This window comes from Nicotiana tomentosiformis, chromosome 1, assembly GCF_000390325.3.
Source record: "Nicotiana tomentosiformis chromosome 1, ASM39032v3, whole genome shotgun sequence".
Classification (NCBI taxonomy): domain Eukaryota; kingdom Viridiplantae; phylum Streptophyta; class Magnoliopsida; order Solanales; family Solanaceae; genus Nicotiana; species Nicotiana tomentosiformis.
In genome coordinates, this window is record NC_090812.1 from 95,226,971 (window position 1) to 95,298,204 (window position 71,234).

At 37.0% G+C, this 71,234-nt stretch overlaps 7 protein-coding genes across 7 annotated transcripts; 3 read left to right on the plus strand and 4 right to left on the minus strand.

Moving 5' to 3' along the window:
- The first annotated feature begins 1,287 nt into the window (after positions 1-1,287).
- Positions 1,288-8,497, plus strand: LOC104104469 (U1 small nuclear ribonucleoprotein A). Its single transcript, XM_009612562.4, has 5 exons — positions 1,288-1,479; positions 1,582-1,754; positions 6,942-7,035; positions 7,323-7,411; positions 7,932-8,497. Exons 1-5 carry the CDS (start codon positions 1,356-1,358, stop codon positions 8,223-8,225), a joined length of 774 nt encoding a protein of 257 aa, XP_009610857.1. The 5' UTR covers positions 1,288-1,355; the 3' UTR covers positions 8,226-8,497.
- A 412-nt stretch (positions 8,498-8,909) lies between these two features.
- Positions 8,910-24,077, plus strand: LOC104104470 (gamma-tubulin complex component 4). Its single transcript, XM_009612563.4, has 16 exons — positions 8,910-9,294; positions 9,790-10,081; positions 10,714-10,850; positions 11,916-12,014; positions 12,686-12,803; positions 14,013-14,282; positions 14,462-14,542; positions 14,614-14,697; positions 15,427-15,513; positions 15,998-16,053; positions 16,127-16,321; positions 16,588-16,813; positions 21,607-21,695; positions 22,396-22,549; positions 23,443-23,565; positions 23,648-24,077. Exons 1-16 carry the CDS (start codon positions 9,119-9,121, stop codon positions 23,708-23,710), a joined length of 2,250 nt encoding a protein of 749 aa, XP_009610858.1. The 5' UTR covers positions 8,910-9,118; the 3' UTR covers positions 23,711-24,077.
- A 2,280-nt stretch (positions 24,078-26,357) lies between these two features.
- LOC104104471 (blue-light photoreceptor PHR2) lies at positions 26,358-29,420 on the plus strand. The gene is made up of 4 exons (XM_009612564.4): positions 26,358-27,520; positions 28,530-28,759; positions 28,854-28,946; positions 29,163-29,420. The coding sequence occupies exons 1-4, from the start codon at positions 26,552-26,554 to the stop codon at positions 29,239-29,241; spliced, it is 1,371 nt and encodes a 456-aa protein (XP_009610859.1). The 5' UTR covers positions 26,358-26,551; the 3' UTR covers positions 29,242-29,420.
- A 97-nt stretch (positions 29,421-29,517) lies between these two features.
- LOC104104472 (magnesium/proton exchanger) lies at positions 29,518-35,138 on the minus strand. Its single transcript, XM_018773533.3, is given in 9 exon segments — positions 29,518-29,935; positions 29,937-30,057; positions 30,356-30,485; positions 30,577-30,793; positions 31,499-31,593; positions 32,269-32,420; positions 32,547-32,665; positions 32,852-33,027; positions 34,136-35,138. Coding segments are annotated over 9 exon segments (1,590 nt in total). The 5' UTR covers positions 34,533-35,138; the 3' UTR covers positions 29,518-29,752.
- Positions 35,139-42,980: 7,842 nt separating this feature from the next.
- On the minus strand, positions 42,981-45,254 carry LOC138900696 (pentatricopeptide repeat-containing protein At3g62890). Its single transcript, XM_070188024.1, has one exon. It carries the CDS (start codon positions 45,149-45,151, stop codon positions 43,802-43,804), a length of 1,350 nt encoding a protein of 449 aa, XP_070044125.1. The 5' UTR covers positions 45,152-45,254; the 3' UTR covers positions 42,981-43,801.
- Positions 45,255-48,544: 3,290 nt separating this feature from the next.
- LOC138907248 (uncharacterized) lies at positions 48,545-50,821 on the minus strand. The gene is made up of 3 exons (XM_070197786.1): positions 50,802-50,821; positions 50,519-50,728; positions 48,545-49,646 (listed from the first exon to the last, which is right to left on the minus strand). Exons 1-3 carry the CDS (start codon positions 50,819-50,821, stop codon positions 48,545-48,547), a joined length of 1,332 nt encoding a protein of 443 aa, XP_070053887.1.
- Positions 50,822-59,149: 8,328 nt separating this feature from the next.
- On the minus strand, positions 59,150-61,691 carry LOC104106908 (large ribosomal subunit protein eL22y-like). Its single transcript, XM_009615570.4, has 3 exons — positions 61,557-61,691; positions 61,170-61,429; positions 59,150-59,585 (listed from the first exon to the last, which is right to left on the minus strand). Exons 2-3 carry the CDS (start codon positions 61,400-61,402, stop codon positions 59,441-59,443), a joined length of 378 nt encoding a protein of 125 aa, XP_009613865.1. The 5' UTR covers positions 61,403-61,429; positions 61,557-61,691; the 3' UTR covers positions 59,150-59,440.
- Positions 61,692-71,234: the final 9,543 nt, after the last annotated feature.

Here is a 71,234-nt window from a genome sequence, read left to right on the forward strand (position 1 = left end):
AAAAGATAGTATTGATAACTTAAATACAAATTTTATACAACGATTCATACATTATACAAGTATTTTTCAACTTTCATACAACATTCAAATAAAAAAATATATGTAACTACAACAGAATACAATTTATATACAATTATAATACAACTTTACTATAATTTCGTAAGTATATTGTATGTCATGTCTTCTTCTTCCTCTTCTTCTTCTTCTTCTTCTTCTTCTTCTTCTTCGAGTTTCAATGTGAAATTCGGCCAAAATCAAGTATAATCTTCACCAAAATACCCTCAAAATTGAGATATAAACTTCTTCTTCTTTTTCGAGTTTCAATGTGAAATTCGGCCAAAATCAAGTATAATCTTCACCAAAACACCCTCAAAATTGAGATATAAACTCTAAACAATATTCTCAATTGTTTGCAATAACACCCAATCCAAATAAATAATGGTTTTTGAAAAACCAAATTCGATTTCAAAGCCTCAAAGCTTTTTAATGGCTGTCAATGATGGAGAGTCAAACACCTTCAAAATTTATTGATTGACAATTTCAATTTGAACACCAATTGTGCAACATGATAGGAAATTGCTAAGTTAAAACGATTGAAATCCATTGATGAATTCCATTAAAACTCTATACAACAAGAAAGCTTAAAAAAAAAACATCAAATGAAGAAAAATTAGGGAAAACAGAGAAGGAGAGAGAGACGAAGAGAGAGAGAGAGAGAGAGAGAGAGAGAGAGAGAGAGAGAGAGAGAGAGTGAGCAAGTATAAAGGGATAAGAAAATAACTGATATTCCTTATTTAAAACTTATTGTATATAATTGGTAAATTGTATATGACCATGTAATTAAATTGAAACTTGAGTAGGGAAGGTAATAAGGTTTCAAATAGTGTATAGGAAGGTAAAAATTCCATTGCTTGACCTACTGGCTTTCATTAATGGAAACTGAAGTTTTTTGCACGGGGATTGTTACACAAATAGCCAGTCAGATTTAATATTTATTTTTTCTAGCCGGTATACATCTATTATACACAGTTATACATATACTATACATGAATTATACATATATTATACTCGCCTACTATTTTTAGTTTAAGAGATTATGTGAGTGGCTATTTAGGTTAATTCTTATTTTATTTATTGGCTATTGTCTGAAATACTTTCCCTAGAAGGATTTATTGTCCGACTGGTCTGAGGATTGATAAGTAGAGCAAATCCAAATTATAAATGGGCCAAGCCCAATATGTTCATCCAGCTTAAGCCCAAATAGAAGCCCTACTCGTGCATAAAAATTTCTGGAGAAACTAACGACTACCTGAAGTTGTTTCTGCTGCCGGCGAAAGTTGCAGCGAAGAGCAGCCATGGCGGAGGCGAACCAGAATACGAACCCGAACCCGAATCCAAACCCGAACCCCAGCGGCGGCGACGTTCCACCAAATGTGACTATTTATATCAACAACCTCAATGAAAAAATCAAGCTTGAAGGTAGGTATTCCCTGCTTCTCTCAAAATTGTACGTAAAACATTATCTTCTCATGTGTTCACTTTGTGTTGATGTGTTACGTATTGATGGTGAATGAATTGTAGAGCTGAAGAAATCGCTGCACGCTGTGTTCTCACAGTTTGGTAAGATACTGGAGGTTTTAGCATTCAAAACCCTAAAGCACAAAGGGCAGGCGTGGGTAGTGTTTGAGGAAGTCTCTTCTGCTAGCAATGCACTTCGCCAGATGCAGGGTTTCCCTTTCTACGATAAGCCTATGGTATTCATTACTCCGACTTCCTTTTGTTTCTGTGAATTTTCACTACTGGAATCTAGTTCCTAACTGTTGCAATGTGCTTTGCTGCAATTTTAGTTCACAGATGCTAAAAGAATCCACTTTACTATCAATCAATTAACTAGACCTCTCAAAGATCGGCTATATGGAGATTTATATGATTGATCTTTCATAATTTAGCTATTTTTAGGCTATGAATTCACCGTAATCTTCCTGCTTTCTCTTTATACGGACCTGGGACTGGCGAGCTAAAGCGAATTAAATCTTCAGTGTGACTCTATTTATTTGATAAATGATCCTAGATATGTATTGAATGTTCAAGCATTTTGGCATCTTACCTATGCTCAATTAGAGAATACCATTTTTCATGGTGTTTTAATATTACACTGGCTGACTCTGGGGATGTGATGGATATAAGAGGTGGAGCTGCTAGGAGTAAGGATAAGTTTCCTTGAGGTTTTCAAACTAGTTGCGCTGTATGGAAAGAAGAATGTAACTGCTTTTGGCATTGGCAAACTACTAGATGAGCTTAGATGAAGAGACATGGATAGTGAGGATTCATACTGTCAACTGTAACTTGCTTGGGATTGGGGCATAATTGTTGCAATCTAGCAAACTACTTTTTTATTTATTTATAAGGTAAATAAATTTATTAACAATTGGGGGAAACCCTGTATACAAGCCATATTTTAAAAGAAGAGAACCTACACCAAAATATTGCTCTCAACGAAAGAGACCCAATACTCTATACAAATAGGGGCTTCATGAGTACCCTGTATACAAGCCATATTTTAAAAGAAGAGAACCTACACCAAATATGGTTCTCAACGAAAGAGACCCAATACTCTATTCAAATAGGGACTTCATGAGTACCCTAAAAAGAAACAAGAAATAAAAGACTATTGTAATTTTATAAAATCTTGTTCCACCCTTTCAAATGCCCTCCTATTTCTCTCTTTCCAGATAACCCACATAGTTGCTAATGGGCAACACGCCATACTCTTGGACTTCTCTTCCCCCTCCTATGAGCCCAGCTATGCAACACCTCTTTTACTGTGCTCGGCATCACCCATTGCGTCCCAAATAAATTAAGGACCACCCTCCACAAATGATTAGCCACTTGACAATGCAATAGAAGATGATCTACGTCTTTGCCCGAGCTTTTGCACATGAAACACCAACTAACATGGGTGATCCTCCTCTTTCTTAGACAATGCAATCTAGCAAACTACTAGACAATAAATTTTGAGGAAATTGATTTGGCATATCTTTGGACTGAGTATGACATCTTTCATTGTTTGAATTCAGTCTATTGAGCAATGAATGCCACCTCAATGCTCAATTATTTGGATCCTTTGTATTCATTCCGCTTTATTGTAGTTTCTGCTACTAAACAATTTGTCTTTAGGATAGGAGTTGGCTCAAACTAGGTGCTCTCTGGATATTACGATTATCATATACTGAAATACAAGTCTCTGACCAGACTAGGAACTCCTGATAAATCACCAAACCTGTCATGCTTTTGATTCGACATAGTTGATATTTTGGAGTGCTTGACTGATAAGGGCACATTAGTTTGTTCTTCGGCTAATGGCATGAGGGTAAGATGCGGCATGACCAAGTGGTGAGATTAGCGGGTTTTGGTCTCGTTATTCGGAGGTAGACAGAGGAGACAGAAAAAGCTTGTCATGCTTGATTCATAAGATTCTATATTCAATAGCCCCGATATATTATTATACTTAGTCTTCTCTGCCATGACTTCTCGCCTCTCGGACCAACCGATGCGGAACTGCCTTCACAGGTCTTTATGCATTTTCCGAAATATATTAAGTAGAATGTATGATGTAATAACCCTAGGTTGAGAACTCAATGACGATGGGCTAGGATGACCCATTTTTGCGTTACCAACTAATCCTAGGGAACTCCGAATACTGGTCTACTAATGGAGGAGTAACTTTAACAACTAAAGCTTATTCCCAACTAGTTGAGTATCATCTATATAGTTGCTTTCCTTGTGTTGTGTCTTGCTAAGTCTCAATTGATTACAAGAGGTTATAGGTCTTTAAAAGAAAAGGTTATAGGGTCTTTTCTGATAAACCTGTTTGTTTTAGCACATTCGATCATTATAGTGTAATTATCCACGGACCGGAGGTCTATATAGGACATGGTCAATCCTTGACATATGTTCTGATATTCATCTTGTGGATATGTTGGTCGATAGATGGAAGAGTGGAGTCAGAATAGATGATTGAAGTCATTATTTGTGTTGACCTTTTAATTGTTTCAGTAAGCAATTGTATCTCCTAGTTTCAGAGATTGGTTAAGAGAGTCTTTGTCAAGGATATTTCAACCTGGAAAAAGGAAATTTGTTTTGTCCTCAGCTAAATGAGGATATTTTGAGAATATATATATATATATATATATATATATATATATATATATATGTGTGTGTGTGTGTGTGTGTGTGTGTATACAACAACTACAAACCCAGTATAATCCCACAAGTGGGGTATGGGGAGGGTAGAGTGTACGCAGACCTTACCCACCTTGAAGGTAGAGAGGCAATTTACGATAGACCCCCGATAGATGAAAATAAAGTAGTAGAAACAAGCAATAACAACAACATGATAATAACAAAAAGAAGCGAACAACATGTAGTAATAGAAATCTAACAATAAACGAATACAATAGTAACGCTAATACTACTGTTAGGAGAAAGCAGCACTCTCGTCTACCTACCAGCCTTCTACCTTAATTCTCTACCTCCACACCTTCTTATTAAGGGTCATGTCCTCGTAAGCTGAAGCAACGCTATATCTTGCCTAATCACCTCTCCCCAATGCTTCTTTGGCCTATCTCTACCTCTTTTCAGACCTGCCAATGTCAACCTCTCACACCTTACTGGGGCATGTGTGCTTCTCCTCTTCACATGCTCAAACTATTTAAACCTCCCTTCCTGCTTTTTGTCCTCCACCGGGGCTACTTTCACCCTGAACCCGAATATCTTCATTCATAATCTTATTAATCCTGGTATGACTGTACATTCATCTCAACATACTCATCTCTGCTACTTTCATCTTCTGGACATGGGAGTTCTTGACTGGCCAACACTGTGCCCTATACAAAATAGTCGGTCTAACCGCCACTCTAAAACTTACCTTTAAGTTTAGGTGGCACATTATTATCACATAAAACACTGGATGCAAGTCTCCATTTCACCTACCGGAATTTCATCTGGCATTGTCCGCGCTCTTCCAAAATTCCACCGGGATTTCATCTGGCCCTGCTCGCGCTCTTCCAAAATTCCACCGGGATTTTGTCTGGCTTGGTCGCTCTTCCCCAGCTCATCTTTCGCAGAGCTCCCTCAACCTCCTCAATTTTAATACGCCTACAATAACCAAAATCTCGACGACTCTCGGAGTGCTCTAAATCACCAAACACAATATCCCTATCCCCCTCTCCATTTAGGAGTTTATGGAAGTAAGTCTGCCATCTATGTCAATATGTGCGTCTTCCATCAAAACTCTGTCTTCCTCGTCTTTGATACACTTCACTTGGTCCAGGTCACGTGCCTTCCTTTCTCTCACCTTGACTAGCATGTACAGCTTCTTGTCCTTACCTTTATCCCTAACTTCTTCATACAAACATCCAAGCACTGCAGTCTTAGCCGCTATAACCGCTAACTTCGCCTCCTTCTTGGCCTTCTTGTCCACTCCCTCATCGTCCTTTTCTCCTCCTCGTCTTTGCTCTCCACCATATTCAAATACGCAGCTTTCTTGGCTTCTATTTTTCCTTCGTCCTCTCCATTCCACCACCAACCCCCCTTGTGTCCACCAGAGTAACCCTTCGATACCTCTAGCACCTCTCTAGCAGCTTCCCTAATGCGTTCGTTGTCCACGTACCACTCGCGTTCCCACTACTCCTCCATGCCCCCATAACCACCAACTTCTCCCCTAACTTGCAAGTTTTGTACTTAGTCAAGGCTCCCCACTTGATCTTAGGTTGACCATACACAGTCTTCTTCTTCCTCTTCCTCATGATCTCCAAGTCCATCACCAAAGAGTCTGTGTTGGGTCGAGAGAGTCTGTGTGTGTGTGTGTGTTGATTTAGCTTCATGTGAGCTTGAATTTGCAAATCATACTTCCTTTACTTTCAATTGTCGTACTAGTTGCATATTCTCCTCTTCACTTGAGTTTAAGAGAGTGTTTTCTCATGCTAGTTCTAGGTTTTTTTTTTCAAGGGAACCACCTAGGTTACAATGACGGATTTCTGGGTGGGTTATTTATTAATATCTCAAAAGAAATAAGGGGGGCTAGGTCTTACCTTTCTAATACTAATGACTGTAAGATTAGTAATGCTAGTTCTAGGTGTCACCTCATTGCTTGCTGTTCAATTTTGATTAATACAATTTAAATTTATTGCTGCCCACAGGCACCCATGAAGTGCAAATAGTTGCAGGGAAAAAACTCAAACTCCCATAAAGTTAACTCCAGTATTGTCTGTGTGAAATACATTCCTGATGTTACACCAAAAAGTCAAAAAGTACAAACATCTAAAGTTTAGTCGTTTGTTGCTCTTGCATAGCGTGCTACCATTAACTATGAGGATGCACATGCATTATGGTTAAAATGTTTATAGATTTTGTTTTACATGAAACAACTTCTCTATCCCTCCGGGGCAGGAGTAAGGTCTGCCTACACTCTACCCTCCCCAGACCCCACTTGTGGGATCCTACTAGGTTGTTGTTGTTGTTGTATACTTTGGTTATTCTTACATCAAAGATGCTACTCTTTCCGTTTCCTCTGGTTGACTAAACCAACTGTTGTTGTGAATTTTCACGGTGTTTACTTTTACATGCTATGCTATTCTTTGCACATACATGCTAACAGGGTTTAGCAAAGTGCATATGACGGCTATACAATGTGTCACCTCTTTGTTTGTGGTTCTTGCATGCGCACACTATGTTCATCTGTTGATTACTCAAGCAAAATTACAATTGCTTCTAGATACTTAACGAGGTTGGAGTTTTCAACCCGGAGTCTCTTTTTTAATTGCTGAATTAACTTCTTTACCTCAATTATGTCTCAATGTCACTTTGATAGCTACTGTTATATTTTTATTGTACTATTGGTTGGTTACATAGTTATTCTGACACACATACATGTCTGTCAGAGAATACAATATGCAAAGACGAAATCTGATGTTGTAGCAAAAGCTGATGGTACTTTTGTCCCCCGAGAAAAAAGAAAGAGGCATGAGGATAAAGGTAAGTCTTTCATTTGAAAATTTTCGAGGGTTTGTATATTCTTTTGAATCCATAGAGGAGGTGTTGTACGGCTAAATGTGTTACTTCATACAGTTTGCTGCGTACTGTTTGCTTTAAGATACAGATAATAATAGGGTGATAAATTTTACCTTCCAACTTCTGTGGGTGTGATTAGCTTCCCTGTTCCCCCTCTCCTACAACCCACCCACATTCCCAAATAAAAAAGAAAAGAAAGTGCAATTACCTGATTATTGCAAATTTTAGCTATTTGTTTGCTGATCCTGCAGGTAGAAAGAAAAAGGACCAGCAAGATGCTAATCAAGCTGGAATGGGTCTGAATCCTGCATATGGTGGTGCTTATGGTGCAACACCTCCTGTAAGCATTTTCCCTTCTTTTCAGAGACCTCGTAGAGTTTTCTGTTTCTGCACCATATATGTTAAATTAGTGGGATTGTATTATCTTTTGTCCTGTCGCCATGTACTCTAGGAAGGTTATCAGGTGATATGATATAGATTTCATTTTAAAAGATGTCATCTGATTTTTCCAATTAAGCGTTACTTGAAAGTGCACCATGGTGCATGGAAAGTGGCAGTTGTGCACTTTCGAGTTAGGATGGAGAGAAACCTCAGCGGCAAAACTTAATGAGTTTTTTATTATGGGGTTCTTGATTAGATTGCAATTCGTCTCTATGGTAACCTTTCCGGAAGTGTAGTGTGTGAATTTATTTCTCACTCTGCTAAAATTTTGGCACCTTAATTTTGTGTGGCATGGGAATACCTTCTTATCACCAGGGGTAAAAATGTAGTAAATTTGGTGCTTCTTTCTAATTATATATGCCGTTTATGAGAGAATTCTTGGAACGTAATTTTTTTTTTCCCTTGTCCAACTGCTGCAGTTCTCGCAAATACCATACATGGGTGGAGCTAAAGCTGCTGTACCGGAGGCTCCTGCTCCTCCAAATAGCATACTGTTTGTGCAGAATCTTCCTCATCAGTCTACTCCAATGATGCTACAAATGCTCTTCTTCCAATATCCTGGCTTCAAGGAAGTTCGGATGGTTGAAACAAAGCCTGGAATTGCTTTCTTAGAATATGGAGATGAGATGCAATCAACTGTTGCTATGCAAGCCCTTCAAGGATTCAAAATTACCCCTGAGAATCCCATGTTGATTACATATGCAAAGAAGTAGATAGACTATATTTTAGCTGCTGTCTGTAGAATTAAACATTATTTTTCACTAGGATTTGGATGTTGCTCAGCTGCAAATTTAAGCTTATGATCCTTGGATATTTAAGTTCACCAGTGTATTTGTTGTGTAATAGCACCTTACCACCTCCTTTTTTGTTTGGAACATTGCTTTCAATTTCCTATTGCATCTTGTAGAGAAGAAATACTAAAAGCTGGTGGTGTAGTCTAATCATAGATTAAAGTCTTAATCTATAATGCCAGGTGCTGTAACCATTTCTTGGTGTTGAAGTTATCTCTGTTGCAATATCAGGATTTTATCAATCACAAAATTTGATGTAATATTGTCACCTTACAATGGTATAATCTTATTCACAACTCAATATATATGCCATTGTAAGTTGTAACTGTCGTTCTATTTCTCAAATCAACTATTTTTTTTTTTGAATTGATAACGTATTTCTCAAATCAACTATTGGAAAAAGACAACAGTATGTAGTACTCTTTCCGAGTTCAGTCCTAGTTTAACACGAGGGTTTTTCTATTTTTGACATTAACTGTCCGATCATTATCTTAATATAATTAATTTAATATGTATAATATACCAGTTAAAATAAAAGTTGAAAGTGTACAGTTAAATACCGCTATACAAAATAGCAATAGAAGTAATGTTTGGTCCCCTTAGTGAAGACAAATTTACATAACCTTCTTAAGTTAAATTACGCACAGCAGAAGGCCAAAGTGGAGAGAATCTGTAGTTTGAATGTGATTCCTTTCCCCATTAAAATTCGGGACACTCTCACTCTCCAGTCAAACCTTTTCCCGCTTTTCCCCAAAACCTGTACTTTCCCTCTTTATTCACTCTACAGTTGAAAGCAATTCTCTCCTTTACCTATAATGCTGCACGAAATCTTACTGGCGCTGTTGGGTTACACCGGAGATCTCATAATCGACGCAAGAGAACACAAAGATGATTCTACCCACAGTATTCCGTTGTCCCCAGATGCTCCCATCTCTCAAGAACCCACCTTTAAGCTTGCCCCTGATCTCTCCTTCATTCAACCCAGTGAAAGGTTTCCAACTCTTTTCTTCTATGTTACCCTCCCAACAATTAAAATGAACAAATTTATTCTCTTTTTTCTTTTTTCTATATGCGTAATATAATTCATTCGTCAGTAGAAAATGTATAGTACCACCTTTAAGCCCAATTTTGGTTATGCTTGCAATAAAACTAGTCCAAATGGAGTGAAATGGATACTGAGGATTCATATAGCTAGCCCGAACTAGTTTAATGGTTTAAATATATAGAACCCTCACTACTTTAGGAAATACCTGCATATCTAGCTAAATAGTGTACTACTATGGTTTTCTTCCTTTAGTTCATATAATTGTTCCTGCGGATCTTGGGCATTTATATAATACATTTTGGGTTGTAATGTGTAGGTGCTTCTTGTGATTTTATCATATAAATGCTCCTATAATATCTAGGGCCTTTGATGTATTATTGCGTTTATAATTATTTGGCTGCCAAGTGTAGGTATTTCATGTGATTCTGGGTATGGGTGCAGGGATGTCATTGAGAGGATTATCACTCTAGGATTTTACTATAGGGAGATAGAGCGCTTTGCAGCCAAGTCTCGTAATTTAAGCTGGATTAGGTCCGCCAATGAGTCACCTCTGTTGAGGACATCCCAACTATTGAAAGGGAAGACAGTGAAGCAAAGTGTGTACAGGAGGGCCATTGCGAATGGTATTGTTGAGGTGTTGTCAGTTTATAGGTCTGCTGTTCTACATATCGAGCAAAAGTTACTGTCTGATTCACCACCTATCTTGGCAACGCTTACTCAAGGCCTCAATAAGGTGGGTTGTTTGTTTGCTCCCTATGATGTAATACTGTGTTCTGGTTACTTCTTTGCTTACTGATCACATCATTGATGAATATTTGTCTTCTGGGAAAGAGGCAAGCAAAAGCAAGAAATGTAAACATCAATTTAATATGTTGCCGTGGAATTCTGAATTTGAATCAGTAGATCCGTATGAGGGTTGTTCTTTCCCATTTGCTTAACTTTCTAGGATACTAAAAACTGGGATGGGAAATTGTTAGATTGGCTGGTTTCTTTGGCTGTATCAAGATTTTTCTTGCATGTTCAACTATTGGAAAAGACAAAAACAGTATGTACTACATAGTTCGTTATTTCTTTATCCTTGTCAAATGTAAGTGACCTTGGCTGATTTAAAGTTTTCTGTTTTTCTTTTCTTTTTCTCTAGTAGCTTTTCTCTTCTTCCTGAACCTGCATTTCTCTGCTTTTCAGTAATTTTTATTAGTTCATGATGTGGCACTCATTTTGCTCTGATCAAGGCTTGATGGTGCTTCCTCAAGTTTCATATTATTCTTGTTGCCTGTATTTTTCCACCCTTGATTTTCTTGATCTTCCTACTTCAATACATTCGCTTTTGTTCCTTAAATGACTCACTAACATATCTTATTTTAGTTCTTTGTTCTTTTGCCTCCTCTTTTTGAGCTGATTCTAGAGATTGAACGTGATAACATTTATGGAGGAAAACTTCTCAACCTTTTACACAAACGCTGCCACTGTGGGGTTCCGGAACTACAGACATGCATTCAGAGGCGAGCATTTAAAAACTTTGTCACATTCTTTTGCCGTCTCATCTCTCAACTGTTTTTTTGTTTTTTCTTTCTTTTTTCGTGGCTTATCTATTTGTCGTGGTTGTTGCCATACTTCTCAAAAGTTGCTTACATGTCTGGTCTTTGAATACTATGCAAGCAGTTGTACAATTTGTATTTTCCTTCTGGTAAGGCATTCAGATGTCTTAACAGAAATACACCAATCCATGGGGCATTTTGCGAGGAATTTAAAATTATTAGTCAGGATTGGTCCTTTACTAGTACTTGTGTTAACGTGTGTACCTGACCTGCCCCTTACTGGTGCTTGTATTGGTTTATCTGCCTGTTCACCGTCCCCTTCCAAAACTTTCCAAATTAAAAGTAGCAGTTGAGTAACAGAGTGTTATTAACTCCACTTGTTCGACTGTTGAAAGCACTTTGATGGAGCTAGGTCATCACTGTTTCCTGTATCCTCAAGAACTGATGTGGGAAAGGATCTCTGTCTAGATAAGTTATTCTGCTTAATTTTTTCTTTTATTGTTGTTTGTTTTCTGAATATGATCAAGAACCTCATGACCAAAATATGATTGAAGATAAGAGAGTTGAATGTGGGACTGTGGGTTAGAGATGCTTTTGATAAATTAGTCGTGTGGAAAAGTTGCTTCCGTTTACTGGTTATAGCTTATACTCAAAGTGGTCATTGAATTGAGTAAACCTAAAAAAGTAAAACAGCACATTTGATTTGAAAGTTGATCGAGTTTACTAGTCTCGGGAATGTTTTCAAAATAGTGCCTTAGAATTTACGTGTGCTTATCTTTTTTTCTGTCATTGAAGATGCAAACGTTTTCTCTCCCTGCAAGAATGTAGCCAGCCATTGGATTCTTTTTCTTACTATTTAATTTGATTAACTTGGAAAAGAATTATTCTTTGTGGAATCAGAAGCTGCAAATTCTATGATGGTATCTCTGCGAGTACCGTGGCTTATGGATCCAAAATAACGATTTTTCTCTTCCTTACATGTGTTTTCCTTTCTTTTTTTTTTCTCTTTTCTTTTTCCTTGAAGCATAGGCTCCTCTGGCATGGGCATCAGGTCATGTATAATCAGCTTGCTTCTTGGGTGGTTTATGGAATTCTTCATGATCCATATCAAGAATTCTACATCAGCAGGTAAGCCCTGAGAAGGGTGTCTTTAATTCTATTTGATAATTTGACGCTTGCTGCAGCATTTGACAATTAATCAAAATTTACTCAGTAATAGGTAATGGTCCATAGCTTGATGCTGACTGTTCAGTTAAGGACTTATGATGGTGAGCTGTGTGTTTCAGTAGATCCCCCAATTTGCATAGAACTTATCATACTATGTGGTTCGTTTTACTTGAGCCGAGGGTCTTCGGAAACAACCTCTCTATCTTCACAAGGTAGGGGTAAGGTTTATGTACACACTACCCTCCCCCGAGCCCACTTTTGGGATTACACAGGGTCTGTTGTTATTGTTTGTTATCATACTATCCGGTTCTTGAAATTTTTCTCGAGCAACTACTCATTCACAAGACTTAACCGTGCATATAGTAGAACACATTCGTTTTTCTAGAATGTCATGATTTTATCATCAAGTCAAATGAATGATTGCCTCTCGTTTTAGGACCAAACATGTTAGTCAGTGTAGTCGTTCCGTCTAACGTTGATCATAATGTTGCATAATGGACATTCATTTTATGTCACTAGAATGTCCTGTAACTTGGTGCATGATGGACATTCATTTTATGTCACTATAGTGTCCTGTAACTTTTCAAATAGCCATATGTAACATATCTAAGTAAGTTGCAATTATGTCTTAGTCAGGACGACAAAGACTCTGAACAGGAATCAGCTTTACATTTGCTTGAGAAGCTGACACGCTTGTCAGTCGCTGATACATCTTTAAGTGATTGGCACTTGGGCTTCCATATTTCTTTGGTATGTTTTGCATTGTTCATTTTGTTGCTTCTATATACAAAGTACTCCCTCTGTCCCAAACTTTGTTTCCTACTTTATTTTATCAGTTTTCCCAAAATTATGTCCACTTTCCTAGAAAGGAAGCTTTTCTCGCACACTTCCTCAGCATTTTCTTTGAAAGAGATATCATATTTATTGGGAAGCTGGTTCGGATTATTCAAGAAGTTAATTTTATCTCCAATTATGACCCCACATTTCGTCTTAATAATAGTGCCCAGTCTAAAGAGGACAGATAAAATTGGATGAATGGAGTATTTGCTACTTCATGTTTTTCCTCTGGATCTGTACTCTTAACATTTCATTTTTGTGGTCGTCGTCTTTGAATATTTCTCTATTATCGTCCTTGTAAAATGGCTTGTTTCAGATCTCGAGATATATTTCCATAGAAGTGTCTTTAGTCTTACGCATCTCATAGTTCTTTGACGAGACAATTGAGAGCCTCATGAGTATTTAGCATCCCAACCATTCAGAAACTCTAGTTTTCTGACATTTTGTCTTCTTTATGATGTATATATGATTAGGGGAAATGGAACTGGTTCATTAGAGAATCTATTAGTCCTGCTTTATTTATTACTTAGGTGAATTTAGGAAGATACGGCATTCATTAATTTGATTGTGCAATGTGATTTATATTAGCTTCTGTCATGTATCTTTACATTGTTCACTTGTTATTCAGGTGCAAATTCGAAGATCTTTTGCTATAACATTCTCGTGAGACATATCTGAAAAAGATTTAGTTTACCTTTGCAATTCTATTGCATAATTTTTAAAACCGGTATTCTGAGTGAAGTTAGAAAGATGCTCTATTGCTCATGAAGAAAGGCGGTAGGTGGGATTACATAAGCAATATAGGAATTTATTTCTCTATATCAATCCTTCGATACAGCAAAAACTGACTACAAGAAAATTTTTCTTTTCCATTTGCTGGACCTAGAACTGATATAACAATAAAATCGTCATATCATTGTTGAAATATGAGTCATTCTTCTTTCCAAGCTTACTTTATCATGTTCCCTGTTATTCTTGGCCCTCTTGTGCCGTAACCCTCCACCATTAAGTATTCTCGTTGCTCCCTCTCCTTCTCTCTGCTTCACATGGAATGGAGCAGCTTTTGCCATCAACCTACTACCATACATCATTTAAGCGTTTTTTACACTCTCCTCCATGCAGGATATGCTGCCAGAGTATATTACCATGCATGTTGCAGAATCAATTCTTTTTGCAGGAAAAGCTGTTAGGGTTCTTCGCAATCCAAGTCCCAGTTTTCAATTTAAGGATGGTTCATCTCATCAGCAAATACAAAGAGGATCTCAAAGGACCCAAGGATATACAACGACGATATCTTTCCAGAATAACTCCTTGGATAATAAGTTAATTGGAGAAGATTTACTCCCGCAGGCAGAGGCTGATAAGATTGAATCTCTGATTCAACACTTAAAGGTCTTTTATTCAATCAGCTTGATCAGTCTTTAATATTGATATGTGCGATATATCTTCTTTGGCACATGTATTCAAGCTTGGAACCTTTTTTAACCTGCTCCTGATGGATTTCTCCCTCCTGAAGCTAAGTGCACGTTCTATCTATTGTTTGGCCTAAATTAAAACTATCTCATTTGTAGGAATCGTCTGAATTCCACAAAAGATCATTCGAGAATGCCATTGATACAATTAAAGCAGTTGCAGCCAGTCATCTGTGGCAGGTGCAATTTCGTACTGTACCATTTCTTCCCTTGCTGCAGAAAATGCACTTACGAATCATTCCTGTTTGCAGCTTGTTGTTGTGCGGGCCGACTTAAATGGGCACTTGAAGGCTCTTAAAGACTATTTTCTTTTAGAAAAAGGTGATTTTTTCCAGGTAAAGGAAACTGACTTCTACAACTTATGTTTCACAGTGTTGTCAATGATATCATGTTCTCCTGATGGTTTTTTTTCCTTCAATTTTTGGGACAGCTCAGCGAAAAAGTTGCATAATTCAATTAAAGATCAATAGAAGGGAGCATTTTATGTTTTGTACTAGTATTCTGAGTAATCTATGTGGCTACTGTTTTTATCTCCAAAGCCTAGGGTTTTTTAACCTAACTTAAACATGCTGAAGGTTCTTATGAAGGAAATATTAGTATCATCTAGATGCTCTTGAAGATTTTCTGGATAATAAACTTTGTTATTGTATCATATAAATAAAACTCATGCTGATGTGAAATACATCACTGGCAAAATATAAACTACCTATGTATATTAATAGGCAGCAACCAAATTAGCAATTTCATCAGTTAGTAGTCATAAACTTACATAGGCTTGTGATTTTTTTTTCTTCTATATTCTATTGGTGGAAAGGACATAGGCACTAATTGATGCAACATAAGTAGAGCTAATTTCTTATGTCTTGGCTCAGCTATATTTAACTTGCATTTGTTGTAAATATGTGTGAGAAGTGTAGGTGACTAATGAATATGCCAAAATGAGCTAGTGCTATTCTAGTTGAATACTAAAGAGCATGTGCTGTTTGAGAGCTATTCCTTTTAATGATTTTTGCAAATGAAGTTTTTGTTTCTTCAGTAGTACTGACAAAAGGTATTTCTGGCAGAGTTTCCTCGAGGAGAGTCGCCAGTTGATGCGTTTACCACCTCGCCAATCTACTGCAGAAGCGGATCTTATGGTCCCATTTCAACTAGTAGGTCTTGTATAGGACAATAATGCACGTACTACTGCCTCTTGTTTTTCATATTTTTCTATTGTCTTGCATTCAGCATTCCAACTCCTAAAATAATTTTTACGTTTTACGTACTGGTTCTTTTCTTTCTTGTCTGGCCTCATTAAAAGGTAACTGATGTTGGTTGCCTGAAGAGCAATCCATGATTTTGAGAAGTCCGGTTGAATGGTTATTGATATGCTGAGGTCTTTGATAAGTTGTCTATAGGAAGACTGCTGTGTTTCCTCAACCAAAAAAAAAAAATCACAATAAAGAAGGCTGTTGTGTTGTTCTAAATGCTTCTTTATTTTTTTGTTTATTTTCAACCAAATTTGGAGCGAAATGGCAGAGGCAGAATTTTCTTTGTCCAGTTGCTTCTTCTTTGCTCTTCGCGTGGAATGGTTTTTGTCGTGGTTGTAATCATTAAAGATATCTAAAGTCTTGAACTGCCTTGGTTACATTGCAGGCTGCTTTAAAGACTATTGGTGAAGAGGATAAATACTTTTCAAGGGTGTCTTTGCGGTAAGATTATAATTTGGTTTCTTATTTTAAAATGTCTTAACAGTTTATGTCACATTAACTTTTCCTAATGTAGGATGCCATCATTTGGAATTGCTTTGAAACCCTCACCAGTTGATCCGCCCAAGGTAAAAGTGAATAAAGATGGAGACTCAGTAGGGCACCCAGATGCATCTTTGGAGGTGTCCCTTGATGGATGGGATGGCATTTCCCTTGAATATTCTATTAACTGGCCATTGCAGCTGTTTGTTACACCGGAAGTGCTATCCAAGTAATATTTACTGCTGCCATGAAATCTATATCTTTTCAAAATCCAAATAGTGAACGTAGAAGAGGAAATATTTCTCTTATTTGAAAAATACTTTTTGAGTATATGGTTTTTCAAATGGCATAATGTCTTGGCTGACCACCCAGAATATCTTTAGAAACAAGCCACCAGAATAAAATGAGGATGTGAACAGGAACGATACATAAACATTGTTGTTTGCCAAAACCTTTAGTAACTACTCTTTTTTATTAATTGCTATTTTGCGTTAGGTATCAAAGGATATTCCAGTATCTGCTCCGTCTTAAGAGGACGCAAATGGAGTTGGAAAAATCATGGGCTTTTGCTATGCATCAAGATCATATTGACTTTGCTAAACTTCGAAATGACTCGAGAAAGTCATCCGTGTCTCAGCATCGAAGGCAACGCCTTAGACCAATGTGGCATGTTAGAGAGCACATGGCCTTCTTGATCAGAAATCTTCAATTCTATATTCAGGTATTTCCTGTAAGATATCTGTGTGCATCCTGTCAATTATCATTGCTTAATAGAGGATCCAACTTTCTTAACCAAATGCTTTATCGTGTAATAGATTTAATGCTAAAAGGCTCTTCTTTGAACTGACAAATCTCCACGATTGCATGAATATATGAGCTATGATATAGTAAACTAATCAGGCAGTTTGCTTCTTTCATTTCCTTCAGCTGAAAATAGACTCTTGAAGCTCAGAACTGGGCTTATTTTCATGGACCTGCATATGATTGAATGTTGGAACTTTTTACTTCCACATGCCCTGTCCTATACTTAAGAATTTTGATACCTTATAGCTTGCAGAAAGGTTGTTTCGTTGACAATTCTTACGTTAACTAGTTAGTCATGTATGGTGTCCCATATCTGGAAAGTAGATACCTATTATTATGTAAATCATTGTATATAAATAGGGCGTTGTACAACACTTTAGAAAATTAATAATATAGATTTTTCTCCCGTGCATTCTCACATGGTATCAGAGCTAACGTCAGAGATTCAACGCTGTGCAAAAATACCAGGGACTCCGGGAAGGAGAAAAAAAAGTCACTGCACGAATTCTGGTGGCTGTCCGGCGTCAGTCCCTTTTCTGTTGGTGTTGTGCGAAAACCAACACCACCACAAGGTTAAGCATCCTCCGACGAGCAGACCCCAGCCAGAATCTCCGGCAAAGGACGTCTCACGCGCCGTCAGAAGCGAGAGATCTGCCGGCGCGTCTGTCCCACGTGCCTGTGCGTGTAGTTGTTTCCGGCCACTTTCCGGCAAACCTTCTTGAGGACAGTTTGGTCAGGAGGTGTTTCCGAGCCTACCCATCAAGGTTACACCAAAATCCGACGATTGTTTTATTTTTCCGGCAGCTATTTCCAGTTTCCAGCGAAAATTTCCAGATTTTCCAGCAACCGTATCCAAGTTTTAGCTTGCTTTTGTGTCTAACTTCATCTAACTAAGAAAAAAAAAGGAGGCTCTAGCTTAACTTGTTTTGACTTGGCATTCCACGGATAACCATACAACTTTTGGTCAAGAATTTGAGAAATTGGTTGTAGCGAAATGGGATCCAATACTATGAATAGTTGGATGGTCTCTCTACCGGATTATATTGAGTTCCTTCAGTACAAAGCATGTAAACAGACATCTTCAGAGATAGCTTCCGTTGTTCAAACAAGTAATAGCGTGACTTGTGTCTCCCAATCTTCATCATCCGATACTTGGGTCATTGATTCAGGTGCATCTGATCATATTTTTGGTAACAAATCTCTTTTCACTACTATTTCATATTCTCAATCTCTTCCAACAGTCACAATGGCCAATGGGTCTCAAACCATGGCAATTGCAATAGGTCAAGCAAGCCCACTTCCTTCCTTACCTTAGATTCAATTCTTTATGTTCCCAGTAATCCTTTTAATCTCATAGTCATTAGTCGCTTAGCCAAATCACTTAAATGCGTTGTTTTATTTCTTGATGACCTTGTTTTTATACAGGAACGCAGTACAGGGCGGATCATTGGTACTGAGTGTGAATCAAATGGACTTTATTACCTTATCCTTGCTAAATCACATGGACTTACATCTTTTCTTCCTTCAACAACTTGTCCTGTTACTGATTCACCAGATTTATTACATAAACGGTTGGGACATCCCAGTTTGTCAAAACTTTAGAAAATGGTACCTGGTTTATCTCACTTGTCCACTCTAGAGTGTGAGCCATGTCAGCTCGGTAAGCATACCCGCTCCTATTTCCCTCTGCATCTTGATAATCGAGCAGAGTCACTTTTTACTTTAGTCCATTCAGATGTTTGGGGTCCTAGTCGGGTCAGTTCTACCTCGGGATTCCGCTACTTTGTCAGTTTCATTGATGATTATTCCAGGTGCACTTGGATATTTTTGATGAAAAATCGATCTGAGTTGTTTTCTATTTTCCAGACCTTCCACGCTGAAATGCAAAATCAATTTGGGTTTTTTATCAGCACATTTCCTAGTGATAGTGCCCTAGAGTATTTGTCTTCCCCATTTCAGTAGTTTATGAACACTCATGGGATTATTCATCAAACATATTGTCCGTACACATCTCAACAAAATGGGATAGCTGAAAGAAAGAATAGACATCTTATTGAAACTGTTCGTACCTTACTCATACAATCTCATGTTCCGTTGCATTTTTGGGGGGATGCAATTCTTACATCTTGCTATCTTATTAATCGTATGCCATCGTCAGCTATCCAGAATCAAGTTCCATTCTCTATCCTGTTTCCCCAATCACCTTTGTTCTCTCTTCCACCTCGTGTCTTTGGAAGCACGTGTTTTGTTCATAACCTTACTGGCTTACTCCAGGAAAAGATAAGTTAGCTCCTCGTGCTCTTAAGTGCGTATTTCTGGGTTACTCGAGAACGCAAAAGGGGTATCGATGCTATTCTCCTACCTCCAGCGGTACCTTATGTCCGCTTATGTTACCTTCTTTGAAACTCAATCATACTTCACAGGTCCAGGTAATCACTTAAATATTTCTAAGGTGCTACTAGTTTCATTTTTTGGAGATTCAGTCACTATCTCCCATTCATCTTCCTCTACAACTCTAGCTCCACCACCTACAACTCCAGTTGCAACTCCACCACCTACAACTCCAGTTGCAGCTCCACCACCTATAGCTCTAGTTCCACCACCTATAGCTCTAGTTCTACCTTCTACAGCTCCACCACTCTTGACTTATCATCGTCGTCCACGTCCAACATCAGGCCCAGGTGATTCACGTCCTGCATCAGATTCTGCACCTACTGTGGACTTGTCTCCTCTTAGTCAACCAATTGCACTCCGCAAAGGTGTACAATCCACACTTAATCCTAATCTCCATTATGTCGGTTTAAGTTATCATCGTCCGTCATCACCACATTATGCTTTTATATTATCTTTGTCCACTGTTTCTATCCCTAAGTCTACAGGTGAGGCACTATCTCATCCAAGATGGCGACGGGCTATGATTGACGAGATGTCTGCTTTACATGCGAGTGGCACTTGGGAGCTTGTTCCTCTTCCTTCAGGTAAGTCTACTGTTGGTTGTCGTTGAGTTTATGCAGTCCAAGCCGGCCCGGATGGTCAGGTTGATCGGCTTAAGGCTCGTCTTGTTGCAAAAGGATACACTCAGATTTTTGGGCTTGATTATAGTGACACTTTCTTTCCCGTGGCTAAAGTAGCATTTGTTCGTCTTTTTTTGTCCATGGCTATTGTACGTCATTGGCCTATTTATCAGTTAGACATTAAGAATGCTTTTCTCCACGGTGATCTTGAGGAATACGTTTATATATGGAACAACCACTTGGTTTTGTTGCTCAGAGGGAGTTTAGTGGTCTTGTATGCCGATTGCACAGGTCACTAGATGGTTTGAAACAGTTCCCTCGAGCTTGGTTTGGTTACTTCAGCACAGTTATTCAGGAGTTCAGCATGACTCGCAGTGAAGCTGATCACTCTATGTTTTATCGGCATTCTGCTCCTAATCTGTGTATTTATCTGGTGGTTTATGTTGATGCTATTGTTATTATTGACAATGATCAGGATGGTATTACTAATCTGAAGCAACATCTCTTTCAGCACTTCCAGACTAAGGATCTGGCCATCTGGGCAGATTGAAGTATTTTTTAGGTATTGAGGTCGCTTAGTCTAGCTCAGGTATTGTTATTTCACAGCGGATGTATGCTTTAGATATTCTTGAGGAGACTGGAATGATGGGCTGCAAACCTGTTGACACTTCTATGGATCCGAATGCTAAGCTTCTGTCAGGACAGGGGGAGCTTCTTAGAGATCCTACGAGATATAGGAGGTTGATTGGCAAATTGAATTACTTCACAGTGACTAGACTGACATTTCTTTTCCGGTGAGTATTGTAAGTCAGTTTATGGATTCTCCCTGTGATAGTCACTGGGATGCAGTTGTTCGCATTCTTCGATATATAAAATCAGCTCCAAGCAAATGATTACTATTCGAGGATCGAGGCCACGAGCAGATTGTTGGGTACACAGATGCTGATTGGGCAGGATCACCTTCTGATAGACGTTCTACGTCTGGATATTATGTTCTAGTAGGAAGTAATTTGGTCTCTTGGAAGAACAAGAAACAGAATGTAGTTGCTCGATCTAGCGCCGAAGCAGAATATCGGGCCATGGCTATGACAATGTTTGAGCTAGTTTGGGTCAAGCAGTTACTCAAGGAGTTGAAGTTTGGAGAAATCAGCAAGATGGAATTGGTGTGTGATAATCAAGCTGTTCTTCATATTGCGTCAAATTCGGTGTTCCAGCTAGCAGATATTTTCACTAAGTCTCTTACTGGTTCTCGTATTAGTTACATCTGTAACAAGCTCGGTACCTATGATTTATGTCCACTGGCTTGAGGGGGAGTGTTAAGTAGCTAGTCATATATAGTGTCCCACATCGGGAAGTAGATATCTATTATTATGTAATCATTGTATATAAATAGGGCGTTGTACAACACTTTAGAAAATCAATAATATAAATTTTTCTCCCGTGCATTCTCACACATATGATGTGAAAAGTCACAATTTTATTTTCTTCAACTTAATTGGAAACAACTTTACTAATTTATATGAAAGAACATGTCATAGTCCATCATCATTAAAGTTGTGATTCTAATTCTTAAATCGGTAGTTGGTGAAGCAATCACAAGAAAGTTCTCTGTTAGACAACCTTGAAAGTCTTGTCTCTTTGTTGTCTTCCGCCATAATGTCTTTGCAAAAACCTAAAAACACATTTATTTTCTCAGGTGGATGTGATAGAATCTCAATGGAACATTTTGCAATCTCATATTCAGAATTCTCAAGATTTCACGGAACTTGTGGGCTTCCATCAAGAGTAAGTAATTGGACATTTTGACATGTACTATGCTGCCTGTAACTATTGAATAGTGATTGCAACTGCTGCTATCAGTGCCTTTCGGAATTTAAAATTTGTATGCATTATTGAAGTTTCCTAGTTCTACACTGTTGCTCTATGCTTCTTAGATTTTTGTCGTCCTTTTCAGGTGTATATTGTCAAAGATTATCACCACTAATTTGTTCTTGAAACATTAATCTGCAATTATATCATATTGTTAATGAAATGGAGCTACTAGAACGTGATCATCATTACCAATCTAAGCTGTAGACTTGTAGTTTGCTATTTTTTATCTCTGGGACATTCTATTTCAGATATAGGTTGTCTGTTTTTGAACTACATTTTGCAATGTGAAGACTGTTGCATAACCACCGCCGTAAGCTTTCACACAGAAGCAAAAAACATAAGCAAAATTTTACGACATAAGTTAGAAGTGTATAAAAAAATTTGTTTGCGTATATTGGTGACTTGTTTGTTGTCCTGAGAGATGAGACTACCGCACCTTAGTTCTCATAGTATTGAACTTCTAGTAGTTTTTTCAGTAATGCTGGATGCTTCGTGCACCGGGCTGCCCTTAGTTTCAACATTGGCAAGATTACTATGTCATTGCTACTCTTATCTTGTGATTGCTGCTTGTTCTTTGATATAAAAAGTTGATGGACGTTGGGTTGTTTTTCAGTTACTTGGCTGCGCTGATTTCACAATCTTTCTTGGACATCGGTTCTGTCTCAAGAATTCTGGATGGAATAATGAAACTATGCTTGCAGTTCTGTTGGAAGATCGAAAGTGATGAAAGCAATAGAAGTACTAAGGAGCTGGAGCACATAGCTGAGGTATTTTTGAGTTGATTTATGCTTCTAGTGTTTTCATTTTCTAATGATAGTCAAGGAAAACATGTCCAGAGAATGACTGATGGCTGGTCCATTCAAATTCATCACTAAGAAGCAAGAATTTTCCATACACAAATTGGGTCAAAATGCTTTGCCCTTTGCTCACCACCTCTGACGTTCTTCATGTAAATATACTCTTTAATAGAAGCCAAGGCGTCTTTTCTTTGATGTTTTGGTCGCTTGTCATTCTCCAGCTTCTAACACTTGATTACTTCAATTAGTGGTGGCAATGGATTGGATAATGAACTTTTTAAAAATGGGTCAAATATGGATAAGATCCATATTATCCATTTAAATAATGGATAATCAATGAGTTTAACTTTTACATTTGCAAAGATATAAAAATGGAGATTCCTCAAGTTTGGGAGAGTAGGAATTCTCCCAAAAGTGACCATGTTCAAGAAGTCATCCATATTATCCGCCGGTTAATCCATTTTCTATCCGTATTAAATATGGGTCGGCTCGGATATTATATTCGTTTTTGTATTACCCGTTTTCGACCCGGCCATATCCGACCCACCTGTTTGCCACCACTAACCTCAACTTATCTGACTAATGAGTGCTGACAAAGATGTGGTGTGACCTAATTTGGTTATCATCACTATTACTATGATGTAAACTATACCGTGACAGATAAATTAGTTTCCCGCACTAGATTTTCTGTGGCTTTTGTTCGTTGAAGAACTTATTACTTGTGAATGATGAAATCTTATTTTGACTTAAGTATTTGAAGGTGATTTTTTTCTCCCCTCTATGGTCGATGATCACTATTTTGAATTATTTATTGCGTGGATCGGTTCCTGCTGCAATAATTCTTATTTCTTATGACGTCTCAGGAGTTCAACAAGAAATCAAACTCCCTGTATACAATACTCCGAAGTAGCAGGCTTGCTGGGAGCCAGAGAGCCCCATTCCTTAGGCAATTTCTTTTGAGACTCAATTTCAATTCCTTCTTTGAGGTAAATCTCTTCTGGAGTAACATGGAAGCTTCATATTTATTTGCTTATTTTATTTATATTACTTTTAAAAATTTATCTACAGGCAAAAGCAAGAGGGGTGCTCAATATTGTCAGACCTCAGCCACCCGCATCTGTTCTGCAGTGATAATTTCTTCTTTTAAAAGCCACCCAATATAATGTGATGGCTTATGTTATATTGGTTATGTGATGAATTCAGTGTTGATAACGCAGTATAAAGCTTTTCAAACTTGGATAAGTCAAATGATAGGTCAAGTTCATGTTGTTCACTGGAATTGAAAAGAGGAGAACGAGTGACATCAACGTTTAATTGCTACACAAGAATTCAATCACATTTTATTAATCAATTTGTGGAATTTTTTATTAAATAGGATTTCGAGAAGAAATTGGAGGACTATCTGTCTTTGGACTGTGAACTTACATTTCGTCCTCTGCTTGAGTTTCATGTTTCAAAATGAGGTCATGCTGTTAGCTGGCTGATCATTTTCTTACAAGACTTGGGCGGTAGTGCTACCCTTTCCTGTTCTCCTCTACTGTCTTTTCGTGGTGAATTACGTCCCCCCCCCCCCTTCCTGGTGCATTATTTTGAATCTCTGAAAACAAGAGAAAGATGCTATGTATTTGACCGTAAAAAAAAAAGGGCAGTCCGGTGCACTAAACTTCCGCTATGTCCGGGGAAGGATCTCGGACCACAAGGGTCTATTGTACGCAGCCTTACCTTGCATTTCTGCAAGAGGCTGTTTCTACGGTTCGAACCCGTGACCTTCTGGTTACATGAGTGCAAAAGGTATTTGACCGTATAGATCAAATAAGAGGGATGGAGAAGGAAGAAGAACATAAGATGGGGGAGGGCTTGTTCAATCATAAGATTAGAAGTAGCACAAGTGGTTAATGAAGGTGAAAATCATGAAAGATCAAGGTTTAAATTTTAATAAAGACAAGTTTTTAGATGATTTCTTTCCATCTATTCAAGCTTAATAACCTAGAAAAAATCAGTTTAGGATATGTTTGTCTATAAGAATTTTTTCTTTTCTTTTTTAAACTCATTTTCAAAACGTTGTTTGGTTATACAGATGAGTTTCAAAAACTTTTGAAGTTGAGCTTCAAGTTTGAAAAAGTAGTTTATCACCTTTCAAGTAAACAGTGTTTTCCTTCGTAAAACTGCTTAAAGTGAAGCATATTCAAATACAATTTCAAATTTTACTTTCGTTTTCAACTTAACTTCAAAAATTACTTATTTCAAATCTCACATATTTAATGTTGAAACACAGGGGAAGTGCACAGTTAACCACTAATAAGACATGTATTTACTTTTAAGCCATTTTTTAAAATGTCTTTAGTCTTTAGCCATTGCTTTAAAAAATTTTACCCGCCTGGACGAAAATACCCTTCTGCTCATAAAAGTTCAGGACCAAGTGTCCTTAACTTTTGAACTTGTAACTCTAAGTTCAGGACTACGTGTCCTTAACTTTTGAACTTGGAACTCGAAATTCAGGACTACGTGTCCTTAATTTCTGTGCTTGTAACTCTAAGTTAAAGACTATCTGTCCTTAATTTCTGTGCTTGTAACTCTAAGTTAAGGACCAAGTGTCCTTGATTTTTGACCTTCCAACTCTAAGTTCAGGACCAAGTGTCCTTAACTTATGAGCTTGTTACTGTAAGTTCAGGACTAGCTGTCCTTAATTTATGAGCTTGTAAGTCTAAGTTTAGGACTACCCGTCCTTAACTTTTGAACTTGTAACTCTAAGTTAAGGACTAAGTGTCCTTGATTTTTGAACTTCCAACTCTAAGTTCAGGACCAAGTGTCCTTAACTTATGAGCTTGTTACTGTAAGTTCAGGACTAGCTGTCCTTAATTTATGAGCTTGTAAGTCTAAGTTTAGGACTACCCGTCCTTAATTTCTGTGCTTGTAACTCTAAGTAAAGGACCAAGTGTCCTTAATTTTTGAACTTCTAACTCTAAGTTCAGGACCAAGTGTCCTTAACTTATGAGCTTGTTACTGTAAGTTCAGGACTAGATGTCCTTAATTTATGAGCTTGTAAGTCTAAGTTAAGGATTACATGTCCTTAGTTTTTGAGCTTGTAACTCTAAGTTTAGGACAACCTGTCCTTAACTTTTGAACTTGTAACTCTAAGTTCAGGACTACATATCCTTATATTTTTAACTTGGAACTCTAAGTTCAGGATTACCTGTCCTTAATTTATGTGGTTGTAACTCTAACTTAAGGACTACCTATCCTTAATTTTTGAACTTCCAACTCTAACTTCAGGATCAAGTGACGATGAATAATTGTTGGATCTAACCTATGTAGATATTGAAATTTGGGTGAAGGTGTTCTTAATCACAAAATAAATTTTAATCTGATATGAACCTTTGGAATTATACTTTTGGTTTTGGTTAAGGTAATGCTTATTGAACTTAGGTCTCTTAATTAGTTTTATTTTGCCCCATGATATTTTTTTGCTTTTCAGAACGTAACCTTCAGTTGCAAGGCTATTTTGAGCAGCATTAATATGAACTGCTCTTTTGGGAAGAAAAAGAGATAGAAGAAAGGGTAACGCCGTTTTTCATATTAATTTTAATAGACTTTAAAAAGTAAATAAACGGTGGCTACCCTAGACAATTTTTACTCGAAACACCTACTCCCCCCAAGGCCTTTACCAACTCCCCTCCAGGCCCCAATTTGGGCGCAAAATTAGGTAAGGAAAATGTAAGCTCAGGCTCTAACCAAAATAGTGATTAATCGCAGACAACAACTTTATACTCACTATTCCACCAACCTCTAAAATAAAAACTCACAAACCTAACACGAGCAAAACACAACGAGACAAGACTTTGTGCATAATAAACCATACTGGCAAAATACTGCACCAGATTAAACAAGACCAACAAATTCTTTGGAGGACATAAACCCATCCCTTATCATCATCATCTTCTTCTCCTTCTCCTTCTGTTTCATTTCCTGAAAATGGATTCCAAGAACCAATCTTCAGACAACCCAGAAAACCAAACACCTCAAGAAGACCAACAACTTGTCCCATGTCAACCTCTACCCATAGCCTCCATCTCACTTTCTCTCTCTACAATTCTCCCCACCCACTTCCTTATTCCTCCCAAAATCTCCTCCACCCTTTTCAGACCCAACAAAGTTAAAATCCCAACCCAAATTTCATCTCTTTCGAATCTTTCTCTTTCAGCTTCAGCTTCCCTCCCTCCTCCTACAAAATCCAACTTCAAGTCAACCTTCTCCGCGAACCCACTTCAGGATTCTCTCACTCTAAACCCACTTCGCCCTTCTGAGCCCTCTAATGCCGCAGGCCTTCGACGAGCATCCATTGTTTGGTTCCGTAACGATCTCCGTGTCCACGACAACGAGTCCCTCAACGCTGCCCACAATGAGTCCATGTCTGTTTTACCCGTTTACTGTTTTGACCCGAGAGATTACGGTAAATCCTCATCTGGGTTTGATAAAACCGGTCCATATCGCGCTAGTTTCCTGATTGAATCCGTCACTGACCTTAGGAAGAATTTACAGGCAAGAGGGTCTGATCTTGTTGTTAGAATTGGAAAACCAGAGACTGTGTTGGTTGAATTAGCTAAAGCTGTGGGAGCTGAAGCAGTGTATGCTCATAGAGAAGTTTCGTATGATGAGGTTAAAGGGGAAGATAAGATTGAGAGTGTAATGAAGGATGAGGGAGTGGAGGTTAAGTATTTTTGGGGTAGTACATTGTACCATGTTGATGATTTGCCTTTTAAGTTGGAGGAAATGCCAACGAATTACGGAGGGTTTAGAGAAAAAGTGCAAGGATTGGAGGTAAGGAAGACGATCGAGGCATTGGATCAGTTGAGGGGATTGCCTGCCAGAGGTGATGTGGAAACTGGGGAGATTCCTTCTTTGGTTGATTTGGGCCTCAATCCGAGCACCACCCTGGGTCAGGTATTATTATTTTGCTCGGTTTTTAATTTCAAATTGATCGGTAGAAAATGTAGAGAACGCCTAAGACAGATAATTTAGTATTGGAATGAAACCAGTTTTAGTTGTTATGGAATGAAACAAGTTTTACATTGGTATCTAGAAAATGTAGAGAACTTCTGTTGTTTGAGAACTCCTAATTTGCTTAAAGGACAAATTTTGACTTAAACGATTAATTCTTATTGAGTATTGGAATGTCACGGGTTCAGATGTAGTATAGCGGATGGTAAGAATTCAGATTGTTGAATTCAACTAGTTTTATTTTTTAATACTTGAATCCAACTAGTTTGAGATTGAGGTATAGTTGTTGTTCTTTAGTTTCACATTGCTTTCTGTTTCTTAGCTACTTCATTTTAAGTGATAGAGACGATCAAGAGTCCTTTTTTATAACAGAGTGGAAGTGATTCAAGTCAGAAATATTTGATGGTTTAATGCAATGCATCTCTTGTATTGTGAACATTATAAGAGTTAACCCCATGTTTAAGTAGGTTTAGTGTTTGGCATTTGAGCATCAGTAAGTTAAATTACCCTCGCTCTACTTGTAGTATCCTTGTATGGACTAGTACTGTGTACTGAAATATCAAGCTCATAGCTTTGGCAATTTGTTGATCAATATAATGATGAACTTCTTATTATCTGGTCACCAACCAGGACACAGCACACCAAACAACTTTTATTTGCTGGCTCGAAATGTAATCTGGAAAGAACCTTCTTTAGGGAGTAATGTTTGGAGGTTGCTTTTAAGTATTACCTACATGCACCGTGCGTAATCACTTAAAAAGCTGTTCCATATTTCACTGACTTGAAATTGTAGCTCTCATGCTGTATTTAAACTTAGGAATTGTAAGTTGTTTTAACATCACAAACGATTCAGACAAAGTTGATTTGTTTCAGTTACTTAGCAAACCACGACAAAGATAAACATTTCTTTATCTTGGTATACTTAAAACATTTGCATTTGCTCCTCATTTAGAATGGAAAACCAGCTGCTAATGCTTCCCTTGTGGGAGGAGAGAATGAAGCACTGCAGAGACTCAGAAAATTTGCAGCCGAATGTCAAGCCCAACCAAATAAGGAAAACAAAGATGGCACTACTGACAGCATATATGGTGCAAACTTTTCTTGCAAAATATCTCCTTGGCTCGCTATGGGATGTCTCTCTCCTCGTTCCATGTTTGATGAATTGAAAAAGTCCACTTCAAGGTATTGTCTGATTAATAGTTTAATTCTTATCCTGATACTAAAGTCTATGAGACTGGTATAACTGGTCAACACTTCATTGGTACTTTGTGTGCAGAACGATTTCTGCTGCCTCTAGCCAGAAAGATGGTGGTAGTGGCACTGGACTGAACTGGCTGATGTATGAGCTGTTATGGAGGGATTTTTTCAGGTAATATAGCATGTAGCTTAGCTCCTACAACCGTTGAGCTTGTTTCACTTCTATTCAGTGTTAAGTGTTATATTCATCCCACACTTTATGACAATTCGCACCCTTTAGTGTTGTGGGGAAGCCTTTCATGACAGCAATGTGTCACTCTGAATCTTATTGAGCTTATACCATATATTTTATTACTTTTTAATAACGTCTTGTTCTATGATCTGCTAGATTCATCACCAAGAAATATAGTGCTGCAAAACAAAATAGTGCTGTGCCAGTTACTGCTTGTGTAGGAGCTGCTGCTTGAGGATGGTCTATTCCAAGAGGAGAATGGAGGTTTCCTTTTTGTATGTTGATGATTCTTTCCAGAAGTTTAGCCGTAGAATTTAGAGTTGGATTGTCTTGAGATTGAAGTATTCATCAATGATATATTTTATCTAGACAATAAGTGTTGGATATGGAAGAATTCGCCGCCATTGCTTTACCGTCTTATAAGTTCTTTTATTTGATCGATAGTTGAAGCAGATATACTATCAAACATTCCTGGATGAGCATTCTTTAAACAAGTAAATGTGGCATGCAATTGAAGAAAATATTAGTTCTCATTAACTTAAGAACAGGCACAACGGAGAAAACACTTGAGGAAATATATGTTCAATGTTTCAGTGTGTGTGAAACATGGTTCCCCAAAACATGCTGTCTGGTCAAACCAGCTCTTAAGCTATTTTTAGCTTTTTTCAGTGTTTGGCAATATTAAAATATGCTTAAAATAAGTTAAAAAGTGCTTAAAACTAGCCATAAGTTGGGCAACTCCAACTTCAGACTAGATGACACCAGAAACTCTTAAGAGATGATAGCACAACAAATACAAGCCATAACAACATGAAATACACACAGGTCACCCATGCCCAAGGTTATGGTCCACCAAGCTCAGCACCCAAAGTCAGTCGCTTGAATACCAAAACACCAATACAGCCAACAGAAGTGGAGAAGAATTTCAAGCAAAGTGAAACTTAGTCCTTCTGCATTCTCTACTCGCAGTGGTTCATTGTATGCGATGTAGTTGTACAGTGTGTCAATGAGCCAGGGCAGACCAATGCCTACGCAAATGTTCACTGAATTGCTACGAGGAAGAAGAGTGGAAGGATGTAAGTACGTTAGGAACTCAAATACCCAGAGTTTTCATAAGACAATTGAGTCGAGTCTCAAGTTCAAGGCATGAAAATAGACAAGTACACACTTCTGACACAGTAGCCTGGTTTTGGCGGTAGAGATCATGGAAATATTTAGGCCAGTTACTGAAAGTTTTCATTTATTTATATGAATAAGGTTACAAATAAATGAAAGCAACTCCGCAAGATATCTTTGCTCTCAGGCAACTAATTAATTTCACAGGATAAGGACATAGTAGTTGAAGAAACCTGCAGGTGATGTTAGCAATGGCAGAGTCAGCTGTCATCTGCCGTTGTGCAGCAATTTTGCTCGCCACAAGATCAGGTCATGAAGTTCCAGCAGCCAACGCCGTGAATGCAATGGCATAAGGACTTATTCCTGCAGGTAAGTTGTGTACAGATCAAATTTCAGGTCCAGAAAGTTTATAGACAGTAAACTTTATGACAATGAAATTGCAGTTAGTCTAGACCTGTGACGCAGCTTATCTGATGGGAGAGCTTTGTTACACCATAAGTTATTCCACTGATGAAGATCAAAGAACAAATGAAAGCAATCCAGCCATGGGCAATGTGACACAGAGGCACAAACGCAAAAAGAAGTCTCCATGGTGTGAGAAGGGACTGTCAAACAATTCTTGCAATCCGTAGGTATTTATTGTTCAATTTTCTGGATTCTGCACTTCCCAACTGTTGAAAGAGTTGCAAACACCCCCACCAACCCCCCCCCCCCCCCCCCACCAAAAAAAAAAAAAACAAGCAAAGGAGTGGAAACAAAAAAAAGAGGTTGGATGTTATCGCAAATCTTGAAAACAAGAAACTTGAATTTCAGTTTGTAAGGATATGAAACAATCTATTACAACAAAAGAAAGATAAAAGAACAGATAGAAAGTAGTTCTTGCACTAGATTAGTCTCACTAGTGAAAGGTCTAAGTTTTATCCCTTTCTTTTCTCCTTTTTTGTCTACCTAAGTTCATGATGTTTTGAAAGTAACAACACAAAATATAGCTAAAACAATTTCAATATGTCAACAGAAGAAACAAAAAAGAACCTATCATCAGAGACAGATTCCGGATTTTACAGAAGAGGGTAATAAGCAAATAACTGAAGATTTAAACAAATGGAACACCCACCAGTTCCCCCACAGAAAGGAAAGGGGACTAAAAAGAGTAGGACTCTTACCCCCTCAAAAATTGCTTTCACTTGGACAGATACATGTAATTCAAGCCTAAGTAGCAGACAGCAATAGAAATTAAGCAAAGTAGTGTCAGTAGTCATGGCAAGTAAGAATTGTTTCTACTTTAACATAGACACTAACATTTCAGTGTCAGGGTAACATTTTAATCACTGATGAAATCAAATAAAGAAGAATAGTACAACATCAGTAAACAGTACCGTGATTGCATCTAAAAATTGATTCTTCCAAATAGATAGGGCATGAAATTCTTCAGAGAGGATCTTGGCATTACAGAGCTGAGATGATGATTTGCCTACATTTTGCACCAGGCAAATTTTGATAAGCAAGGACCTATCAGATATAGCAACCAAAAGCATGACACCAAAATAAAATTGCAGGGTCATATCCTTCCTCTCGATATCTGGAACTGATAGTCTACCACAAATCTTTTATCACATAAAATCTTCACTCGCATATATGTTGTACGTGTGTTAAGAATGAATGTTGTCCAAGACAATATAAGGAGACAACAACACATTCCCGCAACTAATGTGGGACACTTAACACCCACCGCACTCCCAGGAGTGGACATTTGGTGCATGAACATTGTAACATGGGACCCAACATTGGGTAGACTAAGTATAGGGATGAGTCTGGCTTTGATGTCATGTTAAGATAATGAAGCTTGGGGCTAACTCAACCCCAAAAATAAGCTCACTAGATGAGGATTATCTAAGACCAGGAGACAGCTTATTTCCTCAACCAATGTGAGATTCTTAACATTGTCCAAAAACCTAAAATATCACCATTTCTTACGGCACAACAGTTTGCTCTTGTTCACTTTAAGCGCTCCTCACCCACCATCGTCTTTTTTCATGCTTGTTATGCAGAATTTATATACGATCTCTAGAGTTTCTCTTAACATCTTATTTGCCAAGAATAATGGCGAACATCCAAGCGTAAAGAAGTATTTCTTTCTAAAAATTACCTGTCCCATCTCCTGAATGAGTAGAGAAAATATCAGCCATTCTTCCATTTTCTTCTTCACCAAGTTGAACTATTTCAGAGCATTGATCACGAAAAGGTTGGTATACAGCTTCCTCAGCAGGCACCCACTCCTCTGGTCTCTCACCTTTCGCTCTGAAATATGCAGAAAACATCAAGTGCAGAATTTAGGGGATTTATCCATGCAAAATTAAGATGAAACAAACATGAAAAGGGAATAAGGAAATTACAACTTAATGATAACAAACGAAAAAAACAAACAGAGGAAGGGATAAATAGGGCCAACGCTTGTCCTGTGCGTAGGCATGTAGTAGCAAGAGCCCAAATTGCAACGCTGTTAAAATAGACTCCCATAGAGTTACAACATTTGGACTCCACACCTACAAAATCAATAGTGTTCAACAACATGATGTTATTACATGATTCCTAATTTTTCTGTCAAAAACTGAAAAAGGATTAGGATATGATACCATTCCACTATTAGACCATTGACATTTCAACCTTAAGAGGCAAACCAGATAGTAGAGAATGACTTTCCAAAGTTTAACAAAGAAAATGTAGATAACCTCTAAAATAATGTAAAGCCAGATGTAGGCCCAGAAAGACCAGAATAGCTCTACAAGCCAAACTCCAATGTCTTCAATCCTTTTCAACTCTCCAGCTTTAGGAACCACCACACAAACAGCATGTATCGGGAATAGATCAAAAGCAGCGGAGCCAATAAGGGTTCCCGGACCCAAACCTATTAGCCCGAGTCAAAAAACACAATGTATTATCAGCAAGATAACAATGGTTAGAAGAGATTCAGTCAGTTTCTGGAGATTAGAAAGGGATGAAACATGGAAATAATCAAGAAATTATCTCAACAGAATAATCAATCATCAGATGGTCAACTATTTCTGCAAAACATGTTAGCTTACTCTAAAAGAAAGGTGGAAGAGTGTGGGGGACATCTCTCGAGCATGTTCTTCAATATCAGTAAAGCAAGTTCGCAGTGGATTTTAACAGGACCAGAGATTTGAACAAACTAAGGGAAAATGGAGACGGCTAAAACTTCTCAATATAATGCAGTCGGATAGAGCGTATAAGTTTGCATACAAGAAAGAATGCAGCACTTGGTGACATGGGAAGTTGGAAAATTTTACAAGTGCAAAGTAGGATATCTTGAAGGAAAAAGGAGACCAAATTCAATAGAGAGAGTAATCCATTTGATATATATACTAAAACATGCAGAAATGCGACGAAAGCAGTAAACTCAAACTTTTAGGGGAAAAGAACCAAAAGAAACCCCAGAAAAGGAAAAACCAATAACCAGCATATTTGAGGGAGATAAGCATTTACATATAAATATGCAAGTAAGCTTAAGGAAAGAGGATACCTTTGCATAACAATCTTACAACTGGCCTTATGTGTACAGATTATTTGCATAAAACCAACATAATGAAACGTTGCTTGCAATGAGTTAACACTTCCTCCTTCCCAATTTATAGTATTTAAATAGTTTGGAAGAAAACAGCAAAGAAATTAGTCAGTTTGATATAAAAAAGCATCATATAAAAAACTTAAATTTAATCAGATAAGTAATCTATTTATTCAAACTTGTAAAAGTTGTTAATACTATAAGTAGAATAATGTCAAACAATTCGGAAGTCCCAAAATGGAAAGAGTGCCATATAAACTGCGACGGAGGATAATAATTATCCAGTTTCAAATGCATCGGTTCTTACTTGGAAAAACAAAACAAACTAACGAAAAAACCTCGGAGTTACATCCATATTATGAATGATGAGAAAACAAATAATAGGAACATAGCAAACATTTTGTGCATAGAAACAAAACTCAGAACACACCTCCAGCATAAAAGTTTCCAATGTTTCGTATTGCATCAATTGTAGCTAAGGAGATCTGCGGAAAGCTAGTCCCAAATTCCAGCAAAGTGATATCTGCAATTGTGTAATTCCACACCTTTTCATAACTAACTATTTTCTTGTTTGTGCAAGGATCTATCTCCACCACCACAGCCCGAGTATGCTTAACAACATTTTCCATGGACAGGAAAAATCGAGCAGTTATAGCTGACAATCCAATAAAACAATAGGCAAGAACCATAAAATACAAGAAGGCTCGAACACCATCGCCAAGAGAAGTTTCCAAATGGAAAAGTAAATAGTCACCACACTTCTCATGCCCAAAGGTATTTGAAAATCCATGTCTGAGCTCAGTGGTATAGTTACTAAGAGAGGTCATTTTAAGATTCTTAACAATAATTTGATGTTTAAAGTTCAAGCCAGGGAACAAATATTCCTCCTAACTGAAGCAAATTGTTTATCAGGTATTAATTAGAAGAACTGAATACAAAAATTAACTACAAGAGGAAAGCTGCAGCTCAAACATCTGTTGGCATTATGAAACTTCCAAGCTTACACATGGGCTAGTGTCAGGCTTTGGACACTTGGCACTGGCCTGGTGATTTCTGATGAATGGATTTAGATGTTAATATCCCACATGCATTCTTACAACTAAGGAATCACAAAAGGAATCAATATGATGTGCTGAAGTTATTGGAAATTGAAGACTGCTAAATTTCCTTCTTTCTCATTGTATTTGCAAATGAATTGTACAAGTATATATACAGAAAAATGAAGAAAAGAGAACCTTCCTAAAATATTCCTATTTGTACACTTGCCTAAATCTCAAGTATTTGCTAATGTGTAACAAACCAACTACATGTATAAGATAATACAAAATCTAATATGTAGCTAAAATTATGTACACCTTTCACGTATGGGAGGTGTTGGTTCCCACATCAGTTGGATATGGTGTTTTTAGACTTTTTATATAGTTTTGGGCAATTCTCACCTTATGAGCTAGTTTTCGGGGTTGAGTTAGGCCTAATGTCCGTTTCTTATCATGGTATCAGAGTCAGGCTCATCCTAATTCTTTGATTACCCTATGTTGGGCCCCCACGTTATACGCTTTAGATGTCCAGTCCTGGCAAGTTCCATATCTTTATCAGAAATACAATAAATTTGTTCATGAAGTAACTGCAACTTGTTATTGTTCACATAAATGCCAAATTACCATAGACGTCTTTCATGCAAAGAGTAGAATTTAAGGTTTTACAAATAATACAACTGTTAAAGAAAGTTTTGCTAGATCAGAAGGGAATTGATTTCTATAGACAGCAATAAACAAGAACCACTGCCTAACATAATTAGCTTGTCATCAGACCTGACTCGGGAAACCAAAACGGAAAGTATTTTCTTCATAACATCAGATGCAATCATCAGTCAGTCAGTTATACATCAATTTCAAGCAAATTAGGGTTAGCTATATAAATCCTTTTATATGTTCCGCTCCGTATATACAGGCCAATTTGCAAGCACAACCTGATGCATTCATTACTCTAAAGATGAATACTAACTTGAACATTGATTTTGTGCATGCGAGTTCAATCTTATAAGTATATAAATTTAGTAGTAAAATATTAGTTATCAAGTGGGTTTAAATAAAATATTTATGCAAAATTTACACAGCTTTAATCCTAATTTATACATATACACAATATTATTTTTTTGTGAAGCGGGTTCAGTTGAACCCGCTATCCACCACTTGGGTCCGCCACTGCGCTAACATAGGTGTTAGATTTGGTTTTGAGACAGGTTATACAAAGCTCACATAGGTAAGTTTCACATATGTGTAGTTATTTAGCATCAAATGCGATTGGGATAATTTATCAAAACAGGAGCCACGGCTTAACACTGTGCATCCCTACACTAGAACCCAAACAGATATGACACGGACATTGATCCACAGCTTATATATGAAACTTGACCTCCAACATGGAGAAAAGAATGAAATTAGAGGACAAACTAATCGCAAAACGGATAAATACAAAGTCCAACATAATAAACCAAGCAATAACATTACATTCTAGTTCCAAGAATATAGGAATTGAATAAACAAACAAGATAGGAAAACCAGTCTATCAAGAATGAAAAGTATGAAATAAACAAGAGACATACCAGGGGAAGAAGAGCTTAATGCATAGTAGAAATGGACTTGATAGCAGTATCTTCAAGTGTAATCTGATAATGTGTGTGTGTATATATATATATATATATATACACACACACAAGTCACAATTCTTCTGTATACTTTAGTGTCTTAATCATTATTTCGACTAGTAGCATGCAGAAGTGCAAGGCATAAATTACCTAACAGGTGCTGCGAATTGCCTCATTAGAATCACGCAAAATTTTGATTTGGCTTGCAAAAAAAGAACACACACACATATCATTGTTGTTGGATTTCACTTGTGACAACAACATATGCCGATTTTTCAAGTCTAGGTAAAATAGGAAAGTTAGGCAAATTAAACATCAGTGTAAAACTATTTAACAATGTTGAGCTTTCATTTCTATTAAAATGTAAATAATGAATATAAATTGAACTTTGTCATGCACATAGGTAGGTCATGTATATGATTAGTTGTGGTTGTAGTTCAAGAACAATGCCATTATATGGTTCTCAAATCGCCAAGATAACTAACTACTTTTCTTGCTAAGAGGGTGTTTGGCTAAGCTTATAAGTTGGTCAAACTAGCTTATAAACACTTTTCGGCTTATCTACGCATTTGGTAAAGTTAAAAGTGCTTATAAGTCAATTGCTTATAAGCCAAAAATAAGCCAAAAGCCATAAGTTGGTCACCCCCAACTTATGACTTTTTAGCTTATAAGCACTTTAAGTTTGACCAAAATTTTTACTATTTTATCCCTAAAATATTCCTTTTCAAAACAAAACTCCTACATCGACACTCATTGCCTCACGTATTTTTTCAACCTAACCCCCCCACCTCTTCAAGTCTGCAATTCTCATTGACTATTTGAGGTAAGGGTGGCATGTGGGCCGGTTAGGACCGGGCCCGGCCCAGGACCGCAAGCCCAAATGAGCGGTGGACCTAAACGGTCCTAACCGGATAGGACCGGGACCGTGGGGAGGTTGGCTGGGTAGTGGGCCGATCCCATAGGCGAGGCCCGCGAGACCGGGACCGCCTGGGAAGTGAGCCGGTTCAAGCGGTCCTAAACGGGCCTATCGAGGCCCAACAACTAATTGTTTTTTAAAAAAAATATGCCACATTATAGCCGTTATGGCATTTAAAATATGGTCGTTTTACCTGCCAAAATAGCCGTTGGCTATTTATAAAATAGCCATTTAACCTCCCCAACTTTGTTTTAACCCCAAACTTTTTATAATTACACTTTTTTCCTATTTTCAACTATAAATACCCCCTCATTCTTTCATTTTTCTCACAAAATTATCAATCTCTCTCTTATTTTCTTCTATAATTGCTTACTTTATTGTTACAATTTGTGCAAAATTGTGAAGTTGGTGAATTGAAATCTTCAAGTCTTCAATGATAATTAATTTTTAACAAGTTGTTCGTCAATTCGGTAAACTCGTTCCAACTCTTAAGTTTTAATATTATAGTTTTGTTTGTTTTATTTATTTTGTATTGCTTGATTAATTAAGATGGCTTATTCCTTAAAAAAAATATTTAGTAAAAATAAGAAAAAATCCAAGAGTGGTGAATCTAGTGGCCAATCTGTTCCTCCTCCACTTCCCCCGGCTCCCCGATCCAAACCTGTTACCCGTCCTACACCTCTTATTCTTGATAGCGATAATACTTTATTACAATTTACCGAGAGTCAATTTTGCCATAATATTGCACCCGGTGAACAATTAAACCATGAATATATGAATGCTCTTTATGGTAATCCAATTATTGATGAAAATGATGATGAAGAAATTGATTTGATGAAACGCAACCGGATGACGATACACCCACTAGTCCTGTTCCTGAAGTTAACCCAACTAATAATAATCCAAATGATGCCCCGTCTTACCCTCCTGTTAGTGCCCCTACTTTTTCTAGACAACCTTCTAAACAGGCAGAAACATCTGTTGTTTGGCCATCTTTTACTCAACTAAGAGAAAAAAATAGGGCTAAGTGTAAAACTTGTGGCAAGGAGTTAGTTTTTAAATATGTTGGAAGTCGGGTGGGGGGACGGGACTAGACACATATTGCTACACCCTCAAGATAAAGCTAGATATTTTCGTATGAAAGCTTTGGACGAGGGGACAAGTGCACCTAGTCAGGATGACCTTAGTACCAGGTCAAATCAATTTCAACCGAGAATTAACACTGTTACCGGTGGTATTTTATATTATGATCCAAAAAAAGATCGGAAAGAATTGGCAAAAATGGTTACTGTTATGTGCTTACCCTATAGTTTTCCTTCTGACCCTCACTTTGTGTATTATATTAGAAAATTTTATAATCCTACTTATAAAGGTTTTCCTCGCACAACCGTAAAGAGCGATATTTATAAATATAAACATGAATATGAACAATATTTGCGCTATTTATTTACTCATATAAATTTTCGTGTTGCTATTACAACTGAGATTGGTAGATGTGGTAATGACTGTGATTACCTTACTGTTACCAGTCATTGGATTGATGAGGATTGGATAATACAAAAGCGCATTATTGCTTATAGAATAATTAGTTCACGTCACACAGAGCAGTTTATTTCTAGTACGGTTACAGATATTTGTAGATATTTTTGCATTAGTGATAAAATAATATCAGTTTCAATGGATAATGCTACTAGTAACACAAATGTTGTAGCCTTACTTACCACTACACTAAGTCATGCATTTAGTAACATTTTTCATGTTAGATGTATTTGTCATATTTACCATTTAATTATGGGTGATGATATGCGAATTTTAAATGTTAAAATTGAAAAGGTTAAAATGACTCTTAATTGGCTTTTTTATTCAAACCGTAGAAGTAGACTTAGAGAATATTTTAAAAGATGCAATGAATTTGGCCTAAGAGAAAGAAAGGTTCCTAAACCTTGTCCAACTAGATGGAATTACATAATGAAAGTTTAGTTGTTGCATATGAATATAGAAACCTCATAAACTCAACGTTTAATGCTCATGTAAGTGATGATGATGAGCACCTTACAAATGTGGATTGAGCTAATGTTAAAATGCTTGTAGTTTTTTAGAAAAAATTCATATTGCTACAAATGAATTTTCTGGGCAATATTATCCCACTATTTCTAACTGTTTAGTTTATATTGCACAACTTGCAAATTTGTTTGATCATTTTTCAGAGGGTGAGAAAATTTATCAACTTGCTATTGATTCTATGAGAAAAAAGTTTAAAAAATATTTTTTCCCTATTCCCCCCTATTTATGGTGTTGCTGCATTGTTAAATCCTACTTTGAAATTAGAAGGTCCTCAATTTTGGTATGAAACTGTTTATAATGGTTTAGCACTTGAAGATGAGGAGTTATCTAAACTTCTGGACGCAATAGCCTCAATTAAAATAAATATTCAAACTATTTATAATGCTTATCAAGTTGCATAGATCATGCTAGACCAAATGTTCCAACTCCTTCTTCTTCTAGTTCTCAATCATCTAAAAGAACTACAGGAGTAAGAGCACTTAGTGCTTGGGCGGGGTTCAAGGGTTCTCAAGGTTCTAGTACTAGTGATTTTCCACAACTAAATTAACTTGAAGTTTATTTGTAACAGGGAAATGAGGAAGTGAATCCCGACGGCTCCTTTAATATTTTGGAATGGTGGAAGGACAAAGAAAAATACTTTCCGATTCTTTCAAGGATGGCCCGAGATATTTTAACTATTCAAGCTTCAACAGTGGCATCAGAGAGCACTTTCAGTCAAGCAAGACTTCAACTCGGTGATTATAGAGCGTCTATGAGGGAGAGCTTGGAAAAATCAATACTTTTCAGAGATTGGATCCGTTCGGAAAGAAGAAATTTTGGACTTGCTGAATCACAACCAGAGGTAGACGAAACTTACGAAGAAATACTAGTTGAACTTACGGAAGATGATGCTTCACCCGGAAGCGGTGATGACCAAGCTTCTTTTCCGCCACTACCAACGGAAATTCCTCCGGACCTTGAAGGATTTATGAAACTTGTAAGAGATACCATGTAACTTATATGAACAAAAATTAATATGTAACTTGTATTTTGGCACATCTTGATTAGTTTCTTTTTCTTCTCAATGGTGGTATTAGCACCTTGTTGTGCTCATTTCATAGGGGGGAGGAAGACTAAGAAAGATATTGTCATGTTTTTTAATGCTATAATAAAATTATAACGCATTGCTTTGACGAATATCTCTTTAAAATATTTTTATCTTTAAATTTGAATTAAAAAATTTAGGTCACAATTCTATAATATAATTTACAAGGAATTGCCTTAGATATTGTTATTACCATTTTTTTTCTCTAACTTCTATAAAAAAAATTTAAAAAATAGAAAGTATCCATTGGGCCCACTTAGGCCCGGGACCAGCCCACTTAACCCGGGACCGTTGGTTCGTGGTTCCGGTCCCGGGTCGGTTCCAACAAGAAGCCCGCGAAGCCCGGGACCACTTAGGACCGACCCACTTAGGACCGGGCCCACGAACCCCACTTAGGATCGGGCCCGGCCCACATGCCACCATTAATTTGAGGTAAGTAAATTCTCTATTCTTTTGCATATTTGTATCTATATGATTGTGTATTAATCTTTGAATTGTATGTAATAAATGATGACATATCAAATTTTTAGTGTATTAGTTTCAAAGTGTTGTGGTGATGAAGACAATGTTTCTATTCAAATATTTTATCCTATTTAGGTTTATTTTTTTACTGAGAAACTTTTGTCAATTTATTAATTATTATAACTTATGATTATATGCTCATCATAAAATAAATTATATTTATCATAAAAATTATCTTATCTAATCACAATTGTATTTAAAATAAAATGACAAATAAAATATTTTGTATTTGAATCGATCTGCAATCTAAAATTTTAGAGAAATTATGCCATTATAATTGTAAATAGTTCTAAGGTTATTCAAGTCATTTTAACAAAATCGGCACATTTTTTATCAAATACTGCAGCAATTTATTATCAATTTCAGCACTTGTATCCAAATACGTAACTACTTATTTGTTAAATCAGTTTCAGCACTTAAAAGTACTTTTCAACACCTAATGCTTATCAGCTACTTCAAATCAGCTAATCCAAACGAGGTCTAAGTCTTATTATATCACATAATTGGACTGTTCTATAAACAAAACAGTAAGAATAGTTTTGATGAAAGCTCAAAGGGTTCATGTTGAAATTTTGTTGCTTTCAGTTAGTGCAGTAACTTTTTTAACATAATAAGTTACTTAGTTTTATGATAAATCTACTTTTTTTAATTTAAATTTCTGTTAGATTTTTTAGGTTTGTTGAGATATTTTGGATTTTTTAAATTCTTCTTATGCAGATTTTTCTGCAGATTATATTCCTAATTGGCTATTTAAAGCTTTGTTATGCTTAATAAGATTATTGAGAGACTTTTCAATCAACACTTTTAATATTTTGCTGCCCCATCTTTTAAAAAGCCAACAATTCACATGGTTGGCTAACTTTAGCCCAATTTTTTCTATGGTTCTAAGTTCAAGAGAAAGTCATTTTGGTATGGCACAAGTTATTTTCAGAAATATTTTCATCAGGAAATTATTTTCTGGTGTTTGGTTACCGACAACAATCACTTTAACTATATCTTAATCCTAAACTCAAGTTGGGTCGGCTATATGAATAATCATATCGCTCCGTTTAAGCTCATCTCAGATTCATCAACCAAATATGAGAAAATGTCTCATAAAACACATTTTTTTTATGAAAGTGACTTTTGTTGTACCAAACGCTCAAAGAACAGTATAATTAAAATGTGGTATTGAGGATTTGAGTTGCAAGATGCGACGTTAACCAATCTTAGGAAAAGGAAAGGGAACTACAACTAATTAAAGAACCAAGGCATCCACGAAAGAGAGTAAAAGACTGAATTACAATGATAGATTACTTGTTATAGGTGTACAAAGCTCGACTTTTCAAATTTGTCCATTTGCTTTTGCTGTAATCCCACCTGCTCTAGATTACCGAACATCGTACCTGTCGGCCAATCTGCTACAGTAGCAAATTTGTTGCTTTATAATTAATCAAGTTTAGATATCTTTATTTGTTAATGCTACAAAAGTTGATCAAAATTCGTCATCTACATTAGCCCAATTAGGCATGAGTGTTTAATACGACAAAACTTATTTATTCCAAACTTGCGCCAATAAACACAATGTTACTATCAATCTTTAATATTCAAAAATTTCATTCAAGCACTACGCAATTTAGTAATATTATTACTAAGTTAATAAAGTTTTTTTTCTAAAAAATATATTCACTACCAATCAAATATCAGAAAACATTTTTTAAAAACTATATTTTATTCATGACTTTTGTCATTCCAAATTCCTAAGTGTGCTTGAAGGGCCTAGAGATTGAGCAGGAGCACGGGCAAAACTCAAATTCGTCATTTTGAAACACCCTATGTATGTCACCACTTGGCAGGTATTTTTCTAATGGCTTTACTTGTCTATTAATCGAGTTTAGATATTTTTAACTTTTAAAAAAAGGCAAAAGGTAAACAAGGAGTCAAAATATTAATACATAGTTCTTGATCCTTTAAGTATTTCAGGGTACTTAACGGCTCTCAAAAAGTACATAATAGTCTCAACCATTTCTGTTGAGCTGATAAAAACTTCTCAAGACATGATGAAACAAAAAGATATACTATTAAATGAAAAGATTCATTAAAAGGGTATTACAATATTTAGGTACAGTATAGCGAAGGGTTGAAATGTATTAGCTCATTGCAAAGGTAAAAATTGCTTAGCAGCCCTTGCATTAGTAAGCATTCAGCCTGAAGAAAGGACAATCGGAGAACTGGAAATGTGGGATAGATGTGAAAGAATGGAGCTTGTACAGATAAGAATTAGAAGTACATGAAGCTTCGGCCTTTTTCTGTTTTATTCAGCATGCAAGTGAATTTGTAGAACCTGCAGTTTCTACTAGTAAGACCATATCTGCAGAAGATGGAGTTCATTTCCCAAAGATAAACTTTCTTGTTTGGGATGGCTATAAGGAGCTAACTTGTTGGAAGCAAATGAAACTTAAATCCAACAAGGCGCTCCCAGACATCGATATTGCCAGGTCACATGAATTTGTAAGCTTAAAAGGACCATTTGTTCCCGATCAAAATTCAGGACTAGGTTAATTACCAGCAGTCACTACAGCAACATTCCCCACCAACAAAGTATTGAAACCAGTTGCTGACTGTTGACAACAATATCACCCCTGGAAATCCCTCGAGGCAATTTATATTGCAACATTACCTTAGCAAGTGCATACCTTGATGTTTTTACTGTGCGTATGAGAACCGTGCTATATCATTTAAAACGAAGAATTCAATTGCCAAGTTCTCAGCATGAAGTGAAAACTGCTAAATTTTCCTGTTCCTTGACTGGCAATACATAACAATCCATCTTGAACCTACACAGTATTCTTGAACATCAGCTGTTTCACATTGAAAACTAGTGCTAGCGAATGCGTCCATCGACCTCTATGGAACTGAGCCCAGGAACTTTCTTTACCCTCTTTGTCTCCATAAGGTTTCTGATGTGCCTAGCATCTTTCCACCGACCCATCTTAGCGTAGACATTGGAGAGAAGAACATAAGCAGCACTATTTGTGGGATCTAGCTTTATTATTTTGTTGAGTGCAACCTCACATGTTTCAATATCTCCACATATCCTGGCTCCACTGAGAAGCGCTCCCCAAATAAGCACATCTGGCTCCATAGGCATTGTATTCACAAGATTCCATGCTTCATTAATCAGACCAGCTCTTCCATAAAGGTCAATCATACAACCATAATGCTGAACAGAAGGAGAAATACCAAACTCTTTACGGATCCTCTCAAACATTTCCTTCCCTTGCCTCACCAATCCTCCATGCACACAAGCAGAAAGTACACCTAAGAATGTGATGTCATCAGGCCTTACTCCGTTATCAACCATATTTGAAAACAAACGGAGGCAATCTTCCCAGTGACCATGCATCGCGAGGCCTGAGATCATTGCACTCCAAGCCATTAAGTCTTTCTTTGGACCCAAATTTTCGAAAACTAATCTTGCCCTGACGATATTCCCACATTTAGCATACATTTCAATCAAAGAAGTTCCAAGTACAACATTAATATCCATCCCAAGTTTGTATACGTAAGCATGAGCCCATTTCCCATGTTCAAGTGAACCCAACTGCTCACATGCTGCAAGCAAAATAGACATGGTGTACTCGTTAGGCGTAACTTTATTTTCCTCTTGCATCTGACTAAACAACACCAATGCTTCTTCACACTGACCCCACCTCACGTAACCATCCAACATACTACTCCAAGATATAACATTTCTACTTGGCATTCTATCAAACAATTCGCGCGCAACGCTTAGCAAACCAGCTTTGACATTCGCATTGATGATGGAATTCCACGAAGGTAAATCCGGTTGAGGCATTTCATCAAACACTCTTCGGGCAGAACCCACATTGCCGCAAGCGGTATACATACTAATTAGCGAAGTTTGGACAAATGGGTCGAATGAGAAACCAAAAAGAATAGCCTGTGAATGAATTGATCGGCCCAATTGGAGATGTGAAGGAGAATGGACGGAGTGGAGGAGAAAAGGGAAGGTGTAGTAATCAAGTTGGACACCATGGAAGCGCATTCGGAGGAAGATGGAGAGCGGGGTGTGGGATTGGGTGGTAGGTGGATGAGTTCGTTGGATATGGGCTCTGATCAGAGTATTCCAAACGAAAGATTCAACAGTTGGATGTGAAAGATTGAGAGAAGGGTGCGTTAAAGATATGAGCTTTCTGGTCGACACCTGCATTTGGATTTTGGGACGTTCCGTGGCGGGAAGACAGTTATTAGAAGGACTTCAAATCTTCAATGATCAAGATCAACGGCACAACAAAAATTATTTTGAGAGTTTAAGTTCTGACAGGTACAAAATATTATTAATTAATTAATAGTTTTGTAAAAATGATAACTAACCTGCCAATAATAGGTTAACTGCGTAAGTGTGTCAAATGGGCGGGTTGAGTTAATTTTGGGCGTGTCAAAATGAGTTGAGTCAATAAATGGGCGGGTCAAAAGTTACTTGAACTGAGATGGTCTGGGTCAAGATGGGCTAAAATTTGAGTCATAGCCGAACCCGCCCAACTCTTACCAAGCTTTAATTAATATGTGTTATTTTTTTATTGTATAATTACTAAATACTACTGTTTTTCTTTTGTTATGGTCATATATAACATAATATCAAACAAAAAAAACTATTTCTAAGATATTTTGGCAAAGTTATTTATGGATCAATAGTAAAAAATTAGTCCAACTTTAAATGAGTTAAGATAAGTGGATGTTGAGCGAAGATGGGTTGAGTTAAATAATTTGGATTTAGGTTTGGCCGAATTTGACAGCCCTAATATATACTGTAAGTTAAGTTTTTGAATAGTTAGACTCCGTAATCTTGGTAATGTTCACAATCCGACTATCTATGAAACGCTCAGTGCTCTCTTAAAGAATAACTCAATGGTTCAGAACAATGTAGCACTTCCCTTATCAACTCTATACACAAAATAAATTGCTTACCATTTGTCGTATACCATATAGAAGCTCTATGGAACAGTATATCCTCATTTCCAGAGAATAGGAAATGTTTCTGCAAATGAATATTGGAAGGGAGGAGAGAGTATTTCTTCTATCTATTGAGATATATTAAACACACACACACACACTTGTGGAAACTATGAGAGCAAATCTGTTAGCATTTAGACAGTCTCTAAATATTTGCAAGTTTCTCTAGAAATGTTTCTTTTCTATATATCTTCTGAGTAACCATTTGTGTTTGAATTTTAAGTTACAGGTATTTGTTTTAACCCAAAAGCCCTGAAGTTGTTTCTTAGTATGTTTTTCGAATTGATTTTGATTTGATCTCTCAAAAATGAAAACATTCTTATTTTCTTCACCTTAAGAAGATCATACTATTTCTTTTGAACTTTGTCTGAAAAATTAATCTTCCTCTAATCATTAGACTATAGTCACTTCTCTCCTCTTATACGAGGTTCTCAAGTCCAAAGAACGACCAATTCGTGTTTTCTATTAATCAGCAGCACGATTGGTCACCAACGATTTTGTTTTGCTCACTTTTAGACTACTTCTTTTATAATGAGTATAACTATATAGGAGCTCGGAACCTAAAGGTCTTTTTAGAATCAAATGATCGAAATGAGTGGAAAAAAACAACGGAAAAGGTCCAAATATGCCCTTATACTATACGAAATTGAGCACATTTGTTCTTCGTTAATACTTTAGCTCAAATATGCCCTTACCGTCACATAGTTGGTCCATATATGCCCTTAGAGTTACACAGTTGACCCATATATGCCCTTTTCAAAACGGAATCCACCCAAACTAATTAATTCTTTCGTTAATTGTATTAAAGTATATTACAAACACTATTTCCTTTTTATTAGTACTTTTTTCTTTATCTTTCTCTTTTTTTTCTTCTTTTTTATTTTCTTCTCTCTTTTTTTTTCCTTTTTCTTTCTCCCTTATCCGATTTCCTCCATTATTGATGTAGAATTTTCTTATGGGAGAATTTTCTTAATAATTAAAATTCATGAGTTTTGTCAAGTGAAATTGGTGACGAAAATGGAGAAGACATCAGTAATGGAGGAAACGGATAAGGGAGAAAGAAAAAGGAAAAAAAAGAGAAGAAAAGAAAAAAGAAGAAAGAAAAGAGAAAGGTAAAGAAAAAAAATACTAATACAAAGGAAATAGTGTTTGTAATACACTTTAATACAATTAACGAAATAGCTAATTAGTTTGGATGTATTCCATTTCGAAAAGGGCATATATGAGCCAACTGTGTAACTCTAAGGGCATATATGGACCAACTATGTGACGGTAAGGGCATATTTGAACTAAAGTATTAACGAAGGGTAAATGTGCTCAATTTCCTATAGTACAAGGGCAAATGTGACCAAACTATATATAGCTCCCTTTAAAAGGGCGCTATACATGAAGTTGATTAGACTAGCGGGTATAACGCAGTTTATTAAGGCGCTATATGCGCCTTAATAAACTGCGCTATACCCCTTCAAATATTCGTCCCTTCCCTTCCCCTCCTCCCCCTACAGAACCAAAACAACCCCCTCCCCCCTCCCCCTCCCATTTTAAAAATCAAACCAGCGGTCCCCCCATTAACGACCCAAAAAAACTTGAGTGGACCCCACTCATCCCACAAAAAGTAAAGATTATTTGTCTCACATCCTAGCTAAGCATTCTCTCGTTGTGGGTTGCTCGTTTCGGATTCAAATCTTCATCTTTCCAAAAAATATAAATCGAGGTATTTCAATTTAGTTTTTGTCGAAACTAGTATAAAAACTACATATTAGTTATTTTAAATGTGTTCTATATTGTTTTGTGTTTTGTTTTGCGATTAAACTAGTATGTTATTTTTATCCGGACTAAGATATTAGTGTGCTAAAAAAATATGTAAAAATTGAGATATCATTATTATTTGTTCAAAAAAATGTTAATAAGTTACTTTTTACTGTTGTATATATATTTTCGTGAATGTTTTGTGATTAAATATATTTATTATTTTTATCTGGTTTAGATTATTTATTTACTTAAAGATTAGTAATATAATACCCTTTTAGCGTAGTAAAATATAGTGCCTTTTAACATAGTATCCTTGTAGATATTGAAATTAATCATTTAAGTAGTACGAAACATACATAACGTAGTATTTAACCGCGTTATGCTTCGCGTGTTAAAGATTCTTTCGGGTACAATACAGCTTTTGTAAGCGGGCAGCTTTTCAGGTTGACAAGACAACACATATAACGTAGTATTTAACCACGCTATCCTATTACATACGGGACTATATATATATATATATATATATATATATATATATATATATATATATATATATATATATATATTCACATAATTATCAAACATCTTCCTCCTCCGACAGTGTAGTTTTTTAATAATTTTAGATTGAAATTCGAAAGTCAACATAATAAGTTTGATTTTTTAATCCAATACTATTTTTGATAACATGAACGAGAGGGAGAAATTTATTAATTTACTCCACTGATAATGTTAAATATCAATAAGATTTAACAACAATGGAAACATAATTTTATTTGATACATTTTGCAACATAAAGAAGTACATACACTTATTACAACCACATTACGGAAACAAAACACTACGTGTATCCTTGATAGTCGGGCACATTAGATGAATTTCCACTAGGAGCTGGATTACCACCGCCACCCAAACCAGCTGAAGGACATTTACGACGGTCGTGTCCTGTTTGCGAGCATATGCCACATTTGCGCGCATAAACGGTATCACCAACATCCATTTGGTTCCGTATACGCGTTCTTTTTTGCACTTGTCGCTGATGCAAAAACTCCTTGTTACACACTATTTTATATGGTTCCGGCGGCCAATAATGCTCAGCACCCACTGGCTGCAACTGCCCACTATAGGTGTTTAAGTATGCAGCAACACTATATTGTTTATCAACGTAGTTGGTTGGCCCTAAACCTGTATGTTGAAAGTACTTGATGGTATGTGAGCATGGCATGTGGTAGATGGACCATTTCCCACAAGAGCATAACCTTCTAGATTCATTTATGGTGTGTACACTATTCCCCCAATTTTGATGGATAGCGATGCGAACTTCAAAAATATTTCGGTCGTGATCATATTGTAAAAATGAATGCCAATGTGCTCGTCGCGTGTATTTCTCAAATCTTTTCATTGGTTGTGACATAAATTCAACACCCATTTCCATCAATGATGTTACAGCTGCAGCCCTTTCAACAAACCTCTCTGTCATCTGCTTGAATGATATTCGCACCATGGCAGTGACAGGCAATCCTCGTGCAGACTTCAATAACTCGTTGAAAGCCTCTGACACATTTGTAGTCAGAGTTCTCCATCTTCTGTCACCATCCGCATGCAAAGTCCACTTTTCAAGCTTATGTCGCATCAACCAACGATAGGCTGCCTCGTCTTCCTGCCTGATAGATTCCATATGCCTCGGAAATTTATGCTCTTGGTGATCTGTCGCAGCCATCCATATTAAATCATGCAAATCCTTGTTGGGATGTGCCTTCTGAAAATTGGCCTTCAGGTGCCTCACACAGTAACGGTGGTAGGCATATGGTTCTTGCCATACAGGCAAATTCTCTAAAGAACTTATAATACCACTATGTCGATCAGATATTAGACAAATACCTGAACGTTGTTTGATAACGTGATCTTTCAAGTGGTTCAAAAATAGTATCCACGTCTCTTGGCTTTCATTGGCACAAATAGCAAAAGCTAAAGGAAATATACTTCCATTAGCATCTACTGCAACGGCGATCAACAGCTTAATATCATACTTTCCATAGACATGAGTGCCGTCTATGGATATTACCGACCGGTAATGCAAAAAACCATCAATTTCTTATTTAAATGCCGAGAACACGTATTTGAATATATATTCTGGTATTCCCGGACTCCGCTCAAGTTTCCATTCAACAACGGTCCAGGAGTTAAAGTGTTGCAATGCGGCCATGTACTTGGGTAGAGATGCAAATGACTTATCCCAGTTACCATAAACAATTTCAAACGCACGTTTGCGCTCGAGAAATGCCTTTCTTTTGGTAATAGTACATCCATATTCCTGGTGGACGGATGTAATGCACTCTTTGATCTTGTACCTTATGGACGCTTCAATGTATGAAATCAGGACAAGAGAAATCAAGTCAACATCCAAGTTGAAGTGATTCCCACTGAATGTGTTCATTTCACAAGTGTGGGTGCCAATGTATTTACCCACTTTCTACATACCTGTTTTTTTCTTGCTCGCACGCAACATCCAATGACAACCCGTAAACCATCTATGACAAACAACCTTGTATATATCCGGAGTTGACTCCCATACCGTCATCTCATAACACTCTTTTACGCTGTAAATTTTAGCCGCCCTGCTTAGGCGCATTTTATCAGGAAAAAGCATGCCGTTTGCCAGCACTGTTGGTCTAGAGTCATCCCACATTGCGGTCCAAATTTTGCCAGTATCCCTTGTGAGGGCATCCACATACGGTATACTTGGCAAATGATCAAGGTAGGGAATTTTCCTTGAATGAAACGGCACTTGGGACTCGTACACTCTTGGTCTAACGAGGGTGGAGCATGCTCCCTCGTCAAATCAGGTCCAACATTCTCTTCCTCCTCATCACCACCCTTATCAGAGAAGGGTGTGTCATCTCTGGACTCATCGGCATTGTTGTCATAATCACTGTTCTCTTCCTGACTTTGTGCATCTGCCAGATTAAATATGTCGTCTTCGGGCAATTGAGTTAGGACATGAGGTTCAACTTGCTCGTTTTCACTGCACAAACACCCACATAATAAGCTACTCAAATTGTCAAACACTTTATATATAGCTATATCACTTCACTTACAAGTCGTAATATGTTGACATCCCATGATGGACATAATCCTGTTGGTGATGACTCCTGGATGGACCACCATGATACAACACACCAGAACTACGCATATTCCAACTGGGCGTGGGTTCATAACTTGTAAAATTCATATCTGGTCGGTACCCCCTGTTGAATATATGAGTGTTAATACAAATTCAATACAACAAAAATAAACATCTTAACACAAAGGAAAATTGAAGTTTACCACTCATCTTGTGGATTATGTAAAGTAGGAGAGAAATTATTTCCTCACTCCTCATTCGCCCGTGGAGATAATGTAACGACCCGACCGGTCGTTTTGAGTATCACAGCCTCATTTCTCCATTTACTGCTCAATTATGCCTTACAGTTGATTTATGACTTATCACAAACCGTTTCCCCAAAAATATTTTGGAGTGAAATGAGACACTTAGTCTCATAATTAAAAATTTTAAGCTGGAAAAGTTGACCGGATATTGACTTATGAGTAAACGATCTCAGAATTCAATTCTGATGATTCCAATAGCTCCGTATAGTGATTTTGGACTTAGGAGCGTGTCCGGAAAATTAATGGGAGGTCCGTAGAGGAATTAGGCTTGAAATGCCGAAAGTTGAATTTTTGGAAAGTTTGACCGGGGAGTTGACTTTTTGATATCGAGGTCGAAATCCAATTCTAAATTTTTTTATAGGTCTGTTATGTCATTTATGACTTGTGTGCAAAATTTGAGGTCAATCGGACGGGATTTGATAGGTTCCGAAGTCGTTTGTAGAAATTAAAAATTTCAAAGTTCATTAGGCTTGAATTGGGGTGTAATTCATGGTTTTAGCATTGTTTGAGCTTATTTGAGGGTTCGACTAAGTTCATATAATCTTTTAGGACTTGTAGGTATATTTGGTTGAGGTCCCGAGGGGCTCAGGTGAGTTTCGAACGGCTAACGGATTACTTTTGGCCTTTGGGAGACTGCTGATAGCTGCAGATATTTTCTTCTTCTGATTTTTTTATACGCGATCGTGTAAGTTTGTCTGCAATCACGTAGTGTAATTTGGGCAGAGGAGACTTTGTTCTACATGATCGCGTGAGATAGTTTGCGATCGCGTAGGCTTGTTTGAGGCAGTGATATTTTTGTTGTTCGCAATAGCGTGAATAGGGCTGCGATCGCGTAGGTGTGGGAATTTGGTATTCGCGACCGCGTGGAGGAGGTCCCGTTCGCATAGAGTAAGTGGAGCAGCAGGGAAAGCCTTGTGCTTCGGGATCGCGTGAAATGGTTTGCGATCGCGTGGGCCTGTAGGTTTGAACTTCGCGATCGCGTGGGATAGTTTGCGATCACGTAGGGTTATTTTTATGGGCAGTAAAAATTTATGCTACGCGATCGCATAGAAGAAATCACTGGGCAGAGAGTTTAAGTTCTGAAAATGGGACTTCGTCCCATTTTTCATTTTTGACGGATTGGAGCTCGGGAAGAGGCAATTTTTGAGAGATTTTTAAGGAAAACAACGGGGTAAGTGTTCTTAACTCAATATTGGTTAAATTACCCGAATCTATGGTTATTTTTATCATTTAATTGGTGAATTAAGTTGGAAAACTTGTGAAAAATCCTCTTAATTTAATTTGGAGATTGAGGGTCGAGTTGATGTCGTATTTAAGTAAAATTTATATGGTTGGACTCGTGGTTGAATGAGCATTCATATTTTATAATCACCGGATTCCGAGACGTGGGCCCCAGGGGCAATTTTTGAGCTAAAATTCGGATTTTTATGAAAAATTAGCATTTTCTTATGGAGTTAATTCCAATAAATTTTATTGACTGAATTGAAATTGTGGCTAGATTCAAGGCGTTTGGAGGCCAATTCACAAGGCAAAGGCATAGCGGAGTAAAGAATTACACAGTTGGAGGTAAGTAACACTTCTAAACTTGGTTCTGAGGGTATGAATCTCCAAATTTGGTATGATATGAATTGCTTGAAGGTGACACACATGATAGGTGACGAACATGTAGACGTGCACCATAGAAAGTGTATCTTGAATAAATCTTGTGACGTAGTAAAAATTAAAGAATCATGTTATTATCTAAACATGTGGCACGTGTTAGAGGAATTAAGCTGAGGCTAGTAATAAAGATTTTAGGCTATGTGCCGATATTTTAGGACCCATGGGATCGTGATGCTGTTGAATTAATTGTTCTAAAATATACATTTCACACTCAGTAATAATTGTCCATTGTGAGGATATTTATGGGATTGAGCTGCGCAACGCAGCAGGCCATTTGACTTTATATATGTTATTATTAAATGGATCGGGGCTTCCTGCTGCAGTAGGCCAGAATAGCTTTATACATTATTATTGTTGGATCGGGGTTGCCCGCCTGCAGCAGACCTTATTGGCTTTATTATTAAATTGATCGAGGCTGCCCGCTTGTAGTAGGCCTCATTAGCTTTATTATTATACGGATCAGGACTGCCCGGCTGCAGTTGGCCATATTGGCTTTATATCACGCTTGGGCTGAAGGAGCCCCTCTGAGAGTCTGCACACACCCCCAGTGAGCACGATCGACTTATAGCGCTTGGGCTGAAGGAGCCCCTCCGGAGTCTGTACACCCCAGTGAGCGTAGATGATTATATATATTCGGGATGGATTTCCCAGGGCATGGACTTTCCTTACTTACTGCTTATATATATATTTGGGATGGATTTTCCCAGGGCATGGACTTGCCTTACTTATTTATATTGTAATGAATTTACCTGGACTTGGATCTTGTCCGTATCATTTGCATTTGGAGATAAATTACCTCAGGGCTGGATTGGGCTTATACGGTACTGAATGACTTACTGTTAGTCGAGGTGTATATATATATGGGTTGGAATACCCCGGGGCTGGACTGGCCATAAACTGTACCTAGTGACCGAATAATTGGTGACCAGTATCTACAGGAGGTCATGCTACCGAGATGTTATATTCCTTATATCATGCAGTATTGATCTATTTCACTTGTACTGAGTTTATCTGTTGAACTTGAAAGCATGCCTACATTTCTGTACCATTATTTTTACTGGACTGTACCTGCGGAGCTCATTATTTCTTTCAGCCCAGAGGTTAGTCTTGTTACTTATTGAGTTAGTTGTACTCATACTACACTCTGCACCTCGTGTGCAGATCCAGGTGCTTTCGGACACGGAGATTGTTAGATTTCAGAGTACTATCAGTTGGAGACTATCAAGGTAGCTGCTTGGCGTTCGTTGACCTTGTCTCTCTTTCCTTCAGTTATTGTACTGTTCTATACTTTCAGGCAGTGGTTTTTATCAATCAAACATTGTATTCACATTTAGATGCTCATGTACTCAGTGACCCCGGGTTTTGGGAGTGATATATTTGAAATTTTGAGATTTCTTCCGCTGAATTTAGTTATTTTATTTTTAAATTTAAAACAAATGGTGGTTTATTGGGATTTTTGGCTTGCCTAGTATTGATATAGGCGCCATCACAACATGTGAGATTTTTGGGTCGTGACAAGTTGGTATCAGAGCTTTAGGTGACATAGGTCTCATGAGTCATGAGCAGGTTTAGTAGAGTCTTGTGGATCGGTACGGAGACGTCTGTACCTATCTTCGAGAGGCTGCTGAAACCTTAGAAAAATTTCACTTTCTTGTATTCTATCGTGCGGAATTGATTCAGCTTGAAACATAACTCTTTGAATTCTTTCCACGCATTCGTATACGCACATGAACGCTCGGTATCAGCTTTGCATCACCGGCTTGTGATTCCATGAACGATGTTCAAGATGTGTATTCTATATTTTGGTGATGGGCCAGTCTGGAGGACTTGAGGCCAGGTTTAGACCGCAGCTTAGGCTCGGTAATTTCAGTTGTAACATGTACATTTGGGCTCATATGTCCGGTAATGTCCCTACGAGTGGAATTTGTGGCTCAATGAGCGGTAGAATGGCTTTGTGATGAGTATGATGTAACTGCGGGATGTGTTAAGACGATTTGAATGTGACGAGAAGTGTTTCCTTGAAATGTAAAGGAAGGCCATTGGGTGCTTTATTTTTGTTTTGATGTGACGTACAATCTCGAGTGTGAATGTTTTGAAAGATCTTTCACGTTGTTAAATTTTGGGGGAAATTAAATTCTCGTGTCTGGTTAATGAGTTTGGACTCAAAAAGATTAAGTGATTTCATACTAATTGTGGCTGCGAAAGGGTATAACAAGATGCCAATTTGAGACTAAGCAGATGGGTTATCCCCTGTGGAGTAATCTATGTAGATGTGTTCCTTATGATGTGAATAGAGAGTTTCTTTTCTGCCATCGGGGTGTATGTGTTGAGACTTGAATTTGAATCTGGTTGATAAAGTTGACTTGAGCGTTAAGAGAATGAATGCGAGATTAGCGGATGATTGGGGTATTTTATGGTTGGTATGTCTTGAACTTGAGAAGAATTTTCGTTGAACTGAATGCGGTATTAAGACAGTAATAAAGCATGGGTATTGTGAGTTATCAAATATTTTAATCTATAGCTTTGAGCCAAGTGGGGGAGTCTGCTATTGACAATTCAATTCATGGTTATGTGTCAAATTTTTTGTTTGGTCTGAAGTATACTTGGGAATGAGAGATGACTTGCAGAGGTGGAGTTCGAGAATGACTTGAGTGAGGAAATTTTTGGATACGAGTTATATTGCGCTTTATGAGTATATGAAAATCGTGGGATGAGTGAGTTGTTATTTGTGAATGATGTAGTGCACACGGAGTATGAATTTGATAGGTGGTATTAAAGTAGAGTTACTTCTTTGAGTGTTGTTGTGTTGATGGGGCACGTGTCTTTTAGCCCATTTGGGCGGTGTAATGTGGATTTGAACAAAGGGAGTGACTCTCGAGAAAGTTCTAATGGATTCGAGATTAATATGTAACAATTGAGAATTTTTGGCAGATTTGTTTATGGCTAAAATCTAAGATTTAAGTTGGATGGTGTCGAGACTTGTGGTATTTTTGTATATCATTATGGATTTTATATTTCGGTATCGGGAAGGTGAATGAAATGGCCTTAGACTAAAATAAGGTATTTTCAGAGTGGGTGTTTCGATTGTGGTATTTATAGGGGTAATTATGATGTGGTGAGACTCTACAGATATTTTGGTGGCAATATTCTTGGGTTTTGGTGACCTACGTAGTTTGGTCGAGTTAGAGGAATTCAGTTCTGATAGTTTAGTTATGTGCAAATGGATTTCAAAGTGTTCTTGATGGTTTCTACCATGGATTGAGCCGGATGTTTCCTACCGGTGTGGGGAACGTGTTGTGTATTGTGGCTTCCTCCTAGAAAGAAGTAAGAGAAAGGTTTCTAACTAATAGGGGTATGTAAATTGTTGGTGACTCAAAGATGATAATGAGATTCTTGTGCTTGTCACATGATGGCATGATAGATGTGGTGTGGTGTACGGGATTTAGATTTATATGTACGAGGTGGCAGTTCATTCTTGAAAGGAAGATCACGAATTCTGGATGGAATGGTCAGTGTTATATATTTAGATGAATGTTATAGTTGCACGGTAATCCCTGATAAGGGTGTGCGGTTGAAAGGGGCATTGTGTTTTGATTTACGGAGGTGCATTGGTATTACGGTACTCTCCTAGTTAATAGACTACTGATATACGGATTATGTTTGGAGGCCAATTCACAAGGCAAAGGCATAGCGGAATAAAGAATTACACGGTTGGAGGTAAGTAACACCTCTAAACTTAGTTCTGAGGGTATGAATCCCCGAATTTGGTATGATATGAATTGTTTGGAGGTAATACACACGATAGGTTACGAACATATAGACGTGCGCCACAGAAAGTGTGTCTTGAATAAATCTTATGACGTAGTAAAAATTAAAGAATCATGTTATTATCTGAACATGTGGCACGTATTAGAGGAATTAAGCTGAGGCTAGTAATAAATATCATGTTTAGGCTATGTGCCGATATTTTAGGACCCATGGGGTCGTGATACTGTTGAATTAATTATTCTAAAATATACATTTCACACTCAGTAATAATTGTCCATTGTGAGGATATTTATGGGATTGATCTGCGCAACGCAGCAGGCCATTTGGCTTTATATATGTTATTATTAAATGGATCGGGGCTGCCCACCTGCAGCAGGCCTCATTGGTTTTATTATTATACGGATCGGGATGCAGTAGGCCATATTGGCTTTATATCACGCTTGGGCTGAAGGAGCCCCTCCGAGAGTCTGCACACACCCCCAGTGAGCGCGGTCGACTTATAGCACTTGGGCTGAAGGAGTTTCTCCGGAGTCTGTACACCCTAGTGAGCGTAGATGATTATATATTTTCGGGATGGATTTTTCAAGGCATGGACTTGCCTTACTTACTGTTTATATATATATTTGGGATGGATTTTCCCAGGGCATGGACTTGCCTTACTTATTTATATTGTAATGAATTTACCTGGACTTGGATCTTGTCTGTATCATTTGCATTTGGGGATAAATTACCTCAGGGCTGGATTGGGCTTATACGGTATTGAATGACTTACTGTTAGTCGAGGTGTATATATATATGGGTTGGAACACCCCGGGGCTGGACTGACCGTAAACTGTATCGAGTGACCGAATAGTTGGTGACCAATATCTACAGGAGGTCATGCTACTGAGATTTCATATTCCTTATATCATGCAGTATTGATCTATTTCACTTGTACTGAGTTTATCTGTTGAACTTGAAAGCATGCCTACATTTCTATACCATTATTTTTACTGGACTATACCTGCAGAGCTCATCATTTCTTTCAGCCCAGAGGTTAGTCTTGCTACTCATTAAGTTAGTTGTACTCATACTACACTCTGCACCTCGCGTGCAGATCTAGGTGCTTTCGGACACGAAGATTGCTAGATTTCAGAGTACTATCAGTTGGAGACTATCAAGGTAGCTGCTTGGCGTTCGCTGACCTTGTCTCTCTTTCCTTCAGTTATTGTATTGTTCTATACTTTCAGTCAGTAGTTTTTATCAGTCAAACATTGTATTCACATTAGATGTTCATGTACTCAGTGACACCGGGTTTTGGGAGTGATATATTTGAAATTTTGAGATTTCTTGCGCTGAATTTAATTATTTTGTTTACAAATTTAAAAGAAATGGTGGTTTATTGGTATTTTTGGCTTGCCTAGTATTGAGATAGGCGCCATCACGACAGGTGAAATTTTTGGGTCGTGACAGATAAGTTTAAATCAGGCCAAACTCTTTCAGCCGGAACCTGTTAGGCAAAAACTGCTCCAGAATAACCACCCGATGACTGAGGGTTATCCCTGCTTTGCGCCACCTCATTATTGCGAACGTTTTCAACCTTCACGTACATTTCCAACATTTTTATCAAAAGAAATTCCTGGTATTCATCCGGAGTCCTCAAAAAATCACTCAAAGTTTCATCATCCTCGATGTTAAACTCAGCGTAACAAGCAACCCCTTGCGGAGTGACAGAATACGGATATCTTCCGGTTACTCTAAGGTTCACCGAACGTTTGCTCACACTCATTTTGTTACACAACAACGATACCAGTCTATCGTACTCCATTGTAAGTGGCAACTTAACATGACACTGTGGAGATAAACTATAGCTCACTGAGTTGTTCGCCACCACAACCTCTCTCCCCCAATATAATGAAACCCTACCAAATATAATGAAACCCCTACTTTTCGCTCTTCAGACATTATGACAAAATGCTTGAGAATTTAACAAGAAGAAAAATTTAACAAGAGTTGAGAAGATTTCTGAATGTATTTTTGCAAAATCCTTAACGCTTTTAAATAAGGCTATGCGCAACCCGAGGGGTCCAATTTTTTGAGGTACCCATTTGAATTATTGTTATGTCAGTTAATCGCAGAAGAGTTATTGTTGGACCCACAAAATATGTATAGCTCCGTTTATAAAGGTGCTATACCTGCCAGTCTAATCAAAACTATATATAGCGCGGGCGCTATGTATAGTTTGGTGACATTTTTTTTTCACTCATTTCGGTCATTTGAGTCTAAAAAGATCACATTTAGGTTCCGAACTCAACTATATAGCATACCTACGGCTTCACCAAATCACCAACTACTGCTAGCTTGATTGGGAATCCTAGGTCTTTTAGTAGGATGGTGTGAGTATCGAAAACCATTGGTACTTCAATCAGGCAAGCAGCCCAAAAATGGAAGATATAGATCAAGAATCTATATACTGTCCTGCTCCCAGACACGTGAAGATCTCACTTGCCTGGGGCAAGTGCATAGAGATCTTTGGGGACGTGGAGAGAGTCTCAACTGATCATTTCTAAGATTCCTCATCACACTTTTGTGGTCTTGGGACAAAAACTTAAGAGGAAGCCATCAACAGTGGTGTGATTAAATGAAAGTCCTCAAATAGACTCAACAAATTACATGTGAACATCAAGAGGAAAAAGGCATGTCTGCATACTTGAGCCCCATAGATAAACAAAAGCAAAATATCAAAGTGATGTTTTCTGTTACCGACAAGGGGGGAGGGAAAAATCAAAACTGTGACAGTCTAGACATGTGCAGATAAGACGCATAAGTCTTAACAGATAAAATGGTTCTAAATTAGGTCGACTAAAGAAGAAGATAAAGCGACATCGAATGGCCATGTTTAATCTTCTTCATCCGCCTCAGTCTCAGCAATGTTGAAGTATCGTAATTCGTAAACATTCCTGTCCTTGTTGGCAGCAATCACCCTAAGCCAATCCCTGACGTTATTTTTCTTCAAGTACTTTTTGACAAGGTACTTGAGATACCTGAAAAATATAAGTAAAGAGTGTAAGCAAAGCAATTATCTACTACTCTTAAGAGCCTGGAATTTACTACTGTCGGCAAATTCTTTTGTTTTTGGACGCGGGAGGTGGAAGAATAGAAGACAAAGCAGTAATTAACATCACAAGAACTTCCTTTATAAATCGGGTTACATACATATCCTGCTCCAAATTAGATCAATATATATGTCACAGATTGACCTCTCTTTAGACTATCACTTTCTTTAATAAGTAGTCTTTGTACTATCACTTGAACCAAAGATAGGTAAGTGATGCTAACGAAACAAGTTATGCTTAGAAACATAACAGAAAGGGAACAAGTTATGCTTGAAAGCATCACTATTGATTGTACTAAGCTGCACCAAATGTATTCACAAAAATGAGGAACTCCTTGAGAACCCAACAACAATAATTGAAACTATACTTACACGCCTTGAAGGATTGTTTTTATCAGTAAGAGTAGATACAATGATTATAAATATCAATTACCTATCTTATTCAAGTTAAAAACAATTACCAATACACACTAATTCTACCAAATCTTTCTCCACAGGTATTATTTTGAATATGATAATATATGCGTAAAAATTGAAATTAACCAAATTGCAGTTGACGCAAAGTAAACAAGGATGAAAAAAGCAAAGCCTGCAAGATGGAGAAGTGAAAGGCTAGGCTGAAGTCTAATTGGTCTCACCAACAATTGCTAAGAATCCACTTCACTGATAAATGAAGTGCTCAATAATCTAGCACGAGATCATTGACGATCCGTTCCACAACTTTAGGAAGTGCTACAAGGATTATTCAAACATAATAACATTACGCACATATCCTGTTCAATTTACAAATGATTACAAGATATTACGCCATCATTTTTGTTATTTTGTTATTTTTTATTTCTCGATGTAAATAGGATAGTTCATCAGATAAACAAACAGTAGAATGACATAAACCATCAGCCCTTCACGGCTTGTTTGGATGGTTGTTATGTATCGTTTCATAATGTATCGTATAGTATTGTATTGTACTGTATCGTTTTGATGTATACAATGTTTGGATAGATTGTATTGTTTGTCGTCGTTTCATAATGTCATGCACCAACAATAAACTTGCAATATTATAAAGAAAAAGTAAGGTACGAGGTAATATTATTATATAAAAAGATAGGGTAAAGTATAAATTATAATTATTAATAATAAAAAAGGGTAAGATGAGAGAAAAGATAAGGAAACGACGTGAACACACCAAATTCGTCGTTCCATAAAGCGGCATTTTTTAAAGCATTTTTTAAATTTAAGTAACAATGAAAACAAACATTGTATTTAAAGTAACAATACGATACAATACAACATGTAACAACCATCCAAACAAGTTGTCAATCCAAGGAACTTAACTAAAATAAACAGCATTTATTTTAAAACACATTAGAAACTGACTCAAAGCTCAATATATGAATGACTGCACTATTCCAATTGAAAATGAAACAATTTTTTTTCCAAATAAACCCAATTAAAAATGAGGCAGAAAAAGGTAAAATCAGAGGAAATGGGGGTTGTGATATAGAAGTAGTACCTCTTGGAAAAAGCAGAATTAGAAGTGACGGTGATCTTGTTCTTGTCACGGGTAACGGTAACGGAATCCCCAAGTGCACCAGCTTTGCCACCAACCTTAATTCTCTCCTGAAGGAACTTGTCAAGAGAAGCAATCTCCATAATCTTGTCATCCACTGGCTTCGAACAGTCAATTACGAACGTTGCCCCCTTCTTCTTCCCGCCTTTCGCTGCTGCTACTGCTGCTCGGCTCATCTTTACACTCTGTCTCCTTCTCTTCCGCTGTCATTCAAATAGTGAAACAACAATCATCAGATATTCAACAAAAAAAGAGTACACTTTTTACGTATTGGGTCTATTGACGGAGAAAGAAGCAGGAGAAACAGAGAAAAGGATCGAGCATACGTACAGGACTAAACTCAACTGCCTACTGCGAGTGTGTGGAAGTGCGGCGATGTTGTTTAATTAGGGTTTTCCAATCTTCCTCTGCGGACCGTCGCCCCTAACCAAAACCTCTTTTACCGGTATTAATCCAATAAAATATAAGTCAATCATTTTTATTATGTTATCTAGGGTGTTCATAAAAACCCAAAATCCAACCAAATCCACTAAAAAAATCAATACCTTTTAGGTTTAATTTGGTTTTGGTTTTGAATTTTAAAAACTGATCAAATTTGATTTAGTTTTGATTTTAATCAAAAAATAACCGAAAAAATTGAATCAAACCGACTATAAATATAACTATTCAAATTTATTATTATTATTATTATTATTATTATTATTATTATTATTATTATTATTATATATATATATATATATATATATATATATATATATATATATATATATATATATATATATATATATATATATATATATATATATATATATTATATAAAGTTTCTAAAATTTTGTGGTACATATTAGTCATTTGTATTTTTAGTCTAGTTATAATCAAATTCTTTGCCTTTACATTGTAGTTTGATTGGTAGTTTTCTTTTACTAAGTACAAGAATTTATTTCAAGTTAAAAATAATTAATTTTTAATTGAGTTCTTAAATTATTCATCACTATTTGATTCAATTTTCATTGATATATCTTGGTAAATGATAGATTTCTCAAAAAGCAATTGGTTTGATAGTGTTACGTTGAAAATTTAGTCGCCAGAATATGCGTTTGGTAGTGTATGTCTCATATTTAAGAAAAAATCCGATAAATAACCGAAAAAAATAAAAAACCGACAAAAATCGAATCGATAAAAAACTGACTTAGTTGGTTTGGTTTGGTTCCAATATTTAAAAAATTGATTTACTTGGTTTGGTTTCTTTTTAGGGAAAAACCGACTCAAACCGAACCATGAACACCCCTAAATTGTTATCAATTAAATACTTGTAATACGATTTACTTATGGAGTACTAGTTATTTTATAAATAATTAGATCGTGTAAATATCAGTGTAAGAAACATAAACTTGTATAAATAAGAGCGAACCAAGAATACGTGTAAATAATTTATTTTCATGTGTACAAGTTTCTCATTATATATGTGTATTAGTGAAAAATAGACTCACAATATGGGTCTATTAAATGGCGACACGTTTCAGCATAGTTTGGAGAAAAGTTAAGAATGACATGTAAAACACCATCGGGATCCAACATATTCGTACCGTACCTGTTAGTCTCCGAACTGATCATCATAGAATAGCCCGGATCAGGTACATGAGAATAGCTCATAGTTACAAATGAGAAAGGAATCAATTAATCCCGCATTATATGGAATTTACCATCATTACGCCATCAGTTACAAATCAGTTATGTAACGTACAATAAATGTAATAAATGGTTGTAACGAGTAGAACAAGGCAATTAATTATGAAATTGACTCAACAGGCACGCGATTGACTCAACAGACACAGGATTGACTAACAGGTACGGGATTGATTCATCAGTTACAGAATTAACTCATCACTTACGGATATAACTCATGAGTTACGGAATTCCAGCATTTACACAACTATTACGAGTCTTCCAAAAGTAACGAATAGATTTAGTAAATGCTCATAATGGACCCATAATTCAAGGAGAATGGTTACTTAGATTTAGCCCTATAAATAGATACATTTTACCACTATTGTAATCATCTGATTTTGTTCTCTACAATTCTGTAAATTGTAATTCATAGCATCTTGCTCCCAAATTAGCCATAGTTCAGCTCTTCAAGCTCTGGTCAGCTCATCATCCTATCAAGGATCATCCAATAAGAATTATTTCTTCTATGCTTTATTTTTATTATATTATTTATCATTGAATTAATTTTTTACTTCTCTATCATATTGTATTAACAAAAATTTATATCTTTCGGATCGAATCAGTTGCTTATGGCCTGTCATATAAAATTTATTGATCTGACCTTGAAAATTATTTTTTGAGTTAAACAGTTTGGTTCCGCTACCAGGAACCTGAGAAAATTTGCTATTCATCCAAAGATACTAATATTTTTTTGTTAATATTCATTTGTTTTCAGTTTAAACCATTGTCATGGCCGAAATATGCCAATCAACGCATTTGAGGACAACCAAGTTGGAGATGGCTTTACCATGCAAAATGAAAATGAAAGAATAGCCATGATAATGATAGGTAAGCAAAAAAAAATATATATAGAAAATGGAAAATGTACATCGGTATATTGGTACGACAACTATTAGTACCGGAACTGATTATAACAAATCTGCGCCAAACAGTTCCGAAACAGGAGGTTCAAATACATCATGTAATTTTAATTTACAAAATTCAGTTCTAACTTTACAAAAACAGATTAAGGAACATAACGGATAGAACACCTTCAGGACTTCCCATCTATCCTACGAGAATGATATGCATAACCGTTACAGCACCGAGCTTTAAATAGAAGAAGACACGGTAAGTCGAATCAACGCTAATAAGATGTCCAAAAACAAGTTCGAAAACCAAACGGAGGTGGTTCCGGATCTCGTTGAAGGAGTTAGAAGAATAGCGTCGGACCTTCCCGGAACTGAAGATTAAAATTTACAATCGGTATAATACAAAGCTCCAAATAGAGGAAGACACGGAGGTTCAATCGTAAGTCAAAAATAGGTTTGGAGATCAAACGAATGTGATTCCTGGGTGATCCGAATCTAAATGCAAAAATCTAAAAATCAAGTCCGAGCAAAGAGATACGGAATTTCCTTCACGGGCTGAAAAAGATCTAGATCTACCCGAACAAGAAAGGAATTACCTGGCTAAATTGCAAATTTCCATAGGAGAAGAATGAAGGTTAGGAAAAATATGGGTAAAACACCCACGGGATTGCTTACAAAGATACTGCACCTGACAATTGGAAAAGAAGAGATAGGCACGGGATGGATAATTAAAGACCACGAGGAAGGAAGGTTCATTAATAGCTATGGACAATTAGACATATATTATCGAAAACAATCATTGAACCGAAAGAATTAGAAGCCACGAAGTCAAATGTTGAAGAACTAGAAACTATCATTGACTTCCCAAATAGGAAGGTTTACATTTGTCGAGACTCGACACCGAATTTAAAGGTAAGTTGATTGAATTTTTACATGTTAACGTAAATTGCTTTGCTTGCCCCCTTGCTAACATAATAGGTATTCCACCGGAGTTAATGGCTTTTATGCTCAATATTGATCCCCGCTATAATTCGGTCAAGCAAAAGAAAAAATTAAAGTCAAATAATAAAAGATGAAGTAACCAAACTTCAAAAGGTCGGTTTAGTCCGTAAAGTCAAATTATCCGGACTCGCTAGCTAACATCAACCTATCGTTAATTTTAAAATTTTGAGGATAAAGATGGTTGCTGGTACACCAAATTATCTCGGAGGTCTCAGTAAATGCAATCTTAATTCAAGAAGATAAAGATATACAATCTCTTGTATATTGTAAAATACTCTTAGACACAAAAACTACAAATCTACGTTTTGAGAAGTTAGCATTGATAGCAGTTGCCCTAAATTTAAGGCTTTATTTTCTATGTCATCTAATTTTTGTAGTCACTATATTTTTATTACGCAATATTTTACATAAGTACGAACTGTTAGGAAGGCTAGCTAAATGGGTAGTCTAACTTAGTGAATATGATATTATTTATCAAATGCGTACGACTATAAAATCACAAGTTTAATAGATTTCATGATTAATCTTAGCTCGAACATATTACCCGAAGCTAAAAAGGAAGTACATGTTATTTTCGGAATAATTATCGGATCTAGACCTTCTACAAAATTAGGTCCACAAGTATTAAAAGTCCTGAGTTAGGGACTATACGTAATGCACATATCGGGGAAGTAGTTAGACAATTAATTTATTACTAACAACAAAATCGAGTATGAAGCATATGTTACGGGGCTTGAATTAGCTGGGGGAACTCAGAGCAAAAATGTTGATTTAACGATTGATTCTTAACTCATGATCAAATCCAAGAAAATTATGCAGCCCGAGAAAATTGAGCTAGATGTGCTAGTCTCGGTTCTACTGCTGATATCACATATTGCAAAAATAACTCCCGACTCTTATTGAGAAATATCCGGATCAAACAGTCTCGGGATCGAGTCGTCCCTTATTTGGGAGATCCCTAATCTATCATCAATTAGAATGAAAATGAGGTAAGCTCGACTAATTTAATTTGTAATTGGCATAATACATTCATTGATTACTTGCAAAATGAGACTTTATCCAAAGACAAACACGCTCTCGACAACTCTGAGTGCGTCTCATCCCGTAGTGCCTTATTGAAGGAGAATTACATTTGAGAATATTCAAGGGCCCCAAAGCTAAAATGACACATGGACCCAAACAACCAGAATATATGATGCGAAAAATTTATAAAAAAAGCAGTGAAAATTACTCCGGTAATAAGGCTTTAAATTTAGAACTCATCAAAGCCAGTATGACTAACTCAAATCAAGATGTGACATGATCCTCGACTATTTTGGAACCTTCGTAGTTCCCCGCCTGAGTAAAAAATATTTAATAAAAAGAGCTCTGCTACCGTCCCTATGTTGGAACTTGACCATTTGAAAGTCCATCAACATTGAAACTAGCTATCCTACCGGGAACTATTAAACTGGGACTATCAAATTATGATTCCAGTATTTAAGTTTTCATACCTCAAAACTCGAACACTGGGAAAATATCTTATACTTAACGATTAATCAATTTGTCCTGACATTATAAGAAGTGATACAAATGGTCGATTGCCTTGGGATATAGAATTTTAATAGTATTCCGACATTATTTACCACCATCTCAACCCAGTTAGTTATATTTCTCATATCAAGCATAATCACTTCAAACAGTGTTGAATCAATTCTTCAAAAATACATATACAACAACCACACAAAAAGGATCGAGAACTCTATGTTAGAGTCAAGAATCCCACGATAAAAAACGAGAGTTTTATATCCAAGTCAAGATAAATATAAGCAATTATGCTATCGAAATAAAGTTCACTTTGAACAAGCACGTGACTTATATTCGGTACAACAACGACCATTCAAGTTAAATATATAATTTTTTTTAACGGTTGATTGTATTATGACTCGGATCGACTGTCCCGTATATATTAATAAAAAACTCAAATATTATTTCGGACATGCGTCCCCCTCTACTTAGAAGTATGTTCATATACTCCAATTCGGATTCAAAATCCAATCAGATTAAATGTCGCTTCAGGACAAATCTACTAAGATATATATATTTGGGATCAATATTCCCTCACACTCAATGTCTTATCGGGATCAATACTCCCGTAAATTCTACCGGGATTGATACTCCCCCAGACTAAAAGTCTACTCGGATCAATCGATCCTATTTTACGCCTGAGTGAAAAGAGACGCCCTCTTCATAGCGTTTAAAATATATAAAAAGGCCCTCTTTTATTTTAAAGTTAGATACCCAAAGGTGAAACTTTAAGACATCGCACATGAAACGATGCATCCAAATATATTTTGAGTCTACAAGACTAAATATGAGCACTCGGATAAATTTTTAAAGTGTCATAAAAAATTAGTATTCGGATAAATTCTCTAAAGTACCAAATGATATCTAGACTAGCGTTATTACAGTACTTAAATTTGCAGTACTTATAACTTTCTCAAATTAGAGAATTCTCTCTATCATCCGCCATGATAATGGAAATATCATCTAGCTTGGAGACGAAGCTGAGTAGGCTGAGGATTGGTTAGGGATTACTCTGACTATCTTTGGAAAGCTCTTTCCTCCCGTTGTCAAATCGTTTCTTTGGAAGACGTGCAAGGACACTCGAGATTAGTACCCATAGTACTCGTCTTCTAAAATCGTCTTCTAAAATCATCCAATCAAATGGCTAACAGTTGGATGATTTGTTTTCCGATCGTAAAGTTAACTAGATGTATTAAATTTCTGGACTTTATCAAAATCAGAAGTAAAAAATTCCTTATTATTAGCATCCGCGATCTCTAAGGCTCTGAGGTTATAATAGTTTCGGGTACAACTAAAATCTAAGAGTCAAAACTCAAAGATTAAAAGTTTCGGATGAACACTAAAAATCCGAGATCAAGCTTTCTGTGGTAGTAATACTTTTTCATCAACAACCGATTATTGATGAAAGGAAAATAAGCGGCGGAATTATCATCTGAATCTCTAAGTTCTGTACTCTTTTTTCCTTCGCCCGATTTTTATCCCTATTGGGTTTTTTCGACAAGATTTTTAATGAGGCAGAGGCGAGGGTGAAAAAAGATAAAATCTTCGACTTCCAGGTCACATCACATTGAGTAACCGAAAAGTGGGGGGACTATCTGTATTAGTGAAAAATAGACTCGCCGTGTGGTTCTATTTTATTGGCGACACGTGTCAGCAAAGTTTGGAGAAAAGTGAAGAATGACATGTAAAGATGATATGTGAAATTCTCACGACCCAAAATCCAACTAGTCATGATGGCACCTAACCCAACCCGTTAGATAAGCCAACTTTCAATTATCTAATTCCAATAACCATTATTAAAGTAATTTGCGTAAATAAAGATCTTAATCTTATACAATCCCCAAGAACTAGTAGTACAAATCATGAACTTCTAAGAATAGAGTTTACAAAGCGGAAATGAAATGAATACATAGTCTGTTTGAATAGTACATAAATAGAGTTTTTATAAATCTAAGGCTATCATGAACAAGAGGTAGCTACAACAGAAACGCAAGTACATCTTCAAATCTCGCAACCATCGAGTACAGCAACAACAACAGCCAACATCTGCACGGAATGAGCAGAAGTGTACTATCAGTACAACCGACCCCATGTACTGAGTAGGTAACAAACCTAGCCTTAGGTTGAAAGTAGTGACGAGCTTCCACCAAGGTCGGGTCCAAAACCAATAGTCCACAAAAGTCCATAACAATATAAAGCAAATAATACCATAAGTAACTCAGAGATAAAATGCTCAGTCAAATCATGATTTCAAAAACATATAGTTCTTTCTTTCAAGTACATCAGTGAAAAACCAAAATCGTTTACCGAAGTTGCCGAAAATATGAATAAGTTTGAAAACAATCATTTTTCCCAAAAATCCTTTCAAGAATAAATGAGATGTTTCTTTTTCTTTCCACATAACCCGTGTAAAAACAAATGCATCACTATGCCCATCTGTCAAAAATGTCTGAAAAATCATGAATGATGTGGTGTTGTATAGCATGAGGAAACTACATCTCTATGCCTGTATGTCATGTGTGCATGCCAATGCGATGCAACTCAGTGATAAAATCATATAACAACCCCTCGGGCAGACCTCACAATCACTCGTATACAGCCCATCGGGCTTACCTCACAATCACTCGTAAACAGCCTCTCGGGCAAACCTCACAATCACTCGTAACAGCCCATCGGGCATACCTCACAATCACTCGTAAACATCCCCTCGGGCATACCTCACAATCACTCGTAAACAGCCCCTCGGGCATGCCTCACCATCTCTCATGCCTCCCAGTCACTCAGCACTCGGCACTCGCACTCAGTAGGTACCTGCGCTCATTGGGGGTGTGTACAGACTACGGAGGGGCTCCTACAGCCCAAGCGTTATAATCTGCATGGACAACTCACGTGCTGTACGGACAACTCACGTGCGATAATATCATATCAGAATCCGCACGGATAACTCACGTGCCATACTAAGCCAATAAGGCCTATTGCAGGCGGGCAACCCCGATCCATATAATAGTAACAATATATATAAAGCCAACATGGCCTGCTGCATCGTGCAACCCGATCCCAAAAATATCCTCACAATCAGGCCCTCGGCCTCCCCCAGTCATCAATCTCTCCAGTCTCTCTCTCATGGGCTCATAATGTCATGAGAATAGCCCAAAAATGATAATATGATGTATCAATAAATAACAACAGAGACTGAGATATGATATGCAATGAAATAAATATGATTGAGTATGAATTTTCAATTTAAATAAATAATTCACCGCAATATGACCTCCGTGGGTCCCAATAATACTGGCATATAGCCTCAAAATAATTTTTAATATGCTTTTCAGCTCAATTTCTTTAACACATAAAACTGCATGGAAAATGCTAAGATTATTTAACTACAAAATTCCATAAAAATAATTATGTCACAATTTCTATAGTGCACGCCCACATGCTCGTCACCTAGCATGTGCGTCACCTCCCAACAATTCATATAATATATATATATTCAGGGCCCATACCCTCAGCTCCAAGATTAGAAGAGTTACTTACCTTGAACAAGCCAAATCCAATGTCGAGCAAGCTAAACAATGCTCCAGAAATTCCATTTTATGAGTATCAACTTCCAAACAGCTCAATCTAGTCACAATTAATTTGATTAAGCCCATAAAAATTATAGGAATTAATTCCATATCAAAATACTAATATTTTTCAAAAATCCGAAATTACACCCCAAAAATCACCCGTGGGGTCAACGTCTCGAAATCCAATAAAACTCACAAAATCCGAACCCCCATTCAACCACGAGTCCAACCATACCAAACTTACTCAAATCCGACCACAACTCAGCCTTCAAATTCTCAATTAAAGTCTATGAATTTTTCTACTATTTTTAACACAAAATACTAATTTTTTGATAAAAACAATAATAGATTCGTGTAATTTAATCAAAACCGAGTTAGAATCACTTATCCCAATCTATATGGTGAAAATCGCCTCAAAATCGTTTCAATCCGAGCTCCATAGCTCCAAATGTGTTAAAATGGTCGAAACCTCAAAATATATCTTCTATCCAGGCATTTACTCTTCGCGATCGCGAAGCACAAAATTTTAAGTCCCAAAATTGCTCTTCGCGATTGCGGAAAACCAATCGCGATCGCGAAGAACAAACTCCCCCAACTCTTCCAGACAGCCTCTAGTATATTGGTCATAACGTTTTGTACAAAACTCCAAATTGCAAATGGTTTAGCTTTCTAAAAACTAGACACCAAGAGTTACAACTTTTATTTGTTTCTCATCTCCCAGTTCCTTATATATTTCTAGATATAAGCTTCCAAAATTAGCCCTATACAACAGAGATTTCCAAACTCTTTCCAGACAGCCTATAGTATATCCACCATAACATTTTGTACACAACTCCAAATGGTAAATGGTTTTAAGTTCTGAAAACTAGACATCAAGGGCTACAACTTTTATTTTTAGATCACCTCCAAATTCTTTATAAATTGTGAGATATAAGTTTCCAAAGTCGGATTAGTGCAGCAGAGATTTTGTTCTACGCGATCGCGAAAGAGCTTCCGCGATCGCGATTTACAAGGTTCCAAACTGTTGTTTGCTCTTCGCGAACGCGACCCAATGTTCGCAATCGCGATGCACACCTCTGTAGGCAGAAACCAACAACTAAAAATGGCCTAGAAATGGTCTGAAACTCACCCGAGCCCCCTCGGGACCTCAACCAATTATACCAACAAGTCCTAAAACATCATACGAACTTGTCGAAGCCTCGAATCACATCAAACAACACTAAAACTACGAATCGCACCTCAATTCAAGCCTAATGAACTTTGAACTTTCAAATTCTATATCTTGTGCCGAA

What these genes read in the sequence shown, in the direction of transcription:
- LOC104104469 (XM_009612562.4), top strand. Translation starts at nt 1,356, where the DNA reads ATGGCGGAGGCGAACCAGAATACGAACCCGAACCCGAATCCAAACCCG. An exon ending in CTTTCTACGATAAGCCTATG is followed by an intron (nt 1,755 to 6,941) that starts GTATTCATTACT and finishes CATGTCTGTCAG; the next exon opens with AGAATACAATATGCAAAGAC. An exon ending in CTTATGGTGCAACACCTCCT is followed by an intron (nt 7,412 to 7,931) that starts GTAAGCATTTTC and finishes CAACTGCTGCAG; the next exon opens with TTCTCGCAAATACCATACAT.
- LOC104104470 (XM_009612563.4), top strand. Translation starts at nt 9,119, where the DNA reads ATGCTGCACGAAATCTTACTGGCGCTGTTGGGTTACACCGGAGATCTC. An exon ending in TTACTCAAGGCCTCAATAAG is followed by an intron (nt 10,082 to 10,713) that starts GTGGGTTGTTTG and finishes ATCTTATTTTAG; the next exon opens with TTCTTTGTTCTTTTGCCTCC. An exon ending in TTTTCAAGGGTGTCTTTGCG is followed by an intron (nt 16,054 to 16,126) that starts GTAAGATTATAA and finishes TTCCTAATGTAG; the next exon opens with GATGCCATCATTTGGAATTG.
- LOC104104471 (XM_009612564.4), top strand. Translation starts at nt 26,552, where the DNA reads ATGGATTCCAAGAACCAATCTTCAGACAACCCAGAAAACCAAACACCT. An exon ending in TTGAAAAAGTCCACTTCAAG is followed by an intron (nt 28,760 to 28,853) that starts GTATTGTCTGAT and finishes CTTTGTGTGCAG; the next exon opens with AACGATTTCTGCTGCCTCTA. An exon ending in TTATGGAGGGATTTTTTCAG is followed by an intron (nt 28,947 to 29,162) that starts GTAATATAGCAT and finishes ATGATCTGCTAG; the next exon opens with ATTCATCACCAAGAAATATA.
- LOC138900696 (XM_070188024.1), bottom strand. Translation starts at nt 45,151, where the DNA reads ATGCAGGTGTCGACCAGAAAGCTCATATCTTTAACGCACCCTTCTCTC.
- LOC138907248 (XM_070197786.1), bottom strand. Translation starts at nt 50,821, where the DNA reads ATGTCAACATATTACGACTT. An exon ending in ATGTCAACATATTACGACTT is followed by an intron (nt 50,729 to 50,801) that starts GTAAGTGAAGTG and finishes GTGTTTGTGCAG; the next exon opens with TGAAAACGAGCAAGTTGAAC. An exon ending in AGGGAGCATGCTCCACCCTC is followed by an intron (nt 49,647 to 50,518) that starts GTTAGACCAAGA and finishes TGCCAATGAAAG; the next exon opens with CCAAGAGACGTGGATACTAT.
- LOC104106908 (XM_009615570.4), bottom strand. Translation starts at nt 61,402, where the DNA reads ATGAGCCGAGCAGCAGTAGCAGCAGCGAAAGGCGGGAAGAAGAAGGGG. An exon ending in AATTCTGCTTTTTCCAAGAG is followed by an intron (nt 59,586 to 61,169) that starts GTACTACTTCTA and finishes TATATTTTTCAG; the next exon opens with GTATCTCAAGTACCTTGTCA.